Source organism: Jatropha curcas, chromosome 11, assembly GCF_041381405.1.
Source record: "Jatropha curcas cultivar XTBG-Jc1 chromosome 11, XTBG_Jcur_1.0, whole genome shotgun sequence".
In the NCBI taxonomy this organism is placed as follows: Eukaryota; Viridiplantae; Streptophyta; class Magnoliopsida; order Malpighiales; family Euphorbiaceae; genus Jatropha; species Jatropha curcas.
The window spans coordinates 16121741-16193829 of NC_143161.1; the positions used below are offsets into that span (position 1 = coordinate 16121741).

Genomic DNA, 72089 nt, shown 5'->3' on the forward strand with positions numbered 1-72089 from the left:
CTGTTTTCAATCTATCTCTGATAATTCTGACCTTATCCTCTGTGTCTCGAATCAAATCTGGACCTATAATCTTACCCTCACTCAATTCCGACCAACACAGTGGAGTCCTACATCTCCTGCCATATAGTGCTTCGAAGGGAGCCATCTGAATGCTCGACTGATAACTGTTATTGTAGGCAAATTCAGTAAGTCGAATGTACTTCTCCCAACTGCCCTCAAACTCAATAGCACAAGCTCTTAACATATCCTCCAAAATCTGAATAACCCGCTCTGACTGACCATCAGTCTGAGGATGAAAAGCTGTGCTGAAATTCAGCTTAGTACCCAGGGCCTCATGTAGCTTCTTCCAAAATCTAGAAGTAAATCTCGGATCTCTATCTGAAATGATGGAAGAAGGAACCCCATGTAATCTCACTATCTCATCTATATAAAGCTCTGCATACTGCTCCATGGTGAAGTCAGTCCTAACAGGAAGAAAGTGTGCCGACTTAGTTAGTCTATCAACTATTACCCATACAGCATCTTTCTTTCTAGGTGTAGGAGGCAACCCAATCACAAAATCCATGGTAATCCTATCCCATTTCCACTCCGGAATAGAAGTAGGGTGTAACAAACCAGAAGGAAATTGATGCTCTGCTTTCACTTGCTGGCATGTCAAACACCTCGACACATAATCTGTGATATCCCTCTTCATCGCCGGCCACCAATACTGTGATCTCAAATCATGATACATCTTATTACTGCCAGGATGCATAGCATAGGGACTACTATGAGCTTCCTTTAAGATACCCTTTCTCAACTCTGAAATTTTAGGCACACAAATCCGATCCCCAAAGTACAAGCAGTCCTCTCTAATCTCAAATCCCTTCTTCTTACCCTCTCTGACTAGGCCTTTCCATAAGGCAATAGTCTCATCACCCTGCTGTGCATCTCTAATCTGCTGCAGTAGGCTAGGTTTCACCATAAGCTCTGCTACAAGAGCACCATCTCTAGTCACAGATAAGCGTGCATTCATAGCATGAAGAGCAACTAATGCCTTTCTACTGAGTGCATCTGCCACTACATTAGCTCTACCTGGGTGGTAATCAATAGTGAACTCATAGTCCTTAAGTAGCTCTAACCATCTGCGCTGCCTCAGGTTAAGCTCTCTCTGTGTAAGCAAATACTTACGGCTCTTATGATCCGTATACAAGTGGCATTTCTCACCATATAAGTAATGTCTCCAAATCTTCAAGGCAAACACAATAGCTGCTAACTCCAAATCATGGGTAGAGTAGTTCTTCTCATGTGGCTTCAGCTGCCGAGAAGCATAAGCAATCACCTTGCCCTCCTGCATAAGCACACAACCCAGACCATTATGCGAAGCATCACTATAAACATCATATGGTCTGCCTGGAGCTGGCTGTATCAAAACTGGAGCCTTAGTAAGCATCGCCTTAAGCTTCTCAAAGCTACTCTGGCATCTATCAGTCCACTCAAAACGGACATCCTTATGGAGAAGTCTAGTCAAAGGGGCTGCAATAAGAGAAAACCCCTTGACAAACCTCCTGTAATATCCAGCCAAACCTAAGAAACTGTGAATCTCTGTGACATTCGTAGGTGGCTTCCAATCTAGCACTGCCTCAATCTTCTTCGGGTCCACCCGAATACCCTCTGCAGAAACAACATGCCCTAAGAAAGCAATCTCAGTCAACCAAAATTCACACTTACTGAGCTTGGCATACAACTGTCGGTCTCTCAAGGTCTGCAGAACTGTTTGTAGGTGATGATCATGATCCTCTCTAGTCGGAGAGTACACCAAAATATCATCAATAAAAACCACCACGAACTGATCCAAACAAGGATGGAAGATCCGGTTCATCAGGTCCATAAACACTGCCGGAGCATTAGTCAACCCAAATGGCATCACTAAAAACTCATAGTGACCGTAGCGTGTCCTGAAAGCAGTCTTAGGTACATCTGATCCCTTCACCCTTAGTTGATGATAACCTGATCTCAGATCTATCTTCGAGAATACACTAGCTCCTCCCAACTGATCAAACAAATCATCTATCCGAGGCAATGGATACCGATTCTTCACAGTAACTTTGTTAAGTTGTCTGTAATCAATACACAATCTAAGTGAGCCATCCTTCTTCTTTACGAACAATACTGGAGCACCCCTTGGAGATACACTAGGACGAATAAAACCCTTATCAAGCAACTCCTGAATCTGTATCTTTAACTCTTTCAACTCAGCAGGCGCCATCCGATACGGAGCAATGGATATCGGTGCAGTACCAGGCATAACCTCAATACCAAACTCAACTCTCTCTCAGGAGGTAAACCAGGCAACTCCTCTGGAAACACATCCGAAAAATCACATACTGTGGGTATATCATGGACACTAGGAGACTCTGACTCTGGAGCAAGTACACAGGCTACGAACGCCTCACAGCCATGCTGTATCATTCTCCTAGCGGTATTGGCTGAAATAACATTAGAGAGGTAATCCATCCTCTCCCCCACAACTACAATCTCCTCTTCAGACGGAGTCTGAAGCGTAATCCTCTTACGTCTACAATCAACAATGACCCCATGTCTAGACAACCAATCCATACCCAATATCACATCATACTCCCGAAAAGGCAACTCTATCAAATCACCCGAAAATACATACCCATGAATGGCTACAGGGCAATCTCTATACACCCGATCAACTACTACACTCTGACCCAAAGGGCTAGTAACCTCAACGCTGTGCTCTAATGTCTCAGCATGCATACTACCTAGTCTACCCACATGTGTGCATATGTATGAATGCGTGGAGCCCGGATCAATCAAAGCAAGTACAAAAGTGTCAAAGATAAAGAAGGTACCTGCAATGACGTCCGCCACATCCCGTTGCTCCCTGGTCCTGATGGCATAAGCTCTTGCCTGTGCTCTAGCCTCCGGTCTCTCCACAGTCTCAGACACGGGTCTCTCACTCCTAGTACCATATCCCTCACTACGGCCTCTACCTCTACCTCTCTGAACATAGGGAGCTGGCCTCCCAACCTGGTGAGCTGGATGAGTCACAGTCATAGGACAATCCCTAATTATATGCTCAGTGGATCCACATCTATAGCAAGCTCGCGTAGCTCTCCAACACACCCCAATATGTCTCCTGCCACACTGACTGCAAATTGGTAGACCTGACCATGCAGTACCTCCACCACTAGCAACAGATGAAACCGGAGGAGCTGATCTCGGAACTATACCCCGACCAACTGCCTGGCCCAGTCTGGTCCCCATCTGCGGTCCGCCTCTAAATCTCTTGCTACTAGATTGGATCCCTAAAGTCTGTCTAGATGTAGCACTCTGAAATCTCTTATACTGACTGCTCTGCTGGATCCTCTGACCTCTGGCCTGTCTCTCATTCCGAATAAGCTCAAGCTCTGTAGCAGCCTTCACCAAACCAGCTAATGTAGTGTGGGGCTGGGATGTCAAGTGCATCCTATACTCATCCAGTAACCCCTTCCGAAACCGCTTACACCGATCTGCCTCAGTAGGGACCAACTTAGAACCATACCTACTCAACCGTAGAAACTCCCGCTCATACTCGGAGACAGTCATCCGTCCCTGCCTAAGCTCAAGGAACTCTGCTATCCTCTGATCCGTGTATAACTCCCCTACATATTTCTCCCGAAAAGCAGAGAGAAAGAAATCCCAAGTAACATCCTCAACTCTCGTTGTCTTCACCATAGACTCCCACCATAGGTAAGCCTCTTCCTTTAGCAAGGAAACAGCACAAATCAATCTATCTGCAGGAGTACACTGCATCTGGTCCAAAACCCTCTCTATAGCTTGGAGCCGAAATTCTGCTACAGAAGGATCATCATCTCTCCGACCCATAAAATCCTCAACACGATACTTCCTCAGTCTCTCTACCGGGGTATGAACTGGAACAGGGGCTGGTGTGACTGGAGCCTGGGGAACAGCTCCCGCAGCCAGCCTCAATGCAGCTACCAACTGCTGTACCAAATCACCCTGATTAGGCCCCGCAGGACCCGCAGTAGCCTGCCCTATAGCTGAGGCGCGCTCTGCATCAGAACCCAAAATCCCACCAGCATCACCACCGGCTGGCCTACCGCCCTCTAACATAGCACCCTCTGGAGGGGCATAACTATCCACCTCCTCATCTGGCAGGTGCTGAGACATCACTAAATACCTACAAAGACCAGCGGATTCGCATCAGAGAGAAATTCCCACAACAGACTAATATGGCATGTATTTAACTTAAATCACTTATATCATTACTCCAAAGCGGATAAACTCTCATACCAAATCATATCTCCTAGAATCGTCTAAACCTATGCTCTGATACCACAAAATGTAACACCCACCGGCCAATCCTGGAGAACCAGACGGCAGATGCCACAATCGGTGCCGGAGCACCGTCTTATGTCACTTATTAAAGCTAGATCACAAATTAGAAGTGGTTAAATTTTCATAAGGAGGCAAGTAATTAACATTTTGTTTTTTTTTTTTTTTTTTTTGTTAACGACAATAATATTTAAGGAAATTCCTACGAAAATTTTGCAAGAGTTTCCCCTAAAAATTAACTTGCCACACAAAGAAAATATACACACTTCCAATTTTCTCCAAACCCCAAAACTCCAATTCAACATAACATACCACAAGCACTTCTAAATATCCATCAACATACGCATCATAGTCTAAACACATTCTTTTCAAGGAATATATAATCATCATACACCAAAAATATAATAAAATGTTATTTCCTTCAATAATCATAACTCTTAATACATTATAAACTTATTATATACAACCTCCATAATACAATCTTTATATACATGCCAAAAATCACCATTTACAAAATATCCTACCCAAATTGTGATCTCTACTCTGATGCTTGTCCTCTGGTCTTGAAGAACACCCTCCGCTCCTAACCTGCGCGTGATAAAAATCAACGCGCTGAGTGGAAGACTCAGTGGTGCTAAATAACCAACAATTTAATTAACAATAATAGCCAAGGCAAAACTTAAATTACTCAACTATATAAATACAGAAATCGCATTCATTTAATTCAAATACTTTGAAAGCAATGAGAAGATTATAAATACAAATATGTCTTCATTCTTTTATAGCAACAATAAAATTTCATTTTTCGTTAAGGCTCATACTCATGCAGAATGAACATAAGCAGATTTGATCGTGGCCTATGTTAGCGCCACCCCCATCACATACTCGTGGCCTATGAAAGCACCACCGTGGCCTATGAAAGCACCACCCCCATCACACAATCGTGGCCTATGAAAGCACCACCGTGGCCTATGAAAGCACCACCCCATCACACAAATAATCGCGTCCGCCTATTTATAAGGGCTGATAACCCTAGCATATGATCATAGCTTCACAATAAGAAAATCCATCTCATCATACCACGTCTCAATCATGCATAGTAGAGCCCAAATCAAAATCATTCTTTCACAAAAGCAATAATTCTTAATCAAAACCTCTTCATTTAGTACTCATCAGTTCAAAAGTTTTACTCAAAACACTATAAATGTATATATACTTAATATAGTATAAAAGTACATAAATCAAGAACTTTTCAGCATTTCCAAAAACTTGACCTCTGCTGGGTTTTTAACACATAATTTGAGTTATGGGTCTCCAAATTGAATGAAATCAGATTAATTAGAAAGCTAAGACAAAATTCTACAAATGTTCAGAAGGGACCACAGCCCAGATCACAGAGTAAGATAACAAACAAAAGCTCAGAACACAGACCAACAGATCAGACCTGATTCAGCAGAACCAAGTCCAATGTTTCTTCAATTCCTACTTCACCAAACACTCAAATGAAACCAATCTAGAACGAGAGAATTCTCAAGACAAAGGGCAACAACTTTTAGGAAGAACTCAGAACCTAATCTTATCATTATAGTGGTCAAAATGGGCACTCAATTTAGTAATGCATGTGGCCCGACACAACAGAGTCAGTTTGGGTGTTTCAGCCCTAAGTTGAGCTATGTATATCCAATTTGGACACAAGAGGATGGGTTGGAAAGATAAGAAGTAAAGCTATAACTTTTATGAAGAACATAAAACGTTATTTTGCCATTTAAGTGGTCAAAATGGACAATCATTTTGGATAGACAGGTAAGACATCATAACAGAACCAGTTTTGGTATTTAAATCATAAGTTGAGCTACAAGTATTGGAATTAGACATAAGAATATGTTTTGGAAAGCTGAGAAATAGAGCTACAACTTTCATGAAGAAGTCAGAAACAAATGGGAAGTATAAAGGGGTCAAAAATGAGTTCCAATCCCACGGCAGAACACATCTCACATTAAAATTCAGCAATTTCAACAAAACATACAAAGTTCCCAAAATATATTCAAAACCCTAACCATGTAAAAACAACTTAAACAAGTGAAATTATGATTGCACTAACCTTATTAACAAGCTTGAATAAGCTTGGAAAGCCTTACTCCTTGGCTTTCTCTTTCCCCTTTGAGGATGGTTCTCCAACCTCTTCAAAGCATGAAAAATCAACATTACAAGTAAAACTTGACAAAAGAAATAGTTGGAGCATGATTTAATGCATCAATAACATGTCTAAACCATGAATTCTACTTAACAATTCACAAAACTCAAAAACCACAACTTACTTGCTTCAATGGTAACTTCACTTCTCTTTGATTTTAATCACAAATCTCAACTTCTACTCCTTAATTCTTAAGCATTAAGTCCTATTCTATGGTTTAATTAGATAGTTTGGTGGTAAATTTGGAGGTAAGAAAATGAAGAAAATGAAAGAAGAAGGAAGAAAATGGAAATGGCGTGGAGAAGAGAAGAGAAGAAAGACAAAAATGTTGTGGTGTTTACTTTTAAGTGCCAAAGTCAAATTTGACTTCCTAAAATCATGCAAAATGTGTGGCTAAGATCAAGTCCTAAGTAATCTCATCCAATGGCTCTAAATATTCCTCAAATAATTCTCTTCTACTTCTTATTTAACTCCACCAATTAATTAAATTAACTCTACTAAAATAATTCCTCATTTATTTCTTAATATACCACACTAGAAATATTATGCATTTAATACATAAACTCTCCAAAAATATTCATTAAATATTTTCTACCCACCTAAATCATGCAAACATGCTCCAAAAATAGTAAATAAAATATTAACTAAGCATAGTAATTTTTCCGGACTAAAATAATACCAAGTCCCGGACCGATGGTACTATTCACAGACCGGTAAATCACTATTACCGACACTAAAAGAAAAATCAGTCTGTCACATTTTCCTTCTTCCCCAGGGATTATTTCATGAAATTGAAGTGTTGATAAATGGATTTTGGTGGGCAAATGGTTCACAGGAAGGGATAGATATCCGATGGAAATGTTGGAAGTCGATGTGTTGTTCTAAGATTGACGGGGGCCTTAATTTCTGAAGCATTCATGAATTCAATGTAGCGCTGTTGGGAAAACAACTATGGAGAATTCTAACATTTCCTGACTCCCTGGTCTCGAGCATTTACAAAGCTCGATACTTTTGTGACAAGCCTCTATTTAATGCTGTTTTGGGACCTTGCCCAAGTTATATGAGAAAGAAGATGAGATTGTGGATCTTCAGCAAAAAGAACCATCTAAAGATACAGTAGGAGAAAAGGTGACGAAAGTTACTCTTCCACCTAACGTGGAAGATGAGAAATACAAAGATAAGGTTCTATTTCCACAGCGATTAAAAAAAGCTCAACTAGATAAACAATTTGGGAAGTTTTTGAATCTTCTCAAATAACTTTATATGAATGTTTCATTCACCGGTATAATTTCCCAAATGCCCCAAAGCAAAGTTTCTTAAAGACATTTTGTCTTCAAAAAGAAAGTTAATGGAGAATGAAATAGTTTCTTTAACAGAAGAGTGTAGTGTTGTGATCTTGAATAAGCTTCCTCCTAAGCTAAAAGTCTTGGTAGCTTCTCCATTCTATGTGAGATTGGGGAGATAGAAATTAAGAAGGCTCTTTGTGACTTAGGAGCTAGCGTAAGCTTAATGCCACTGTCGATCTTTAAAAAATTAAACATCAGGGAATTGAAGCCTAAGACAGTGATATTACAAGTAGCCGATAGATCCGTGAAGTATGCTTTGGGGGTTGTTGAGGATGTACTGGTAAAAGTTGACAAGTTCTTTATGCCGGTAGACTTCGTGGTTCTCGATATGGATGAGAATAGACACACTCCTATCATATTAGTGTTGACGCGTGTTTTTGTGCCCCCACCTGATCCAATGATGATACCAGGATGTGAAATGAATGGGTTAATGCTATCTAGAAGTCTTTTAATCCAAGGATTTAAATCAAACCAAATTTAAGTTTCTGGTTAGGTCAGAGTCGCGTCACCCAACTGTCAGTCGCGTCACCCAACTGCCAGTCGCGTCACGCAGCTATGAAAATGAGCTGCGTCACGCAGCTGTGTCTTGACCTACCTCTATAAATATATCTTTTTCTCATGTTTGAGACAACCGGGGGGGGACGATTGCGAAACCCTAAAAATACACTCTGCGGCCACATTCTCCTCCAGAAACTCTTGTGAGTTTATTTGAAGGAAAATCGCCATTAGATATCAATTTTAGGTGAATCAAACCATAAAAAGAGAGAAAATAACAAAAGATAAAGAAAACACACTTAAATCCTTGGAAACAAAGCTTCTGGGAAAACTTAACTACCATTTGTTAAGACATTCAATCCATTTACAATCCTTAATCTGAGGATTAGGTAATTTCTTTAACCTTCTTTGTATTTTGTACATATTTTTTTGTGGTTTTAGTAATTTAAGCTTCTTTAAATTGTATTTTGTTCATATTTGGCCATTTTATATATCCTTAAATCACATTTAAATACGAAATGATGTAAATAAACCGTTTGAAAATGAGCTTAGGCAAGAACAGCTGTGTCACGCAACCGTTCATCCAAGAACAGTCGGGTGACACAACTGTTCATCCAAGAACAACTGCGTCACGCAACTGTTCATCAGGAACAGCTGCGTCACGCAACTGTTCGTCCAAGAACAGCTGGGTGACGCAACTGTTAGCTGTGTGACCCAACTGTTCTAAGCTTCTAGAGTTAATTTCTTCAATAAATCTGAAAATGCCTAGCTATGAACAGATCATAGTTTAATTAAGCTTAGAATACTAAAATGTGATTTTATGTGTTTATTTGTATGAATTTTACAATTTTTGTTTAAATTAAAAATGAAATTAAACTTGTTGATTTATTAATAATTTGCATGTTTAGGATTAAATAGAAAATAATAATAAAAATGTGATTTTAGTGTTAAATAATAAATATGCATGATTTTGGTTTTGGGTTTATGGGTTTGAATTTAAATCGGGTAGAATGTATTTTAGGTCCGGTTTGTTGCCCGCCTTTAACCATAAGGCAAGAGCAGGTCTTTTATTTATTTGATTTAACTGCTTTTGTGTGGATGATTTAGATGATTATGGATGCAATGATTGGATTTGATTGGGACGATTATTTAATTTACCATATAAAAACTCGGTTCGATTCATTCGGATTGGGTTTAAGTAAATAAATAATTTGGCTTTTCTAACTAAAATAAATCAGAAATCGTAGGTTAAAAGAGACCGGTTTTTCCGAGCGTCGGCTTCCAACGGGTCGGAGTACCCAATTCCCTTACACAGAATCGCATTGGTGCGCCTGACCAGTCTTTTAAATAATTTGGCCTTAAATAGAATTGGGTTTAAAATGGAGTCATTTTTATAAATAAAATTGGAAACGGTCCCAATGCCGAAAAAATGGGTGGCGACTCAAAAATGTTTTGTAAAACCGATTTATCGGCATCGTGTCCAATAAAAGGTTTTGTCACCACTGTTCAAAATAAAATCACTTTCCATTTCCAAAACTAAAAAGTTGGCGTTTTTCGGATCGCTCGGGGGCGGTGCGAAAACAATTAGGAAGATCATTCCTAGCTACAGATGGAGCTCTCATAAATGTGAAGAATGGAAAGATTACGCTTCAAGTTGATGATAAGAAGCTGGTTTTTGATCTCTTTGAAATGGTGAAACACCCAACCCAAGTTCACCAATGTTTTAGATCAAAAGATTAAGAGGAAATGGTAACTCTAAAACCATCCTTGTCCACAAAAGAAAACTAAGCTAAAAATCTTGTTTCAATTGCTAACTATGGAGTAGATCCTTAAGCTACACCCAGTTTTGTGCCTTCTTAATCTATTTTGTTCCCTAGCCTTGCTTGATGATGACTGAATCTCATCTATTTCCCCTTTTATAGTGCAGGTGACGATTGCAAGAGTATTTCAAAAAGATCTCTAACTGATTCTCTCGCTTTCAATGCCACGGAGGAAATAATACGGTCGGTGCCACGGTTGTGCTTTATGTGTTGGCTCTATGCTTTGATAAATACACAGCCCGACATACCGGTGGACAGGTAGAAAGGGTCCTTTAGTTGGAACCCAATTGAAATATACGACCGGTGCCCCTGCCATAACTTTTTTATATGGCCATTTGACTGATTGTATATTTTGCACTGAGTCTTCTGACTTGTTGGAGGAGAATACACGGTCAGTCGACTAGCCGTATCTTAGATTTATACAACTGATTGACTGGCCGTATATTTTACACAGAGTCTTCTGACTTGTTGGTGGAGAATATACAACCAATTGATTGGCGTATATTTTAGCAGAATCCTTCTGACTCTCAAGTGTATAAAACACGGCCAGTGGACCGGTTGTGAGTTTCGCTGTCAGGTCTTCCTCTTATAAAATGATCCGAAATGACTGAAATGCCCTAGCTTTATGTTTGCTCCCTCGAAAAGGTAGGACTTGCACTATAAGACAAAGTAAATGCAAAATATGTACAATGCATGTAAAGACTAACTTTAATTTGTTAAAAGTCCCTAAAATTAGACTAAACTAGAAGTTTACAGGTCTAAATGTGTATGCATTTCAGAAATTAACACTTAAATCCTTTTATATTTGAGAAACAACTATGATGTTTGTAACATATGTTTTCGTCTCACAATCGAGTCCTTCGTCTAAAAAGTGAGCATTTTACCATTAGTCAGACAAACTTTTTATATAGAATATACTCACTTTTTGGATGTAAAGAGCTCATTTTTATATAGAAGGATCTGATTATTAAATAAAGCATAGTTAGGGATGTCATAATCATTTCTTAAATGTAAAAGACTTAAGTATTAATTTCAACATATTTACCCAGTTATATCTTGTAGGAGTGTGCTGGGTTGAGTTGTGACGAAAATTACATAATTTTCAGTCTCATTCCAAAACATAAAAAATAGAGCATCAATCATGTCCCAATAGATATGTTGTCTGGTCTCATCTTGTCCCTTTTTTTAGGACGGGACGGAACGAAAATAGGGACTAAGGACTAAATGGAATAGGTCGAATCAAAAATCAATCAAGATTTCCCGTAGTCTTACTAAATTATTTTTCATCAAAAAAGATAAAAAAAAATTACTATATTCATCAATTACAACCAAACAAAATTCCAATTCATTTATATAAGTTTGAGTTAAAAAAAAAGAATAAATCAAATAATTAATTCAATCATTGACGATCTACTACTAAAGTTATAATAAAAGATTTTTAAGTATTATTTTCTAATAAAAAAAAGTGTTAAATATAATAAAATAAAATAATGCAAAAACTATATTCAATTTAACTTTACATATATTTTAAGAATTTTAACTCATTATTATTTTTTGTCATTATTGTCTCTAAGTTGATTTAAATTTGATGCTTACTTAATTTAATCTTGAATATCCTCTGAAAAATAAATAATGATAACATTAAACATAATCAATAATCTAGTAATTAGAAAAAATTCGAAATTCAAAAAGATTTTCTCTTAGATTAATCTTTCCATTTTTTGTTAGTAGAAAAAATTTATTCAAAAAGATTTACTTAACACATACTGTAGAATAATAGAAGAAAAAGTTATGTTGAAAAATATATTTAATTACTTAGTTTATTTTATATTTAAAAATATGAATATTTTTTTTGTATTATTATTACTTTGGCGGTAATTAGTATCATAAAAAAACTAAAATAAAAAGGATGAAAGGATTTTTATGGACATAATTCAAAATTTATAAAAAAAGACAACTAGAATTTTAAAGAAAAAATGGAACGGAAATTTTCGATTTTCGAGATGGGACGGGATGGGATAGAATTTGGGTTGATACGGATCAATTTTAATCAAAGAACTAGTCTTGTTCTATGATTACTTTCGGATGGGATTATTAAATTAATATCGAATTTTTCCCAAATGGAAAATTTGGGATGATTTTTGAGAACGGGTTGGGATTCCCGCAATCCCATGCACACCCCTAATATTTTGGTTCCTAAATTATGTTCAAATTAACAATTAAATCCTTTTACATTTTGAAAAATAACTATGGCTTCCTTAGCTTATGTTTTATCTCACCATCGGGTCCTTCCATACAAAAGCAAGCTCTTTCTGTTCAAAAAATGAACATATTCCATCAGAAAAGTGTCTAATTAACGGCAAAAAGCTCACTTTTTAGATAGAAGGACCTAAAGGGGAAATAATATAAGTTAGGAATGTTGTAGTTATTTCTCAAATATAGAAAAATTTAAGTGTTAATTTGAATTTAATTTAAAAACTTAATTATATTTTACCCTATATTCTACCCGAGTTTTTATTCCAATCTTTAATTTTCATTCCATCCAAATTGGATGAAGGAAAATAACTTAAAATGATGATTTTGTTTTATTTTTACTTTTCATCATTATTTTCTTTTTTTTTTTCTTCATTTTTCATCCTACATATTTATCTTTTTTTCTTTTTTTTGGTGAGATTTTTTTAAAAAAAATATATGAGCAAAGTTTAATAAGTTTCTACTTACAATTGCTATATTTAATTTATTATATGAAAAAATTAAATTGGTCTTTAAATTAGAATCAAATTAATATACAAAAACCTCTGTTTTCAAAAATTAATTATGATGTCCTAATTTATCATTTCTCAATATTTGATCGTTCCGTTAACATTTTGGCACATTCATTTAAAATAGCCTCTTCTTTACTATCAAATTAACCGAAAAATAGATCTTAAATTATAATTAAATTAATTATAAAATTCGTAATTTATAATTTTATTAACATTTTGATCCCTCTATTTTGTAGACCAAAGTATTAATGAAATTATTAGTTAGAGATCTAATAGTTAATTTTTGAAAATAAAGATCTCCATGTATTGATTTAATTATACTTTATGAAACAATTTATTATTTTCCCTACACAGATAAATTTTCTTTTTTCGTCGTAGTTAGATCATTATATTGTACAGACGTCCAAACTGGTTAAATCAATAGCTCGCTATGCTAGTGATTCGATTTAATCCACAACTTTTAGCACAATATTGCATGCACGTAAGTGTTCCATAGTCAGCCCATAAAACTTCTTTTTCAGGGGAATATGGAGGGACAAGATTAAGACACGTCACAGAAAGACGAACCTGGGCTGTCTTGTAAAATATTGCCAATTAACAATAAAGCAACGTGGTGTGAACCCCTCCCCAAAACATCAAAGCATACGGATGCATGTGACTAAGGAAGAAATGCACGTGATGTGTGAGTCGCCACCTTGTTTAATTATTTTAGGGTAAACTAGGAAAAAACCCTAAGTTGACTCCAATTTTAATTAACCTAATTACTAGATTAATTAACCCAATGTTAAAGCATGGTCTACAAAACCCGAGATGGATCCCGAGACTATGTCATGCTGAAGAACTAACCTATGAATGAATGCTTTGCAGGGTGATTAATGTGATTTAGACCAATGAAATGTGATTTTGATTTGCCGCTCGGGGTTAAATCCCAAACGTGCCTACGTACTTCCGTTTGAATGGAAGATCAAAGTCAACGTAGTTCGATAGGCCTTCTTTGAAGGGCTTTGAATGGGTATGCTTAATGCATGAGTATGTGTATGCTTTGTGCATTTTGTTTAGGCATTTTTGCCTGAAAATTGATTGGTTTGATTTTAGGCATTTGATGCCAAAAATGTTGATTTTAATGGCTTTTAGCCAAAAGGATTGATTTAGGCAATTAGTTTGCCAAAAATTGATGTTTGGGCTTATTATTGCCAAAAGATATTTTGTTGGGCGATTGTCGCCAAAATGATTAAGGCATTTGTGCCAAAAGTTGGTATTTGAAGGCTTCTAGCCAAAAGCTTGATTTAGGCAATTTGTTGCCAAAAGTTTGATTGATTTGGGCGTTTGTTGCCAAAATGACTGATTTAAGGCTTTTAGCCAAAATGAATGGATTTAGGCAATTTTTGCCAAAAGTTGATGTGATTTAGGCGATTGTCGCCAAAATGATTGTTTGAAGGCTTTTAGCCAAAAGATTGATTAATTCTAAGACATTTTGCCAAAGCTTCTGATTTAAGCGATTTGTCGCTAAAAAGTGGTTAATCTAATTTATAGGAAATTTGTTTGCCAAAAATTGATTGAACCGTGGGCAATTTGTTGCCAAAATGTGGTTGATTTAATTGTAGGCAATTTGTTGCCAAAACGTGATTGATTAAGGCTTTTTAGCCACAATTATTGATTAATTAGACTTAAGCCGGACTGTTCGAAATAAAGGTAATTAAACCGTAGTTATTAATTAACTAGGTTTTTTAGCCAATATTGTCGGATTTAGCATTAATACCACGATTATTAATTAACCGGATATTTAAGCTTAATCACATTTGATTGAGGCAGTTTATTTGCCTAATTGATGACATGAATGTGTTTATGCAGTTGTAGAGTTATTAGGAGTAGAAGAGAAATATGCATGAAGTGCTAAAATTAAATAGGCTGAGTTTAGTTCATGTACCTGATTTAATCGTCGACCGCTTCTTAACTCCAGGTTAAGCTCCTCGTTAAGGGAATATTAATTTAGAATTAATTTAATTTTAAGTGGCCAAATATTAAAGCAAGAAGGCAATAAAAGCTAAATTAAAAATGCAGAAAAGCAGTAAAAGAAAACGCAAGGAGCGCAGGGGAGAAGGAGCGTCCGTCAACACAGACTGAGTGAGTAAAAATGGAGGCCCCGGGGCCAATTTTATAGGAAAAAAGAAGCCTCGAGGGCGGTCTTGCCCGCCCTGGAAGGCGGGCGTGCCTGCCCTCGAGGGCGGGCGTGCCCGCCTCAAAGGGGGCGGGCGTGCCTGCCCTCGAGGGCGGGCGTGCCCTCCTCAAGGGGGCAGGCGTGCCCGCCTCAGGGAGGCGGGCACGTCGACCCGTGCTCTTATCTTGTTTCGGAGGCTTTTTCGGGAGTTTCGGACCTCCAAAAAATATTCCGGGACCAGTTCCGTGATCCTCGCGACGTTTCGGACGTTTCAAGTACCATATTGGTATACTTTCGGTGAACTTCCAAAATGGCCTTTGGGCCGGTCGGACTGTTTGCAGTCCGGGAAAATTGGCTCTTCGAGCCTCAAAATTTGGGTATTCACAGGCGATAGCAGCTACCGCCGCCTTTAAGGGCGGCCGCCACCGCCGCGGCCGGGAAAACTGGCTTTTTGAGCCTCAAAATTTGAGTATTCACACGTGGTCCTGTTAGTGCTTTGACAAATTATGATTTGTTGGGTTTAGAAGCTACATTACTTTTCTTTTTTTATAAAAAAAAACAGCGGTCTCCCGATTTTATTATCGAAGACTGACTAATCTGTTTGGAACTTAATATCGTCCTAACTTTTTTTTTTTTTTCTCCAAACTTTCTTTAATTTTTTACCTAAATGAGTAGTCTAGTCATTTACTTTAATTCTTTCTTACTTTCACCTTTTTTAGAGATGTTTTACTTCATTCACCTAAGCAGCTAAGATCAACAAGTAATTATTCATTTCACGTGAAGCAACATGAAAAAAAACAATCTATTACTTTAAAACTAAATTTGAAGGCTCTGAGTAAAATCGAGTATCATTAATGTCAACACACAGCAGAACACTGCCAAATAACCACAGAGATCAATTAATTAGTAAAAATCTCACTGCATTAAAAGTTTTAAAAAATACCCATTTGCATTAATCATCAATTTGATTGATGGAAAAATGCAGGCTCATCTTTTTTCCTGCATTTCCAATTTCAAATACACAAATTAAAAAATAAATATGTAATACTAAAATTAATGTTGCTTACAAAATCAGAGGTTTGTTTGATGTGTTGCTGGCAGTAGAATTCTTCCACCATCTTTTGTCACTCACTTTTAGCATGATAATAACCTCTGCAACATATTGGCACCATTAATTTCCATTTCAGATAAATAATCTCTCTAAATAGGTTAAAAGCAAATTTTAATTAGGAAACACTGAGACTAAAACTTATTAGGATGAATGTGTTAGTGGAAATAGTACAAGAATAGTATGCACTGAAAAATTTTATATAAACCTGTAAGTGGAAGCTTGGCCTCAGTGAAATCATTCTTCGGTTGCCCCTTACTGTGTTTTCTTGGCATATGGGTCTTTTTCCACAAATACTGCAAGTATAGTGGCAAAATCCAAGAAAGAAAAATTGAATCTGTTTGGTGATAAGGTTGGAATATGCTTCCCGAAAATCATATATATATATATATATATATATATATATATATCAAATAAAAGGAAAGCAAAAGTAAAGAATCTCAAGTTCTAGATTCCTGGCTAATTTTTTTGAATAAAAGCTCTTATTGCTATTACATCATTCCAGTGGATTTCAATTTTGATTTTCAAGCCACTTTCCAAGAATTTTTATACTAACTACCCTTTAGCATAGTAAGATTTAGCTACCAAATCACTTTCATTTTTAGCTTCTCTCTGCACAAATTTATTCAAACATTTTTTTAATAAAAAAGAAATTTCCTATTAAATAACAGATAATAATAATTAAAAAAAAAAGAAAAAAAAGCCTTCATACCTTCCAATTGCCAACTTTGAGCACTTTGGCTAAGAAGTTAGCAGCCTTCAACTTTTCTAAAGACCCCAAATCATCAACCTTAGGGTAATGATAACCCTTCACTGCATAAATCCCAAACCAATCCTTCTGAATCAAACATTTAATAGAGAGCAAATAAATGCAATATTGAAGAAACATACAAAAATAACTTACAGACATTTCATTTAAATTCTCAATGCCAATCAAAATCTTAGTGTTTCAAGACAAATATTTTTCAGAGAAGAGCAAGGGAAAGGAAGTGGGATTTCATAGCAGAGGTAAGTCAGACATTTTATTTTATTTTTTTTGCTTTTTGTTTCCTGCGTTTGGTTTCTTTGCGTTTTTTATTTTTGTTTGTTTTTTTTTGGTTTTTATTTTGTTTTCTTTCTTCTTTCTATCATTTTTTTTTTTGTTGTGTGTTTTTTCTTTGCTGGATTTCAGAAAAGAAATAACTTGATACTGATTAAGTTAGAATTTGATGATTGAACCTTTCAATCCTAGGTAGAATCATCCAAATGAAATAATTTGCAAATCTCTTCATATAAAATGCCTAGGTTTATTTACTCTCACAATTATGAAAAGTTACAAACAAGTAGAATTTCAAATTGAAAGGTTTTAATTTGAGAGCCATTGAAGCAGAATAAAATTTTTAGCATACCTCAGCTTAGCCTTTTGAAACTCAGAACACTTCTGAACATATATAACATTTTCCTGATTTTTCAAATTGTAGTGTTTAGAATTTACATATTTAGTCTAACAATAATTACATAATATTCATAGATTAAATTAATCTAATGATATCAAATTTACTATTCAACTCAGTTTAGTTTATATACACACCATAATCGATGCAGGAGAACACACCTTTAAAATTATTATTCTCCTTTAAGATTGTTCAAGGAAAGAATTTAGTCTCATTACATAAGCTGACTCCACATACCTTTTGTTTTTCTGTGTTTGACAAGTAGGAGTGAAGTAATTGACAAGTAGTTAAATGTGCAGTTTTTGTTCAGTTCTTTAAATGCAAGATTTTAGTTTTTCACAATTTGATTAAGAAAAGAATGGTCTTGTATTTAGGGACCCATCAAGCCCAATTTATAGAAATGTCACCAAAATTGTAAAATCCAGTTAATGCTGATTATTTCTGCTTGTTTTTTATTTTGTAGGAGCATCCTGCACTTTTAGCTCCTCGAAAAAAGTAACGTGCTAAAGTTTCCTGTTTCTATGATGCAGTAATTTATATAATAGATTTATAAAATCCAGTTATGAGAATTTATTAATAATTATCATCTGTCTATGTCGACTTTTTCATGCATGTTCAATATTTCTTTGGCTTTGTTCCATTTCAAGCTAGATATGATTTGCTTACCTATTAATATCTCTAATTGCATCACAAAGCCAGATGAGCTCCATAGAGAATTTTGTTGTGGCCCCAAAATAGGGTTATTCAAATCAAAATTCCGTGTGTAGATCGTTTGGCTTGGTGATGCAGTTAGAGACATAATTGGTAAGTAGTTAAAATCTAAACTCAAAATTGAACCAAGCAAAAGAAAGTTTGCACATGCGGAAAGTCGACACAGATAGATAATATTTGATAATAGGTTCTTATATATGTATTATTGAAAATGCATTATATAAATTATTGTAAATTAAAAATTTATTGTAAAGTTAGTATAATAAAAATCATTTTGTGAATGTATCTTACAGCTACTTTATAAATTATTATAAATTTGTAGTAAAAATACATCGCGTAGGTTATTATAAATTTCATGTTAATTTATAAAATATGAATATGGCCAAAATTTATTTTTACCTATTTGTATAATTAGTTACTTCATCATGTGATATAAATGCAGAATGGTTTGTGAATTATTCTAAATTGTTCTAAAATTAAATGTGATACACATTGTTCTAAATTTAATGCAAAGGTGTAAAATTATTTATGATATAAATCAATCCATTGCTAAAAAAGATGATCATCCGCGGTATTGCGCAGACCTAAAAAACTAGTATGAACTATTTAATTTAGTGGATATTAACACAAGGATATGTTATGAAAGAACAAAGCAAAAACTATAATTTAACTATATTAACTAAATGTTAATTAATTAATTTGAAAAAGTTTATTAATTACTCGGTTAATATTCTCGAAAAGACTAATATTTATGCGCAAAAAAAACTATTCAAAACGATTTATATTTATAAACAAATGCAATAATAAATTCATTACTTTCCACAAAATATTTAAAAAAAAAAACGGAAAGTAATTTTATTTAAAAATGGTTCCTTTTGACGAAGAACATATTTACCATTTATCAGCTCTCTAGCATCGGAAAATTCGAAAAATATTTTATAAACAAATTATTTTCTGAAGATAAATGGAGTATAAATTTAAATAACTCTAATAAGTAGTAACCATGTATGAAATAGCCTCAAATGCAGAATAAAGTGACCTATACAAATATGGAAGCATTAAAAGCCATTGCATCTGATGATAAAAATTGATGGACACAAGGGAAAAAAGAAAAACGTTAAAAAAAAAAAAAAAAAATACACCCTCATTTTTTTCTTCTGAACAACGTGTATATAACTGATGTACCTGATTTTCATAATATTGACTTCATAATGTTGACCCTTTGAGACTACAGAAACTAATCCTGGAAAGAACACAGATAACATGTATCATAGATGAGATTATGACTCGTCATTTTCAGCAGCGGAGCTCTCATAAACAACAGCAAAATAGTAGCCTAGCGTTCTCAATGTGAGGCCTGGAAACCTGTGAGAACCGTTGGGACGGGGATCAATCTTAACAAACGGCCATTGCATGGTCTGTGCAGCTTCACATTCTTCCCATCCATCCCCAATCACACAAAAACGAACATTTGGACCATTAAATCGATCATTAATCCACTGAAAACATTGGAGTTTCCCTTTCCCTGCTTCCCATGAACTGTAAACTGAGGAAACAACGGTCTTGTCAAGCACATTTAACGGATGTATAAGTTAAGGCCCAAAATTTCAATCCACATAATTTAAGCTTAAAAGGTCTGAATTTCTTTTTTTTTTTTTTTTTTTTTTTTTTTTTCAAAATATATATAGATAGATAGATAGATAGATAGATAGATAGATAGATAAATATATAAATTATGTGAGTGTAGTCCTGCAATTGAATCTTCTGACTCCATTTTTGCATCTAATGGCAGAAGTTCCACTGTTTCATGTTCATTCCATGGTACACTGGTTTCACCATCTTGCTTGCACTTGACGCAAATTTTATGCTTTCTCATTATGCAGTTTAAACATGGTGTTCTAATCACATCAAATTGCCTCAACAATATGGAAAACAAGTTTGTGTATCAGTTGGTTTAGTTTGAAATTCATCAAAACCAAACTAACCAAAACTCAGTTTGGCCATAAACTTTGCTTTTTGAGTACCATTACGATCAGAAGGAAGGTGATGAAAACAGTAGTTGTGAGGCACAGATGCAAAGGGGTTAAGTTGGATTTGAGGTGCAATTGTTACAAGATGCAAAGTTTGGGTTTTCTTTTTATGGTTTAGCCTATAAACAAACCATGAAAAGCACAATAAGGACAAGTAAAAGGAAATATAACTGCAGTAACATAGATGAGATCAAGGAGATGACTGACCATTTCCATGTGTTATCAAATTGTCAAGCCGAAAAAGAAGACACTTAATAAGGCTGGGTATCAATGATCCAGAAGTCACCAACACATTTATGTGCTCAGGTTTGTTATCGAGATGGTTGACCATCCCACCATCAGAGGCAAGAGAGTTTGCTGGATCTTCCTTCCTGCCTGAACATTGCTCCAAGAAGTCCCGTGCTAAATTTGTGACAAAGAGGAATAGTATAAGTAATACTAGTTAATGCAACCATGAGAGCAAAAGATCAGAGCACATTTCATATTAGAGATCAAAACAAGAATAAGTTCTAGCTGGAATCTTCAAAATATATGCATTTTATCTCTCAGAAGAGGCAATAACCTATCAATAATGAGAAAGTTGATGCCAAATTTCACACTCTAATTCAACCCCTGAGATAAACCCTAGTGGTACAGTTGTAGATAAAGAAACAATACCCACAGAACGAAATTAGTTGGGGCCCAGTAAATCATACATTTTTCTTCATTCTGCTCTTCTTCAGGCCAACACTGCCAAGCAGTGATAAGGAGCCAAACAAAACAACCACAAAATGGCAAATACGGTGTTCATGATTCATGAATACCAAAATACTCTATTAAATAAAAAATTGTTGATCAGTTGTCCAATCATAACATAAGACAATCAAACCTCATACCTGATCAATATTTAAATATTCTACACTGAGGTTTTGGTGCATTCTTTTTCTCAGCAGCTATATGTGAAATATGTGATCAACAGTCTCCAAAAATTTCATGTTTCTCAGGCTTGAAAAAGTTTTTGAATTAAAAAAAAAAATCCTTATACAAATATAGTTAATCACCACCGATGATTTTCTTGTGAATGAAGTTTCTGTTCAAAGGATCTTGTCTTTAATGCTTCAGATCTGCTTTCTTGACATACAAAATATCATCATCATTTTGTAGATGCTATTGGGTCTTAAGTGAATATAGCAAAAATCAACAGAGGTAAATTTAAATCTCACCAGATTCAGGCCTGCACTTTGTAGATAGACCATCATCAGACTTGAAGGGAGTGAATTCTATAACTTAGAAGACTACACGAAAATAAATAATCTTTGGTATATTAAATTAACTTATTAAGTGGGCAGGATAGGATATATTCAGACCTTATTCCTTCACCTATCCCAAACACCTTCCCCAAATCTAGAATGCATATCAAGGCTACCCACAAATGAGGTTTCTCCGGAATAAAGCTCAGATTAGCTGACTGGTTTCATTTTTCTAGGAGGCCTGCATTTTCCCTTACAAGTACAACTCTACAAATACAACAGGCCTCGATGCATGCTCCAGATCAACATTGAACTAACCACATTATTGTCAATGAAAATTCTTTTTAGCGGCTCTTGCCCCATGTTTCCTGCAAGTTGCATCACAGATATTCTTGTCTGAAGATTTTTTTTCCTAATAGATTCATTCTTGCCTGAAGATTTTTTTTCTAATAGATTCCTGTGAAGCTATCAGAATATTCTTGTTTCCTTCATATGTTCCCTCTCTATATTTCAAAGTTTAGTTTGCCTCAGGGTTTTCATCTTTGATTTCACAATCATATATTTATGTCCCTTTGATATCTTGACCTTACAAAATACCTAAATAATTATAAAAATGTTGGCTCCAATCCATTAGTTCACTGATACCTCTACTGATTATTTGCTTCACAATGAGACAAAATCTTTTTTCTTTTTGTTTTTAAAATTTCATGACCTTCTGGGTTGTGTACATCACCTCTATTCTTAAATATCTAATTTCCACCTTCTGACCCGCTATTAGTACAAAAAACTGTGGCGCTAAGATGATTTCCCTTTAACTTCCACATTAATAGATTTACTAATGAGAATATCAAATAACAGTATGTGCTAGAATGATCTCCAACTTTTGACAAAATAGAAACTTCTTTTTCTCCATTTAGGTATTTTTCTTTCCCTCTTCAATTTTCTTTACATTTTTAGATCCAATATTTCTCGGATCCAATGCAGAAGTGTATGGAATTTTCATCTTTACTTCCTTGTGGAGCATACAAGGTTTGAAAGAAAGAAAGAAAGAAAAAAGACATCAGTTTTGGACAGAATTTCATGTCAAATATATATGGCTTTACTTCATTAGCTCTGTTCCTATGTTGAACTCATCTAGTCTCTTTGGGCAGTGGATATCCTCCAAATGTATGTCTTTTCTTTCTTCATTACTAAAATGTTCTGATAATAAAATCCACAAACTCAATTTATGCGGTTTAAAATTCATGTTTTTTACTTGAAACAGGGGCTAGATGCAAGGACCAGGCTGGTTCTGTCTCCTCCACAAGACATTTGGCTGGCCAAGGGCATTCATCATGGGCAAATGGCTTGCGTCCAAATGGGAAGCAGAACTTCTTCTGGATCGTTTATTGTAAAGAATTTTCGTTTCTTGAAGCCCTAATTAAGCTACCATTCATAGGAGGTAGATTCCATGAGGTAAAAGTCCATTACATCTTTATATTCACATCCCATTGCCTTATGTATGGTTGTTTTTTGTTTATTCTCCATTATTCCCCTATGGAGAGTTGACTTCCCTTTATTTTCTTTAATTCTGCTTAAATCAGGAGCACACACACCCCCCCTCCCCCCGGCGCACGTTTGGGAATCAAGAAAAAAAGGCACGTCAGCAAAGTTAGTTATGCCTCTGATGCATATATGCAGTATGATCTTGGGAGAAAGGGCATCTTTTGCAAGCAGTGTATTGTGCAGAATCTTCTGCAACGGGCTGTGCTTGGGGGGGTCGATTTATCACCCAATCAATGTTAGAGAAGTGAACGTTGATGAAAAATAAAGAATTTGAACATAAACAGAGGATTAAATCTGGAAGATGAGGGAAGGGATTGAGAGAGAAATTGATTTGTATTGATTAATTGATGTGTCGGTGAATTACATGTAAGGAATAAGAAATAACAGAACCAGCTACTGCTAGAAGAAAAGTTAAGGATAATTGGGTGATAAAATCGACCCCCCAGGCACAGCCCGTTGCAGAAGATTCTGCACAAAACACTACTCACTAAAAGATGCCCTTTCTCTCAAGATCATACTGCATATATGCATCAGGGACATAACTAACTTTGCTGACGTGCCCTTCTTTCTTGATTCCCAAACTTCCTGCCTTCAGTGTGTTTGTTTCTTCTAGAATATACCAAATAGGGCCTTGGGCCCGTAATTACATTCCTATCACCCCCCTCCCCCACAAAGAAAAAAAAGGAACCCAATTTTATCTCCTAACCATGAAAAACAAGAATGCTTTATAGTTTCCTAAAATGGAATGGTCAAGAGAGAAGAGTATTTATTAGATGAGACTTGAGTGAAATATAGAATAATACAATTATGGAATTTCCATTGATAGTGGAAATATCAAGAACATTAGGTTTTCTTATCATTGTGCGTTATTTAGGGAGAACATATCAGAAGCCATTTAGAGTCAGTAGATAGATACATGGTCTCAGATTATGAAACAGGATTAAAACTTGAAAAACCTCGAATCATAAACAAAAACATTAGAGCAATGCATTGGCTTAATCAAAATAATTTACAAAAAAGGAGGCAAAAGAAAAAGAAAGGCCAGGCTCTCAAAATGAGAAGTTGGACATGCACCGCACATACAGCTTATGCAGAAGAAGAGGCCAGAAATAGCAGAACATACAATTAAAATGACATTTCTATACCAATTTAAACTTTTAAGATAAATGATGGTTTCACAACATTCATAAAACAACAACCCTAGCTGTATAGGTAGCATATGTAAGACATCAACAAAAATTATGCAATAATAATATCAGTGCATAGATAGGAGTTGCAACTATAGTTATAAAAGGTGCGCCTGAGGCGTGAATTAAGGCTCAAGGGCTTGCGCCTCAACAGTCCTGAGGCGGGCGACTTCACTCAAGCTATCGCCTCTGGGTAGAGGCGTGCGCCTTTTAGCGCATTTTTTGCACCAAAGGCTCAAGAAAGGCGCGCCTTTCTATTTTTTGTTTTCCAGAACAAATCATCTAGGGTTCTTTTTTTCAATATAAAGCTATCTAGCAACATCAGCTTACACAAAATAAATAAATAAATATAAAAGAAATAAAATGCAACACAAAAGCCAGTTATGTGCTTTGTGATCCAACCTCCACTCCTTCATCTAGCACTCACCTCTTGCAATCTAGTCTTTAGCCCCATTCAGTCCAGGTATAACTCTTTCAATATTTCCTCCTATATTTGCTTTCTATTTCTTTTCTTTTCTTCATTTTTTTGATTATACTCTTTTCTGTCTTAACTTTAATGACTTAAATATATAACTTGTCATGTTGTCATTTTTTTCTGATTTCTGTGTGTTTCTTTCCATGTTTTCTACTTTTTTTCTTTTTTTATTTTTTATTGATATCATAAAATATATTTTTCAGATTTCTGTAGTTTATCCTTTTTTTTTGTGCCTCACTTCACTCAGGTACACACCTCCACCTGGAGGCTAGCGCCTAGGCTCCAGCAGCCCTTTGTGCCTTAGTGGCGCCATGCGCCTTTAATAACTATGGTAGCAACAAGGTTACTAGATCCTACATCACATTACATTAGGGTTAAATTAAGGCATACAATTTTGATTTGCCACAATTCTCTTCCCTTGTCACATGTTTTGATTTTCTTTTACTTTATTTAACTTAAACGGCATAACATCCCAAAAGGCATTAATTGGCAGCTCATGCCCACCCCTTTTGGTCAATTGAAACTCTAAAAGAAAATAAGTAAACTGGTGCACAGCTGAATTATAAGATGATTCAACCTACCTGAGGAGAGCCATTTATCTGTGTATTCATCTGTTAGGTCATACAACTCATCCCAGATTTTCATCATCTCGTGATCAAGAACATCAGGCAAACCCTGAAATTTAAGAGCAGTCAACCTTTATCACCATATAATGTTTTTCAATTTCTAAAATTATAAAATAGCTTGTCTACTGTAAAAAGGTTTTCTCAAAAACAAACAGAAAAAGTGCAGGCTCTACAGCAACAGAGGAGAAAAGAAGTTGCAAAAATCAATGAAAATAAAGCAGCAATTTCAAGCACCAGATATGACCTACTCTGTTGTTACTGGAGCTTGTTAAACAAATGCATGATGCAGAAAAAAAAAAGGAGTCAGGTAGTGCAATTTTAAGGGTTGAAAGTGCATAAACATTTGATCAGTCATTTCATTAATGACTCATTAATTATACAAGGAAAGCCTACCAGATGTTTGCAATATAAAATAGATAATTCTTTCACCTTTTCCTTTACTTTTCTTACCACTCTTTGGGGGCTGGCGGGTGGATGACGTAAAGTTGGGTGAAAATTTGGGTGCATGAAATAATGAAATGACTCAAGGACAGTGTCAAATTTATAAACTACACTCAATAAGGTCAAGAGAACAAAAGGATTAACGGAGTCACAAGGGAAGAATGGTGGTTTTCAAAGTAAACAATTCTGACATTTATTTTGTGCAATTTAAAAAGATACATTCCCCTAAATCTAGGCACTTTCTCAATGGACTTGATAAAGTCTTTGACAATTCAGTTCCTTTATAGAACTGTGTATAAATAAAAATGCTAATAAATTAAGCAGATCAGCCTTATATTTAAAAAGTTAATATAATTGAAGATACCAAAACTGAGAGAAAAAGCAAAAGAACTTGAGATATAAGGAAGCCAAAAGTTCGAACCTAGTCATTATTACCTCAATGGTTCAAGGTTCTGAGCCCAAATACTTGGAACCATGAAGTCCCAGAATCAAATACCTAAGCAAACAACTTCCTTATGCATAATGATCTAGTTACTTGAGATGGGTGGAAATTAATGAGGAGAGGCTTCCCAATTGACCAAAAAAAAAAAACATATGAATACAAACTCTAAAGTATAATCAAAAAGAGAAATGAATGAGTAACCTTAATAACAAGATTGATAAATCTCCCACTTAAGAACAGATTATTTCTTCAGGCAAAAGTTATAGTCTCTTATTCGAACCGTAAGCACCAAATTTATCACCAACTATCAAGATGCTAATACCAAAATTGTTGCTAAAACTTTTCTCCATGCTTTCAAGTAACTATGAAACTATATGATACAACCCATGGACTCAACTTAAGTGCTGGACCCACATGAAATAAGTTTATGATCTGATTATGCTCTGGAATGTCAACCATTTTAACACATTAATCAGTATGTTAATCCTAAATTATCCTGCTTAACCTAAGATAATGCTTGGTTCATGGAATCTAATTTACCTCTAACAATCGCTCATGAGGAATGTGAGGTCTATATATGTGATTTGAAGGAAAGAATTATTAACAGGTTTGGCTGGCAATAGAAGATTAAAAGTATTGTATAATTAGTATGCTGTTTCATCCTTTAGATCATATAAGTAGTTGAGACAAATAAAATTGCTTATTCAATTATTTATTTCCATATATAAAATTGGTTATCTCTGAAAACCAATTTGATTTTATTAATTACCTATAAATAACTGCAACAAAGTCAGTATATAAGTTCCACCAAAAAGACAAAAACAGATAATGACCAAAATGTGGATTAGTGTTTTGCTAAAACAAATGGCTAGGAAACTAAGCAAAAGCAACTGACCATTCACATGGTAAAACCTCCATTTTAAAAGGCTGGTTGTTCCTATTGATTTCTTAACGTAGTGAACATGGAAATGATTACAATGAAGACAATCCCATTTCTGTAAGTTCCTAATTTAGATTGTTTGATCATTATGAATAACATGATAGATAGAGGCGTTCAGTGGCAGGACTTCCTAGTTATCTGTCAACAATACCTGTTTATACTTATTTGCTATGACTCTGTGCCTGTATGCTAGCTTTCTTTTGTTTGCATCGTCATAAGGAGGACTAAATCCATCTTTGTTGAAATCATAATCAGACAAATCCCGGCCATCATCATATCGGCTCAAGGCATCGAGAAAAGGCATGTTGTAGTTTTCAATCTGCATTTCCAAAATTCAACATAGTTAACAATTCATCCAGCTGACAGTAAAAGAACAAAAAATAAAAATCCGCCCAGATTTTGTACTGAATAAAATTCAACGATTTTGCAAACCAAGAAAGTGAGACAGACTTACTTGCTCATAAAAGAATAATTCATCACAGAGTTGAAGAATGCGTGTCTCCCACATCTTCCCAATTTCTACACCCTTAGGCACATCCTTTAAACCATTGAAAGATTCAGCATATGTTCCATTTAACAAAGACTTGAGAAGTATAAGGGTCTCATCCATGTCCCAGATATAAACATTTGTGATCTGACCCATGGATTGCATGGCAGTGCCTTCTATATCTTGATTAGGAACAGCTGAATTTCCATCCATCGTTATCTTATCTTTCTGGAAACAGTACAAACAAGCAAAGAAACTAAGCATAGAGAAAACCAATTCCCAGATGATATAATTTCCAAATTTTACCAAGACACATTTACAAGGAGATCGTATAGAATAAGAATACAGCAAATAAAGTGACCAATTAAGCTTCAGAGAGAAGATGATGTATACAGTGATAATATTCCAAAATCGTTTTGAAGGAATTATTTTGAAAGAATAGATTGTAGAAAGGCACAATCAGTCAATCACTCAAGAGGAAGTAACTATAAAAGGGAAATGGAAACTACCACAGATTCTGACCTTCTGGGAGATGCTAGGATCAATGGCTGAGAAGCCACTCCATTGTATGCATGAATAGCTCCTGAACTAGCAGAAGCATCAGATTCACGGCGGTCAATGGCCGAGTAAGGATATATTTGCATATATGTGACGTCGTATTTCAACCAGAACTCCAGATACCCTTTTTTTTGCCCCTTTCAATGTATTAAAGTAGGATAGCTTAGTGACGCCGCATATGATTTGAGAAGTGAAATTATATTTTTCTATTCATCCAAAATGATATTAAAATATATATATATTTTTTTTATGCATGGGAGGCCCAATGAACATAAATAATGAACTAAGACTCAAATTCGAAATTTCTCACTCATTACATCTTCTACAAGATATAGGAAACCAATCAAACCACTCCTGATTGGTAATGATATTTAAAATTTAATGGTATATTAATTATTTTATTTTATAATTTACTAATTTTTTTATGACGTACGTACATATTGACTATGTACAATATATTCTATTTTTTTGTGTTCTTTTAATTTTTTTTATATGATATTAATGCATAAGTTTTTGTTTATATTAAAATAAATATAATTGGTTAATTTTGTATTATATTTTACTGTACAAGCTACTTGTAATGCTATTTCGTACCTAATTCTATTTTTATATAATGAAGTGGTTCTAAAATAAAGTTCAACCCAATCTCTAGACAAAATCCTTCAGTCCCTAATTTATAAATGCAAGTTCTTAAAACCTTAATTTATGTCTAAAGAGAAAATCAAGCTATCATATAGGGGTGTAAATGAGCCCAGCCGACTCGCGAGCTATTTGAGCTCAACTCAAATAAAGTTCAAAAAAGTTTGGCTCCAGCTCGAGCTCGAGTCTAATGATGTTCAGTTCGAAAGCTCTTTGAGCCTTATCGAGCTTATATATACGTATAATATTTATTTTATATTTATTCGAGGCAAGTTCGAGCTTAAAATTTTTCGAATTGAACTCGAGCCTCAAGTTGAGCTCGAGCTATCTTGGATCTATGTTGAATTGATATTCTCCCATCCAAGTAAAGAAAGTTTCGTTCTTTATATGATCTAAGCAATTCATTTCTTTCTTTTCCTTATCCCAATTCCATTCATTTAATATCTCCTCTGGGTTTCTACGTTTTTACGTTTTTGAACCATGAGAAAGATTTCTAAAGAATATTGTGATGGATTCAACAAGCAATCGATAACAAATCTCGAAATTCAAAATCGTTCCATTCTAGATTTTCATTGAGTTAAGCTCGAGATAAAAATTTTCAGCCTCGTTGATTTTGAGCTGAGCTCGAGTCGACCTAAATCCTATCAAGTCGAGCTTCAAGCCAGGCAGGTTGGAACTCGGCTCGGGTCGTTTAAATCTCTACCATCACGAAATCCCTAACCCCCTACCCTCAATTCGAAATCAATATTTATATACAATTATAATGAAAAATAATAATAAATTATTTTTACTGACAGGTAAAAAAATGAAAATGAGAAGATTGTTTGAATTAATAATGGCAATCATTTTGGTTGTGGTGGCAATATTATACAAATTCTTGAATCCAAAAAAAAGTGAACCCAAACAAAAATATATAGTTATAGTTTTTTCCAATTTTATAAACATTATTTTCTTTGGAGTCAAACAGATCATTATATATATAAAAAGGAGAAACAATATTTTTTTCTATATGCTGATGTGGCACTTTCTTAATGAAATAACCCGAAAATTAATTTTCAATGAGTTTTCATTTAAAAATTTAATTTTTAATTTCAACCAATGAAATTTAAAAGGAGATATTTTATTATTATTAAGCCGGACTTGTAAAATCAGTTGGAATCCTCAAACCAGATGAAAACCAGACTAAATCACTGAGCTGGATCAAATCGATTCAAATCGAACAGAAATAATTCAGACAATTGATAAATATAATGTAAATTAATTATGAATTGATATAGTGATGTCATGACAGAGGATGAATTTTGATTGAGATTATTGCCCGATAGATGAGCTGTGTGTTGGCTTGTTCCTTTAATATGTGATTGGGCAGCTGTCCTCATTTACTGCCGAATTTTCGGCAATGCTTAATAAAGAATTAAAATAATCATATCATTAATGGGAATAACTACCAAAATTACTAACATTACGACTATCATTGTATTTGTATTTATTATTATTATCAAACATTAGTTTCCAAAAGAGCCACAGGAGTTGTCAAAGTTATCAATTAGAATACATAAATAATATATAACTTGATAAGTTTAGGTAAGCAACTATAATGGCTAAAGTTAGCTATTGAATGAGAATTAAATTGCTCGGGTTAGAATTCTTACTTAGAATTTTCTTTCTAGATGTTTACAAAGTTACAGAATACCAAGACAAAAGCTGAAAAGAAGCAGTACTAAAGATAGTCCTGTTAAGGAGAATAATGAACTATGAGTAGAGTTAGATAATCTGCATCGCTCTTGCATTTGCATTCATGCATACATGATAATATGATATTTATATGAAACGTGCATACATATAGAAATACTATATAGATATCAATGTCATAAAGATAGTCCTGTTAAGGAGAATAATGAACTATGAGTAGAGTTAGATAATCCGCATCACTCTTGCATTTGCATTCATGCATACACGATAATATGATATTTATATGAAACGTGCATACATATAGAAATACTATATAGATATCTATGTCATAAATTGCACCAATTCCATATGTATTTACACATTGAAACACAAATATAGAAAACTATTAATAATTGTATTAAGGATATAAATGTAAAGGACTGTAAATTATGGAGTTCCGCAATTGTATTCCAAATGGATTGTAATTGAATAATATAGATATATGTATTAATTATATGAATTGTATTTTTAATACGTCTATGGACTATCAAATCGGGCTTTGATTATGAGAATATAGTTATTGGGCCTGAAGCCATGACTGTGAATATAATATGGGTTTAACTAAAATAGGCTTACTATGGGCCTAGGAGGCCTTAAACCCACCCAGGCCCTAGTGCATGTCTGGCCCTTGGAAACGGTTCATGATAAAGATGGTATCAGAGTATAAGTTGGGCCTTAGGAATCAATTACGGAACTTAGGAATGGTGTATAAGATTCCTGTGTTTGGATCGGCCGTAACCAACAAGGGAGAGACACTGGATTGGATACTGTTTGGGTGCAGATGGATGGACCGTGCACTAAAACGGTTGCAGATCCATAAATGCATAAAAAAAATAAGGAATATTAAATGGTGAAATGTAAAAGTATTTATAAACAAATAGCATTTTAAGAATTCCATTAAGCTTTGGGAGACACAAGGAAAATTGGAAGAAGTGTAGTGGCCTGATCAACCAGTGCATTCTTTCCAATGAGGATTGTGCCTTTAGCTGATGGTTTTCAGAAAAAAAAATAGTTTAAACTAAAGTCTACTCATAAAATAAATAAGATAAGTATTAATACTGTTGGGTAGAAGGAAAGAACAAGTATGTATTTGAACAATAAGAATTTTCATAAACTATTGAATATATATCTTAAATATCATGATAAACAGTTAAAAATAAGCACTTAGAAACCGTTATGAGGACATGAATGTCCAAGAAATTTCAAATTGGTAAATGGATTGTTGTATTGAAGCACCTTGATTTTATCTTGTAAACATATATCTCATCGAATTTCTTCAGTTGGATATTGTTTTCGCCCAAGAGATCCCAACCTCGAAAGGACCTCGGAAAACTTTTTGCTTCAAATTTGAAATGAATGAATGTGGAAATGTGATTTTTATTTAAATAAATGGTGACAAAAACCTTTTTGGTATACGATGCCGATAAATCGGTCTTATAAACAATTTTGAGTCGCCACCCATTATTTCGGCAATGGGACCATTTCCAATTTTATTTTATAAAAGTGACTTCATTTAACCCAATTTTATTTAAGGCCAAATTATTTGAAAAACTGGTCAAGCGCACCACGTGCGATTCTAGGTAAGAGAATTTGGTACGTCGGCCTGTTGGAAGCCGACGCCGGGAAAACCAGCCTCTTTTTAACCTATAATTTCTAATTTATTTTATTTTAGAAAAGCCAATTTATTTAATTAAACCCAACCCGAATAAATCGAACCGAGTTCCTATGTGGAAAATTAATTAATCATCCCAAATAGATCCATTCATTGCATTCATAACCATTCATAATCACATCAATCATCCACCCATAGCAAAAATAATTAAAAGACCCGCTCTTGCCTTATGGTTAAAGGCGGGCCACAAACCGAATTTGCAATATATTCTACTTAATTAAAACATAATAAACCCTAAAATCCTATAAACATGCATAATAAAATACTAACCTATTTGATATGAATAATCATAATCTGCCCATTATTGGTTATTTCTTGAATTAAAAAATAAAACTTTTATTTAATTACACGAAATTGGATTAAAAAAAAAAAACTATTCTGGAACCCTAGAACAGTTGCGTCACGCAGCTGTTCTATGAAGAACAGCTGCGTGATGGAACTCCTAGTTGCGTGATGGAACTCCTAGTTGCATGACGGAACTCCTAGTTGCGTGCATCTGTTCATGACTTTATCAAAATTCCCAGATTCATCAATCACTTATTTAAAACATAATATTAAATAACAAAACATAAACGAAATAAACTTATTGATCACGAACAGTTCCGTCACGTAGGTGGTCCGAACAAAGTCAACTTCTTTTGGATATGAACAGTTGCGTCACGCAGGTAGTAGCTGCGTGACGCAGCTGCTCTGGTCCGTAACTACCTTTCAAACTACCCTTTTTACGTGTTCTTTTTATCAACAGTTGTTTAATATTACTCAGAAACACTCAATAATGGGCAGAATACTACTTAATCAATACCAAACTACCCAAACACTAATAAAACAAGATATTTAAAAGATTAACAATTAAAAGTAACAAGGAGAGTTTAGATGATTACCTAACCCTCAGATTTGAGGATTGCACGAGTTTTGAATGTCTTAAGAACGTTGTTTTAGGATCACAGAAAGCCCTTTGCAAAGTTTTAACCAAAAACTCCTTTTTTTTTTTCTTTTTCTCTCTTTTCTCTTCTTTTTTGTGATTTTTGTTTTTAATCTATTTAATCTCTCATGCTTCATTTTTCTTCAAGATGACTCAAAAGAGTTCTTGTAGAAACCCTAGTCGCAAATGCTTTTTTCTTGCTCAAAGAATCGCTCTCAGTTTTTCCCAAAAGTCCTATTTAAAGTATAAAAATGTTGTATTTATATGGGTAGGGCAACAGCACAGAGCTGCGTCAGGCAGCTAACAGTTGCTTGACGGACCCGAGAGCTGCGTGACGCAGCTCACTTTTCGTACAGTTGCCGCGTATCCACATAAAAAGCAAAAACAGTTACACGGGCTTGTCCAAGTGATGTCATCCTGGTTAGAGTTGCGTGACGCAACTATGAGTGCCGTCACGCAACTTATAGCTGCGTGACGCAACCCTAGCGCAAGTCAGACTCCTTGAACCGGTTTGAATCAATTTTTGGTTTAAAGGCTTCTGGTTGACCCTGATTCCTTATTTCGCATCCTTATATCCTCATCGGGTTAGGCGGAGGCATAAAAACACGCGTCAAGAGTTTTCCCCCCCACTTTATCATTAATTGTATAAACGATTAATGTTAAAGTGGTCCATTAACGCGCCTTCAATCTGGCAATCATCCTCAAAGCTCGGTTTGATTGGCTTTGAAAGATATTGAGTTGACTTGATCATCCGGCCACCTACTCAGTTCGGTTTGATCGGCTTTCGTCGGCTCCAGTCGGATCAGTAACGACCTCCAAAATCCGGTCTGCTTGGATATGAAGATACCTTCGAGGCTCGGTTTGATCGGCTCGAAGGGTTTTAAGTGCCCTGGTCAACTTCGCAATCCACCATCATTGACCGGGAAGAGCATCAAAACAGCTTCGTAATACACCATCACTGTTCGGTGGTTGAAATTGTCCTAATCAGCTTCGCAATACACCATCACTAATCAATAAGAGAATTGACACGATCAGCTTCGCAATGCACCATCACTAATCGAGAAAAATGATCCGAACAGCTTCGTAGCACCATCACTGCTCCGTGGGACCTATCGGCTTCGAAAAACCATCACCGGTTGGCCGGAAAAATTGTTCAAGAGAAAAAGAGCAATATCTGTGTACAAACAGACCTTACCTTTTGTTAGAAAAATGTTGGGACATCACATGCCCCCATGCATTAATTATAAATTTTAAAAGTTTGCATCAGGGGCAAAAGATTATATTTTTGCCCCCAGTCCGGAATTCCGACCTAGGACCAAAAATATCATCTTTTAAAGCAGACCTTCAATGTTTATTGTCAAAATTTGGTTTAAAAGTTTTGCAAAAATTTAGCAAAAATTTTGGCCAGAAAAATTTTGAGTCTGAATTTTCAGGTATACCCTTCCTGATGCAATGTTTAAAAGAGAATTTACCTGAGGGTAATCTGGGCAATTTGATGCTCCTGCCCCTTGTGCGGTGAGTAGACAAAATTACTGAAGTGTATGAACCGCATACCGACGTCAAATTGCTTGAACGGGTTATTACAGGCTTTAAATGGGCCGTGCGGGCCTTGTGGGCTTGAGAAGGTTAATGGGCCCCTCCCTCTTTTGGGCTTTTGAGAGATGGGCTTGGGCCTAGTGCTTACTATAAGTAAGTTTCTTCTAATCATTTCATTTTCACTTATCTGAAATCCTAAGCTATCTGAGAATTCTCTGAACTTTCAACCAAAGACAATGTCTCAACTCCCCGAGATTCCTTCCTCCGCCTACACACCAGAGATGAACACGTTGGGGGTGATCTCGGATATCCCGACCTTCGAGGGCGAGCCGATGCCGGTCAGCCGTAATCCGCTGACTTCCGGGACTCGACCACTGCAGCTTCTTCCATTGCCAGGCACCGAGTTCCTGATTCGCTACGAGACCAGCGCTATGCGCGGTTTCCAGACTGAGGTAAGTAATTTTTTTCGAATTTCTGGTTTCGATTGTGTGTTGTTGATAATTTTATGAAAATTGTTGTCTATATGTGCGTCGGCAGTTGCGCCACGCAGAAAGGAGTTGTGTGACGCAACTGTTCCTGTGTGAGCAGTTGCGTGATGCAACTGTTCCAAGCGCCATGGAACCCTAGCCTTTCTGAATTTAGGTGAATTCACCCTTGCATGCGTTTATTGCTTGATTTGTTGATTGAGAATTGATGCCATCTCCCCTATGATCTATTTTTGCCCTGAAAATGCATAGAAATAACACAATAGACATAGAAATTGAACATAAGTTGGATTCTGCGTACCTTCGACAGTTGCGTCACGCAACTGCTCTGAGGAAGAACAGTTCCGTGACGCGGCTATTCATTAGCGAGGCAAGGCCTTGGACAGTTGCGTGGCGCAGCTGTTGAGATGCGTGGCGCAGCTGTGAAGGTGCGTGGCGCAGCTGTTGAGATGCATAGCGCATCTGTTCTTAGGACGCAATATTTTGAACAGTTGCGTGGCGTAGCTGTTAAGGCGCATGACGCAACTGTTGAGGTGCGCAACACAGCTGTTCTTCAGGGTGCGCAACTTGGGCAAGCTGCGTGACATAGCTGTGTAGACGCGTGACGCAACTGTGTAGATGTGTGACGCAGCTATAGTTTGGCCCGAGACTTGGATTTTTATTTTTCCTGCCATGAAACAAAAATAAATAATCGTTAGTTCAATTTCTTATTTAAATTGAAATTTTTCTTACACAGGTTGATCTGGGCAAGGCCCACGCTGGTGGATCTTCCACTGATGCTTCTGCTTTCTGGGATCTGCTGGACCCTCCTATGCGCGCTCGGGTCGTTGCTGCTGGCTTCAGCGACTATGCTGCAGGGCTCCGCCGTACACAGCCTCGCTTTCCACCCGCCATGCGCTATGCCCTGATGGAGCGATGGAACGATTGCACCCACACCTTCGTCTTCGATTTCGGGGAGATGACTCTGACACCGGCCGACTACACTACTATTACCGGTCTCCGGTTTGATGGTCCGGTCGCTCCTCTGGACTCTCGGTACCAGACCGCTACTCTTGGAGCTCAGCTGGTCCGCTCTCTGCTCGGTGTGACCACCCAGACCAGGTACACCGCACAGGGATGCGTATCATATGAGGTCGTATATCGCTTTTGGGCCGAGCGAATCCGTACGAGGCTGGCTGCGTGGAGAGAGCTTCCTGCTGATGCTCGGCCTACTGCCCCGGCTGACACCCGGGAGGAGAGGGATCAGGCTGCCCGGTCCTTTCTCTTCTACATCATCTCTTCTCAGCTGCTATGCACCTCCCAGAATAAGGGAGACCCGGCGGTGCTAGTATGCTTGAGGGATTTGAGTCGGATCGGCTCCTACGACTGGGCCACTCTTGCTTTGGCTCATCTCTACCACGGTCTTGATGTATGGACCCGTGGTAGCGGTGAGTCGAACTGGCAGTTCATCCTGCCACTAGAGGTAAAACTCTTATTTCTCTTCACCTTCTTCCTTTATTATTATTACTTTACTGTTCAACTGTATACTGAAATTACTGTGATCTTTATTGCAGGTGTGGGCCTATGAGTACCGCATCTACCCAGGCGGTCCGAGTGGTTACACTCCGGCTAACTCCCGGCGGATCCCTCGGTATCTGGCACACTGCCATCATACCTTTGCCAGTACCGAGGATCCCCACTATTGGAGGTGCTTCCTCAACGACAGAGCTTTATCCGATGTAAGTATAAGAATCCTCTGAACAACATATCTTTCTTTTTTTCTTTCGCCACTGTACAATTACTGATTCTTCTGTTTTGCAGCTGCTTCTGACTCCCTGGGAGGGAGAGGCCTAGAGGACCTATCCCGCTCGTGCGGTGGCTGAGCTCTATACCCAGTCTAGACTCCTACTGCGGGGGTACTGGGTTGACCGGTATTTCCTGGGGGAGCGAGTCTATGATATCCAGGTGGCCTCGGCACAGCGGCGAGTCCCCCATGCTCCTCCTCGCCGTATGTGCTTGCTGGAGGGCATGACTGCAGAGGACCGGGAGGAGGAGTATGATGGTTCTTCTGCTGATAGCTTTCTGTCAGCTGGCGACTACGCTACATATTTCTCCACCCGACTGCAGGCCTGGTTGCCTGAGGTTCTGGAGTACACCCAGGTGATTCTCTTATTTTCAATCTTACCCATTTTTCCTCAACTGTTTAACCAAGTGACTAAGTATCTTCCTCTGTGACTTGTTGCAGGAGAGGAAAAAGCATAGGACGGCGGCCAACTACAGAGCGGAGGCTGAGGCTAAGGCGGCGGTTGCTCCGGCCGGACCAGCGGGAGCTGTACTGGGTGATGTCCCATTCCCACCTGGCATGGAGGTGGTACTGGATCCTGGTCTGGGCCTGGGGTCGGCTATCATCATTCCAGCTGACCTCAGACAAGCTCCTCCACCACTGCAGCTGGATCCTGAGCATGCCACGCACGTGAGTAATAAACTGAATTTACAAAGTTAAGAACATTTTACCTGAATAATTCTTTAATGAATGTTTTTCTGTGCTTGCAGGTGCCAGCTCAGAGATATCAGGAGCTGTGCCAGAGGTTCGGGTTCGCTCGTGTAACGTCCCATTTTTTTTCCTGTGTTTTAATAGTAGTTTACCGGTCTGCGAATAGTACCACCGGTCCGGAAGTTGGTATTATTTTTGGTCCGAAAAATTACTATTTATGTTTTATATTTTATTTAACATTTTTGGAGCATGTATGCATGGTTTTTATGGGTAGAAAGTAAGTAAGGAATATTTTTGGAGAATTTAGATACTTAGTGAATAGTGAATTATGGTGTTATATTAAGTAAGGAAATTTGAGCAATTTTTTTTTTTTTTATGGAGGAAAATTGAGGAATTATTTTTATGAAATAAATTAGAGACTTTTGTGGAGATAAATAATATTTTGAAGGAATTTAATTGGAGAATATTTGGAGAGAAGACCAAAATACCCTCTAATTTGGAGAAAAGACCAAAATACCCCCTTAGTTGCTTTAATAAAGCAACTATCAATTATTGACACCAACTTTTGCCTTCTTCTTCTCCATACACGTTTCCTTCTTCTTCTCCTTCTTCTTCTTCTTCTTCTTCTTCTTCTTCTTCTTCATTTTCTTCAATTCCTACTTAGTAAACACCCATCCAACTTGATTTAAGGCATAAATCTTAGAGAGTGAAGCTAGAGAAGTAATCTTTGGTGACTAATTTCAAGGAATTTGGTGATTTTCCTACTTGGGTCAAGTAAGTGATTTTATGATAAGTGAATTATTTTTGGATTTAGAGTTGTCTTTTAGCATATACATGCTTAATCATGCTCCAATTACTTCTTTTCTTTGTTTTCTTTGTTTGATTTTGAGTTTCTTCCATGTAGAGGGTGGAGAGCCTTCTAATAAGGATAAAGGCAAGACCAAAGCTTGAGAAGCTTTGATTAAAGCTTGTTAAAGCTTGTTTTGAAGGTTAGTGTTCATAAACACACTTACCTTACTCAAAATTTGATTTTGTGCCTTTATGCTATTATGTGTATATTTTGAGATTTTGTATGAAATGATTGGTTTGTTGAATTTTGGTTGCCATTACATGCTCTTGGATGATGTTTGATGAGTATTTATGTTGTGGTAGACATTTCTACCTTGTATCTTTGTGGTTCATGTTCCTTTCATGGCTCAAGTAAACTGAATTTGGGAAAAAACGAGATTTTGAGTGAGATTTAGGACCCTTTTTCGGTCCTTTCTAGTTTCCATTTGTGTCTGAGTCCTTCATAAAAGTTGTAGGTCTATCTCTTATCTTTCCAACCCATCCTCTTGTGTCCAATTTGGAGATATATAACTCAACTTATGGCTGAAACACCCAAACTGACTCTGTTTGCGTCGGGCCACATGCATCACTGACTTTAGTGCCCATTTTGACCACTATAATGACAAGATTAGGTTCTGAGTTCTTCATAAAAGTTGTTTCCCTGTGTCTTGAGAATTCTCTCGTTCTAGATTGGTTTAATTTGAGTGTGGGGTTTAGTAGGAATTCAAGAAACAATGGACTTGGTTCTGCTGAATCAGGTCTGGTCTGTCAGTCTGTGTTCCTAGCTTTGTTTTGTTATCTTCCATATTGATCTAGGCTGTGATCCCTTCATAACATTTGTAGGATTTTGTCTTAGCTTTCTAACGACTCTAATTTCATTTAATTTGGAGACCCATAGCTCCGGTTATGTTTTAAAAACACAGCAAAGGTCCATGTTATTTTTATGCTGGAAATTTTCTAAGTTAAGTCATTTTGTTTAAGTATGAGAATTTTTATGAATTACTTAAGTTTAAATTAAGTTTTTATTATGAGAAGACTAAAGAAAATGAATTTTCTGAGAAATGTTTTTGGGCTCTAATATACTTGGTGTGAATTTGATGCATGATTTGATTTTATTATGTATGATGAGCATGCTCGGCATTTGATGCCATTATGATAAGAAGCTATGATCATATGCTCGGCACGTGGGTGTCTTATGTTAGGGCGGACGCGCTCTATATATTATGAAAAGGTTGGCGACCTAAGGCCATTATGAATAAGCTATGAAAACTTATTTGCTTCTTTTTCTCCTAAGTGTATGTGAGCCCTTATACAATATTTTTAAGGAAGTGAAATAAATGAGATCACATTATGTTAATAACTCTTAATTTACCAAAACTTATTTATAATATCAAATGAATTTCTAAAGCATGATGTGTTGGTGTGCATATGTACTGCATGTTCAAATTTAATGATTTTATGTATATAAATGATTGTTTTTAAGTATGTTGTCATCACAACATTGGTTTGTTGTGTTTTATGAGCACCACTGAGTTTTATACTCAGCGCGTTGATTTTATCACGCGCAGGTTGGAGATTGTGCTTGCTGCTTAAAGACCTGAAGAGTAGCATCAGAGTTGAAGAGATCTTTTGGTAGTTGATTAGTATTTTATGTAACTAAAAAATTATGGCATGTATAAGTATTACATTTTTGGAGACTGTATTATTTCATTTATAACTTAAGCATGTTATTGTAAATTATTTTGGTGTATATATATTGGGAGATAAACTTGGACTTATTTAATGGTTAGAACATTAGAAGTTGATATATTTAAATGAATGTATTGAAGTGATGAATATTATAATGTTATTGAGGAACTATGGAGTTATGAAATTATAGAAGTGCTATTGTGTTGTTATTGGAGTTTGATGGGGTTTGGAGTTTGAATTTGGGAGTGCTTTGTATTCATATGTTTGGCAACTTCTATTTTTAGGGGAAACTCTTGCAGTTTTTCTGTAGGATTCTCCCAAATCATTTTCAAAACAGAATACTATTACTTGCTAAACTTGTGAATACTAAGTCACTTCTAATTCATAATATGATTGTTTGATTTATATGTAGGTTAGGACGGTGCCTCCGGCACCGAATGTGGCATCCACTGTCGGGTCTTTCGGGATCGGGCGGCGGGTGTTACAGCTCTGTCTTTCATCGCCCGGCTTTACTCCGAGCGCCATGAGAGGGTATGAATCTTATACACTCTTACCTTTCTGCTTCTTCTTCTTTGTAAACCCTTCTTACATATTTCCACGTTTACAGGATCTAGAGATTGCGGAGATTGCGAAGGCACCAGTCTCGCCAGTCTGGTGTCGTGGCCCGACTCCAGATGGAGGTGGATCGGCTCCGGACGAGGCTAGAGGTGGAGGGGATTCCGTTGGACTTCTCTGAGGAGGACGATGATGGTTCCTCTTCCGACGACGCACCACCGTCTCCACCCCCTCAGGCAGCTGCTGGTCCGAGCCAGAGGCGTCGGTAGCCCTGCTTCCATATTTTAGCCACTTTTGGACATTTTGTAGTTGTAGGATTAATGTACAGTTTTATTAATTTTATAATATTATTTACACTTTTTTTTTACAGTACTTTTGTTTTTATTACAATATCATTCACATGCTTACTTCTTTCAATTTGTGAAATCTGATTCCTGCATAAACAAAATACCAACACAAAAAACACAAAATAGCGGTGTCCCACTTATTCACACGAGTGGTCCACCTTATTAGTAATCAATGAACTAATTTATTGTAAATGAATAAATGAGATGAAATGAAATAAAAAACAAAATAAGTAACTTAAAATGAAACACGACAAAATCACTCAGAAACAGAAGTGGATCGTGGTACTTACCTGACAGGGCCACCCACTTGACTAATGTGGACATAATGGCTCAACCACCTTATTGTACAAGCTGTCCTTCTTATTAACACATGCTTAAATGTCCAACTACTGGAGCTATCTATACATAAATGTTCCTCCAACCACTATGGGCAGTAAACATCAAGTCAAATAACGATGGTGTTTCGTTCATTAGACCCTTTGCACGCCTATAAATGGAGGGTTCGCTCTGCATCTTCTTCACTTCCAGCACTCAAAACAAATCTGTTTCTTAGGTAATCCTCTTTCATGGCTTTCAGAAACCAAGTTTCATCCTTCATCCAATCCATTCCTGACGACCTATGGCAGATTCCCCCTATGAATCAACTCGCCTGGTTGAAATATTTCAAAGACTTGAAACCCGACCATGGTTTCTTGTCCTGGCTCGTCACGCACTTCAATCCTAACACCATGGTTTTCCGGTTTGAAGACTCTGAAGTAACTCCGACCTATGAGGAAATGTGTGCCGTGATGGATCATCACCCTGAACAAGATGAAACTCTGGCCTTGCCCCCAGGCCCTAGGTATGATCTAGCCGAGATTGTGGCCCTATGTCCGGTTTACCTCCCTGACGGCATAAACACAGATCAAGGCCTTCCTTTAGAGCCTTTTCTGAATAGGGTTCTGTCCATGGATATAAATCCCTCTTGGATTCAAGCTTGTTGTTTTCTACTGTTGAACATGTATGCCATGAAGAACCGCCAACCTGGAATTGGAGATTTCCGACTTCTGACAATTGTTCGTGACATGCAAATGTATCATCGTACTGTCCTCATGATGATTATGGGAGAGACGATGTGCTGGGTCAGGGATATTGCCCTTCACATCACCAACTTTAATGTTCACCATCGTGGTTGTCTGATGTTGTTGCAAGCCTGGGCTTTAGACAAGTTAAGCCTGATTCTTCCAGTCCCAGCTCGTTTGATTCCATCCTATGGCCCCGCCAACTTTCGGTCTCGGTCTCGAGGACATTTTGATTTTGGGGATAACCCGACAATTCGGTGGACTTGTCCTTGGTGGAGGATCAGACTGGTCACTACTGGAAGCATGAACCTCAACTACGTGTTGTACGCTAGCCTGGACCGTTCCATGGCCTATTTCCCAGACAGGATCAGCCATCAATATGGAATGATACAGTGCGTTCCCAGAATCCATAACTTTGAAAGTGGTCTTATGACGCCGAGTTTTTTGAACCATATGGCTGACCGCTGGCGAAACCAAAACACTAGGTACCTAGGTCAAGGAGTGATGCAGGACACTGTGACACCCGAGTACTTCCACTAGTTTTACACCCCATGATGATGCTAGGTTTTGCGAAGATTGGCATCTGATGATAGCCCCTACTGGAATAAATGTTGTTGTTGCTTTTCTCTCTTTTTTTTTAGTATTCCCGAGCTATGAGCTCTCAATTAATGTATCTTTTTTTCAGTGAATGACTCCGGTGATTCTGTCTTTATTAATTCCTGCTTCCTGCATACACGGACAACAAAAGACAACAAATCTTTTCCTTCAAAATTATTTGTTGTGTTAGTTATTTGGGCCTACTGCCCCTGGGTTAATAAATAAAAACTCATAAAAATGAATTATTATTTAAAGACAGAAGCTTACATTTGAAAATAAAAAGAGATGGGGTGACTATTTTATTACCTGCACAGATTAAACAAAAAACAACATATGTAACTTTTTTATGTATGCATGAACCTACATGAGTACTAAGGTTTTATCCATGGTTTTTTTTTTATTGATCTTTCCAAGGAAATCACTGAGAAAATGGTATTCGTTCTCTTGATCAATGTTTTAAAAGAATTCATCATTTAGGCAGGACCAACAGCCAGAACACTTTCAAAATAGATGAGTAAATCTTGATCAGATAAGCAGAGAGAAAGGTCTTGCATTCTTTAACCATATCCCCGAAACAAAAGGAAGAAAAATTTTGAAATTCCAACCCTTTATTAATCTTACTTCTTTTCAACATTATACAGAAGCAAAGAAAATTTATTTTAATACAATAGTCATTTACCCTTTCGGGTTTTCAACCTAGCGAGTTCATTTCTTGCCTAAGCCGCCCTTTCGGGTTTTTGACCTAGCTCTCTCTTTTTTTTTATTTTTTTTATTTTTTTAATCGAAATCATCATTTCAGACATAGAATCTTTTCATTTGGTCCTGATTGACAATCCGATTGACAAGCTTCCCTTCCATGGTGATTAATTCAGCGGCGCCTTTAGCTAGTAGCTTTTGAACTCTGAATGGTTCATGCCAGTTGGGTTTGAATTTCCCACCAAGATGATTCTGAGCTTCATGATCCAATAATGTGATCAATACTAAATCTCCATTCTTTAAGGCCTTTGGATGTACCCGTTTGTTGTAGAAACGAGCAATCCTTCTCTTTCTCATTTGATCCTGGAATCGAGCGTTCAGTCTTCTTCCGTCCAAAAGTGCCAAATCTTCATACCTTTTCTTGACTCATTCTTCCTCGGTCAGACTAGCTTCTACCAGAACCCTGAGAGACTTCTTTTCGAGTTCTATCAGTAACACTGCCTCCATCTGTGAACCCCTTTCCCCGGATATCATATAGGCATGTGATGCATATGACAAAAGAAAGAAATGCACGTGAGTGTGTGAGTCGCCACCTTGTTTAATTATTTTTAGGGTAAACTAGGAAAAAACCCTGAATGACTTCAATTTTAATTAACCTAGTTACTAGATTAATTATCCCAATCTGTAAGGCATGGTATGCAAACCCGAAATGGATCCCGAGACTATGTCATGCTGATAAACTAACCGATGAATGAATGTTTTGCAAGGTGAATGATGGATTAATGAAATGTTTGAGTGATTTTGATGATTTCGACTTGCCACCCGGGGTGAAATCCCGAACGTGCCTACGTACTTCCGTTTGAATGGAAGATCAAAGTCAACGTAGTTCGATAGGCCTTGTTTCAAGGGCTTTGAAGGTGTATGCTTAATGCATGAGTGTGTGTGTGTATGCTCCGTGCATGTTTGTGTATGCTTTGTGCATGTTTGTGTATGCTTTGTGCATGAGTGTGTATGCTTTGTGCATGAGTGTGTGTATGCTTTGTGCATTTTGTTTAGGCATCTCGCCAAAGATTGATTGATTTTTAGGCATGTTGCCAAAAATGTTGATTTTGAGGCATTTGTGCCAAAATGGTTCATTTAAACGATTTGTCGCTCAAAATTGTTGATTTTAAGGCATTTGTGCCAAAATGGTTCATTTTAAGGCATTTTGCCAAAAATGTCGATTTTACGGCTTTGAGCCGAAAAAGGTTGATTTTAAAGGCATTTTGCCAAAAATATGGATTTTACGCGATTTGTCGCTAAAATGGTTGATTTTACGGTTTTTTACCGAAAATGGTTGATTTTAAAGGCATTTTGCCAAAAATGTCGATTTTAAGCGATTAATTTGCCAAAATGTTCGATTTAAGCGATTTGTCGCTAAAATGGTTGATTTTAGGCCTTTGGCCAAAAATTGGTTCATTTTAAGGCATTTTGCCAAAAATATCGATTTTACGGCTTTGAGCCGAAAAAGGTTGATTTTAAAGGCATTTTGCCAAAAATATCGATTTTAAGCAATTTGTCGCTAAAATGGTTGATTTTAGGCCTTTGGCCGAAAATTGGTTCATTTTAATGGCATTTTGCCAAAAATGTCGATTTTACGCGATTTGTCGCTAAAATGGTTGATTTTACGGTTTTTTACCGAAAATGGTTGATTTTAAGGCATTTTGCCAAAAGATTGATTTTAATGTAGGCAATTTGTTGCCAAAAACGTGATTGAACGAGGCCGTTAGCCACAATTATTGATTAATTGGACTTTTAGGCGAAGTGTTCGAAATAAAGGCAATTACACCGTAGTTATTGATTAACTAGGCATCTTAGCCGATATTGTCGGATTTAAACTTTAATACCACGATTATTAATTAATCGGGCATTTAAGCTTAAATTCATTTACTTGAGGCAATTTATTTGCCAAATTAATGACGTGAATGCATTTATGCAGTTGTAGAATTATTAAGAGTAGAGGAGAAGTATGCATGAAGTGCTAAAATTAAATAGGGAGAGTTTCGTTTTCGTACCTGATTTAATCGGCGACCACTTCTTAATTCCAGATTTAAGCTCCTTGCTTAGGGAAAATTAATTTAGTTTTTTGTTCAATTTTAGTGTCCAAATATCACAATAAAAATGCAATAAAAATTAAATAAAATGCAAAAAAACGGTAAAAGAATCGCAAAGAGCGCGGGGGGAGAAAGATCGTCCGTCAACACAGACAGCGGTGTCGAAATTGGACTGAAAATGGCCTATTTATAGGCCATTTTCGGGTCCCGGGAGGCGGGGCGGCTGCTGCCGCCAGGGACCGGCGGCCGGTGGGATCCCCCGTATTTCACTCCAGGGGCTTTTCCGGGAGTTCTAGACCTCCAAAAATTATTCCGGGACCAGTTCTGCGATCCTCGCGACATCCCGGACGTTTTAAGTACCATATTGGCATACTTCCAGTAAATGTCCAAAATGGCCTTTGGTCCGGCCGGACTGTTTGCAGTCCGGCATTGACACTGTAGCAAGGTCAAAATTTGAGTATTCACAGTTGCCCCCCACTGGCTATCATAAAAATGATTTATGAGAGCCAGTGGCCGTTTGAAAGAGCAAATTTTGAAGGCGAAACTCGGACCTTGGGCCAAATTGGGATTGTGGGGCCTTGGGCTGAGTTGTGAATTTTCGGACCCTAGGCCGAGTTTTGAATTTCGGGCCTTAGGCCGAATTGTGAATTTTCAAGCCTCTGCGGCCGAATGTGATTTTTCGGGCCTCTGTGGCCTGAATTGTGATTTTTCGGGCCTCTGTGGCCTGAATTGTGATTTTTCGGGCCTCTAGGGCCTGAATGTGATTTTTCGGGCCACTTTGGCCTGAATGTGATTCTTCGGGCCACTTTGGCCTGAATGTGATTCTTCGGGCCTCTGTGGCCTGAATGTGAATTTTCGGGCCTTTGGGGCCTGAATGTGAATTTTCGTGCCTCTTTGGCCTGAATGTGAATTTTCGTGCCTCTTTGGCCTAAATGTGAATCTTCAGGCCTCTGCGGCCTGAATGTGATTTTTCGGGCCTCTGCGGCCTGAATGTGATTTTTCGGGCCTCTGTGGCCTGAATTGTGATTTTTCGGGCCTCTGTGGCCTGAATGTGATTCTTCGGGCCTCTGTGGCCTGAATGTGAATTTTCGGGCCTTTGGGGCCTGAATGTGAATTTTCGGGCCTCTTTAGCCTAAATGTGAATCTTCGGGCCACTTTGGCCTGAATGTGATTTTTCGGGCCTCTGCGGCCTGAATGTGATTTTTCGGGCCTGTGTGGCCGAAAATGTGAATTTTGGGCCTCTGTGGCCTGATTGTGATTTTTCGGGCCTGTGTGGCCGAAAATGTGAATTTTGGGCCTCTGTGGCCTGATTTGTGATTTGTGGGCCTCTGTGACCAGATTGTGAATTTCCGGGCCTGTGTGGCCGAAAATGTGAATTTTGGGCCTCTGTGGCCTGATTTGTGATTTGTGGGCCTCTGTGGCCAGATTGTGAATTTTCGGGCCTGTGTGGCCGAAAATGTGAATTTTGGGCCTCTGTGGCCTGATTGTGATTTTTCGGGCCTGTGTGGCCGAAAATGTGAATTTTGGGCCTCTGTGGCCTGATTTGTGATTTGTGGGCCTCTGTGGCCAGATTGTGAATTTCCGGGCCTGTGTGGTCGAAAATGTGAATTTTGGGCCTCTGTGGCCTGATTTGTGATTTGTGGGCCTCTGTGGCCAGATTGTGAATTTTCGGGCCTGTGTGGCCGAAAATGTGAATTTTGGGGCCTGTGTGGCCGAAAATGTGAATTTTTGTTTTTATTTTTCTGCACTCACTGTTTTATTGGTATGCATGCTAAGGTAGAATGAAGACATTATCCTTAGTAAAGAACTGAAGGATAACTCTTATATTGCTTTACCTTCTAGGATCCTTATATCAAATTGGATGTGGGTGAGACCTCTATGTCCCAAATCCCGGTCGGAATATTCGATCCTAGCCACCCGGTTGGAGCGATTATCAGTCTGTCCCATCTGGGTTACCTGAGGCATTTCGATGCGGGCCGAAACAGTCACAAGGAGTTACTGGGCGCTTTGGCCGAGAGATGGTGGGACACCACTAATACTTTTCATTTTTCTTGGGGCGAGATGACAATGACCCCTGTGGACTTTTCTGTGATCTCCGGGATCCCTTTTGGCACTCGGCCGATTGAATTATATAATGACTGGAGGACAGAGATCTCCTCTGACCGGATGGTGGAGCTGATCGGGATAGATCTGCCTCGGATCTTCGGGCCAGGCTCTACTACTCCAGCCTTGAGCGTTTCCAGACGCTGGTTGCATCTCCAGGCCCCCGGTATTTATGCCAGACACAGGCGGGGAGAGCTGACGGCTACTCAGGTGGCCAGATTCACTTTATTGCTGGTATTTGCTTCGACCTTTTGGTCCAACAGAAAAGAGAAGTTCAATCCTTCTATCTTGAAGAGTTTGGAAAACCTAGCCCATCTTACGGAGTACGACTGGGCCGGCGCTATTCTGAGTCGTATGTACGACGACATGTCTGATCTGAGTCGGAGCCATTGTAAACTCAGCGGGACCTACTACTTATGGGAGGTAATGTGGAGAACATTCTATATTTTTCTCGTTTTATTCGACCTCTCTTGACTCTTGTTTCTTCTTCTTTTCATTTGCAGACTTGGGCATTTGAGTACTTTCCTTATACTCGCCAGAGCAGATTCATGCTGATCTCGGATTGGGTTTGGTACCTTTGGCTTGGAGATGGTACCGAACAAACCTTCATACCAGTCGGCACAAGGATTCGCTAAAGGATCTGAGAGCCTTTTTTGATACTTGTAGTTTGGCACAGGTATGTGTCTAGTAATTCTTGAACATGTTGAATAAAAAGGATTTATTAACATATTTGCTTCTTTTATAGGTTGAGGTAGGGGCGATGGCTACCCATCTACAGAACTGGATTCAGGTTGACCCCCGTTTCCAGCGGTCGGACGACTTGTCTCGGCGGAGGCTGGTTCTGTCGCACCCCATTCTGAGACGATATTACTTGGGCGAGAGGGTAGACTTTCAAATAAGAGGTTGTCGTTCTATTCCTCATTCTCCTCCCGAGGACATGCGGGTGGGTAAGCACATGACGCTCACCGATGCTCATACTGAGGGTGTTCCGTATGAGGAGTTCACCTTGGAGGGAGATTACGCCGAGTTTTGCAGGCTTTTCTTGATGCAGCCTATTGAGTCTCGGCTTGATAGTTTTCAGAGATCGGCTCCTTCCCATCCGCCCGCCACTCGTTCTTCTCGGGCTTCAGGTCCCTCGAGTAGTACTCCAAGGAGGAGGGCTACGACCGATCCTTCTTCTTCTACTCCGGTTAAAGGTTCTTCTCAAGCCGGGCCTAGCCATTCGGCCGGTCATTCCAGGGCTCCTCGGGCTGTTTCGGAGGCTACGGGGTCGCTTCATCAAGATTTGGCCAACTTACGTCTTCCGTACAGCATTTCCTACCATACTCCTGACGTTCCTCTAGCCTTTCGAGAAGTCTCGTTGGAAAATGTGGATCGCTTGAATCTGCCGTCCGAGGACATTACTGAGGTAAGTAAAGACAGCTAAAGCTCTCACAAAAAGGATTTATAAGAGATTTGATGTTGACCTGCATTTTTTTTTTCTTAGGTTCCTGCCGGATTGGTCAGTCAGATGATGGAACTGATACTTGGGATGCAACAAGAGCTGTCTGCGTCTTGGACTCGGGAGGCTTATGATGATCAGAGGAGGAGGAGGCCCCGCCGCTGAAGCCATGATTGCCAGATTTTTTTTTTCTCTTTTTTTTTTTTGAACTTCTGTACTAAACTTTGACCATGCTTCTGCACTGTACTTTTGTACTGAATTCTATTCGTACCTGCACTTGGTTAGTACTGAAAATATGTATGCATGTGTATCGAATGTGACATAAAATGGGATTTTATCATTTCGATTTATGAAAACTTTTATTTATATTATTTTTTTTTATGTGTGTGGGGGCCGCTGCCGCCATCATTCGGCGGGAATTCGGCGGCTGCTGCCGCCGTCATTCGGTGGCAATTCGGCGGCTGCTGCCGCCATCATTTCGGCGGCTGCTGCCGCCCTTATTCAGTGCATTTTCTCTATAAAAAACGGCTCTTCGTTTTGGTTTTGCACTCACTCTTTTTCTTGAGATCTTAGCAAGGAAAACAAAGCCGTTTCTCATCCTCCTTCTTTTTCAAAAAATGAATCCCCTTTTTAACCACAGCATGCACAGCTGGACTAAGAGTCTCTCCAAAGTTGAAAAGATCAACTTAGGGAGGTACGGTCTTTCTCCTATCATTACTCTCAGGGGGGTGTTAGTTGACTGGGATTTCTTATGGGCCTGCATCCGGCTTTGGGATCCAGAGGCCCATGTTTTCCGGTTCGGAGCTATGATGGAGGAGATGTGCCCTCTTTTTGAGGAGTTCTGTGCTATTATCGGGTGTGATCCCAATGCCCCTCTAGTCAGGCATGAGGTCAAAGTCGGGTATGTTCGGTCATTTGAAAGTTTATTTCAATTCAGCCGGCCACAAACTAGGGCGATGATTGTTGACGACCAGAAAGTAATTCTGCTGCCCCTGATTGATGAATTTTCAGAGGTTCTTTCAGATGACCCAGACCGGATGAGGCTGAGGATGCGGGCTTTTGTATTTTGCTTATTATCTGGTTTCTTGTTTAACAAGGACCCAGGCTTCGGGGATCTGCGATTTTGCCCTATGATTCGACAGATGGAGGACATGAGTTGCATTGGCGGCATTGTGCTGTCAGAGACTATCCGGAGCCTTGACAGAGCTGCTCTAGGCTTCGAGGACTGGACAGTTTCTCCGATTATTCTCCAGGTACTTCTTTTCTTCTCATCTCTTCTTTACTTATTGTTTTGGTTCATTCCCTTGTAATAGAAAGGATCCATTACTCAGGTTTGGTTGAAGGATCACCTTCAAGTGGTCGCTGCTCCTACCCGTTTGCCTTACAACCCTTCTCAGTATCGTATGCGGAGGATCTTGATCACACACCCGTCTGCTGACGCATGGACCTCATGGCTGATTGAATTGGGTCCAAACGAGGTATTGTGGTTTGTTCCCAGGTATGACATCACCTGCTTTATCCAGGTTAGCTCTCGTCATGCTCGGGTTTACCTTTTAGGCCTTACACACTGTACTTGGTATTGTGCTTCGCGCGTTATGAGACAGATGGGAATAGATCAGACTGTCCCGATTGTGGATGACTCTTCATCTGATTCGGCCATCACTCCGGGAGTTACCCAAGCCGTCCTTAGAGCTTGGGTTAGAGACCATCTGATGGTTAGGCCTTTACCTAATCCTGCTGGTGTTCAGACTTCTCCTGAGTATCGGGCCTGGTTCATGGCCTTTGTTTCGCCAGTGGAAAAGCCAAGGAGGAACGCATTGCTGAGTGCACTTGAGGGTTGGACTCAGGCTGACGCTGGTGATGGGATTAGGACTGATGAGGAGATTGTGTTGGCTCCTCGGACAGACGAGGCGGGGGAGAGTTTAGCGGCTAGGGATGACTCAGAGGACATTGCCCCACGGAGGCGACGGGCCACTTGAACTCCTATGGGTTTTTGGACTTTGTTTTTTTTTTCTTATTTTGACTGTTTATTCGGGACTTTGACTCTGGATTTTGGATTTTTGTTCTTTGGCTTTTGCTTGTACTGTTTGGCTTTATTGCTTTTTTAATTGGAGTGTCATTTTACTTTTAAGCTTTCCAAGCATTTTCCAACTTTATTTATTCAAGCTCTGATTTTTGCCTAAGCCGCCCTCTCAGGTTTTCAACTTAGCGAGCTACCCATTTTTTCCTAAGCCGCCCTTTCCGGGTTTTCGACTTAGCGGGCCCCGACTTTTGCCTAAGCCGCCCTTTCGGGTTTTCGACTTAGCGGGTTTTTTTTTTATTTTTTATTTTTTATTTTTTATTTATTTTTTATTTTTTTATTATTAGCGAAGAAGAAAGAACGATCAAATGATGATTTTTATTAATGTTTAGACCGTGCCCAAACAGGGCTGCCTACATATCTTCGATATATAATTTCTTTTTTTTTTCGAAGAGAATCAGGTCTAATGTAGTTCGTTTTACATTATGCAATGCTTATACAAAATATCTCTTTAACTGATCTAAATTACATGGATTTGCAAATTCTAAACCATCCAAATCAGTCAAGATGACGGCTCTGCCGGACAATACTTTCTTCAACACATAGGGGCCAGCCCAATGAGGACGAAACTTCCCACGTGGATCTTGAATTGGCTGTCTAATTTCCTTCAGAACCAAACAACCTTCTTCGAGTTTTCGGTCTTTGACCTTCTTGTTAAAATGCCGTGCCATTCTTCTCTGGTAGACTTGAGTTTGGTGGATTGCTTGCAACCGCTTTTCATCCATACCCAAAAGTTGCAAATGATAATTCTTCGCCCAATCTGCTTCGCTGATCTGGCTCTCCTGGATAATCCTTGTCGACTGAACTTCCAGCTGAATAGGCAATACTGCTTCCATACCGTATACCAACGAATACGGAGTTGCTCCGGTGGGCGTTCTAATCGAAGTCCTATATCCCCATAAGGCATTCGGTAGCTGTTCATGCCAAGCTTTATGCTTTTTAACTGTCTTCTGCAGAATGACTTTTATAGCTTTATTCGCGGCTTCTACAGCTCCGTTTGTTTGTGGACGATAGGGCGAGGACTTATGATGTTGAATTCTTATTTCTTTCAACAAATTAGAAAATTCACTCTGAAAGTGAGACCCATTATCTGTGATGATCTCGAAAGGCGTTCCGTACCGACAAAGGATGTTAGTACGAACGAACTATGCTGCCTTCTTGGCATTTAAAATCGAATAAGAGGCTGCTTCGATCCATTTAGTGAAATAATCTACAGCAACCAGGATGAATTGATGACCGTTAGAGGCCTTCGGGTGGATTTTTCCAATCACATCTACGCCCCAAGTTGCGAAAGGCCATGGTGAGGTGATAGGATTCAAATTGACTGGAGGCTGCTTTTGCAGCTTAGCAAAAATTTGACATTCGTGGCACTTCTGCGCGTGCCTCACGCAATCTGCATTCATGGTTGACCAGTAATAACCCAGGTTCACAATTTTTCGAGCCAAGGCTATCCCGTACATGTGTGGACCAGATTCCCCATTATGTAAGGAATCCATGATGGTTTGAGCTTCTCCCTCATCAACGCACCTTAGGTGCAGGCCATTCCAACTTCTCTTGTACAGAACTCCCCCAGTAAGGAAATATCCGGATGCTAGCTGTCTCAATGTCCGTTGATCAGTCTTGGTGGATCCCTCCGGGTAGGCTTCATTCTGAAGATAATTCTGTATATCCCAATACCAAGGCTTGTCATCGACCAAATTCATGATATGTGCTGGCTGTTTCTGCAGCCGCACTGTTAGAGGTCGGATGACTCGGTCTCCTTCTACATTGACCATGGAGGCTAAAGTAGCCAGAGCATCTGCGAACTGATTTTTGGCTCGCGGCAAGTAGTAGAAGGATAAATCCTCAAATTGCTGAGCCAATTCGTCCAAGCGTTGTAGGTAAGGAACCAAACGCTCTTCTTTAATTTTCCATTTCCTTAAAGCTTGGGAGACTATTAAGTTAGAATCTCCGAAAACCTTGAGGATCTTTATCTCCTTTTCCAGGGCTGCTTCTAACCCCTTTATGCAAGTTTCATACTCGGCTTCATTATTGGTGCAGTCGAAATCTAATTTGACTGCGATCGGGACATATTCGCCACAAGGAGTTTTGAATACGACTCCAACCCCATTTCCATGGTAGTTCGAAGCTCCATCGAAGTACATTTCCCAGACTTCACTTTCCAAGCTCAACAAGTCTTCATCAGGAAATTCTACCTCTGGCATTTTGTCTTCGACCGGTAATTCTGCTAATTGATCGGCTAAGGCTCCGCCTTTCACCGCCTTCCGTTGCACAAATTTCAAATCATAAGTCGAGAGTACTGACACCCACTTAGCCATCTTACAATCAAGAACCGGCCTCTCCATAAGGAATTTCAAGGGGTTCGATTCAGAAACAACGTTTGTGGTGTAAGATGAGAGGTAGTGCTGCAGCTTTGTACAGGCCCATACTAGAGCCAAACATAATTTCTCTATCTTATTGTATTTTAACTCATATTCTAGCATCCTTTTGCTGAGGTAATACACGGCATTTTCTACCCTTGTATCTTCTGCTTGTTGAGTTAGCATTGCACCCATCGCTTCTTCTGTCACCGATAAGTACAGCAGCAACGGCTTTCCTAGCCTTGGTGGCTGTAAAACTGGTGGGGATAACAGATACTGTTTGACTTGGTCGAAAGCTCTCTGACAATCCTCATTCCATTTGACGGCTACTCCTTTTCTGAGCAATTTGAAAATCGGTCCACAAGTATCGGCCAATTGGTTGATGAATCGGCTGATGTACTGTAGCCTTCCCAGGAAACCCCGAACTTCTTTTTCCGTCCTTGGTGCTGGCATTCCCAAAATGGCTTTGGATTTTGAAGGGTCAATCTCTATGCCCTTCTGGCTGACCATATGCCCTAGAAATACTCCGGATGTAGCTCCAAACAGGCATTTTGCCGGGTTGAGCTTCAAATTGTACTTTCGAAGTCTAAGGAAGAACTTCTCAAGTGCGGTTGTGTGTTCGTCAGCTATTTTTGACTTAATGACCATATCGTCGACATACACTTCTACTTCTTTGTGAATCATGTCATGGAAGATGGTCGTTGCCATTCTTTGATAGGTTGCCCCGGCATTTTTGAGCCCAAAAGGCATGACCCTGTAGCAGTAGGTTCCCCATTCCGTGATGAATGCCGTCTTCTCTTTGTCTGGCAAATGCATCATTATTTGGTTGTATCCAACAGCAAGATCGGTCAAGGAGACCATCTCGTGTCCTGCCATTTGGTCCACCAACAAGTCAATATGTGGTAGGGGGAAGTCGTCCTTTGGACATGCTTTATTCAAATCCCGGTAATCCACACACATTCTGACTTTGCCATCTTTCTTCGGCACTGGCACGATGTTTGCTAACCATGTCGGGTAGGCAATGGGTTCTATGAATTGATTTTCCAGCTGCTTGGCCACTTCCTCCTTGATTTTCAAGGACCATTCGGTCTTCAGCCTTCTTAGCTTCTGCTTCACTGGCTTAGCCTCGGGATATACTGCAATCTTGTGCACTACTATTGCTGGGTCAATTCCCGTGATGTCACTTGCCTTCCACATGAAACAATCGGCAAACTTCCTCAAGCATTCACTGACCTGTCCCTTGTTCACACAGTCAAATGCAATGTATGTATGTTCATTTTCTTCTTTGCCAATTATTATTTTTTCTTTTTCATTTTTTATTTCATTTATATGATTATTTTTGCTTGGAAATGCTTGGAAAGATAGACACGCAGGGTAGTCAATAATTTGCAAGCCTTTATTGATCATGACAGAATCGTCTTCAAAGATTACATCAAATTTGAAATCTGGATTTTCGAAATCCGACACAGATAGCTCAGAACTAGGACTAGACTCTGACTCGATTTCAGACTCGGGGTCAGACTCAACACAGGACTTGATTACATATTTTGACTCTAGGTTTGACTCAGGAGGGGGTTTATCAGCAGCGTGCTCCTCCTCGGCGTTCCAATTGGTGAGAGGGCCTTCATTCGGCTTGATCAGGCTCAACAGATCTTGGTCCCCATCATTTCCTGTAATGACTGCAACCTCGTCAAAGAGACTCGGCAGCATGAAGTCTTCCACTTCCAGTTCGGTTGTTACCTCTTCGGATAAGTCATTCAAGTCCAGGACACAGGTGTCATTCATTTCTAGGAATAGCTCGAAAGGATCGATCAATTCCTGGTCAGAAATAATAGCATTTTGTGAATACTCAAATTTTGACCTTGCTACAGTAACTTTGACTTTTCTACAGTGTCAATGCCGGACTGCAAACAGTCCGGCCGGACCGAAGGCCATTATGGACATTTACTGGAAGTATGCTAATATGGTACTTAAAACGTCCGGGATGTCGCGAGGATCGCAGAACTGGTCTCGGAATAATTTTTGGAGGTCCAGAACTCCCGGAAAAGCCCCTGGAGTGAAATACGGGGGATCCCACCGGCCACGGCGGCGCCGGCCGCCGGACACGGCGGCAGCAGCCGCCCAGCCGGGCGGCATCTCCCGCCGAGCCGCCTGGGCGGCAGCTGCCGCCCCTGCAGGCGGCACCTGCCGCCCAGCCTCCCAGGCGGCAGCTGCCGCCCGGCTAGGCGGCAGCCGCCTGGGCGGCACCTGCTGCCCAGCCAGGCGGCAGCTGCCGCCCAGCCAGGCGGCACCTGCCGCCCTGGACCCGAAAATGGCCTACATTTTCAGTCCAATTTCGACACCCTGGTTTGTGTTGACGGACGATCTTTCTCTCCCCGCGCTCTTTGCGATTCTTTTACCGTTTTTTGCATTTTATTTAATTTTTATTGCATTTTTATTGTGATATTTGGACACTAAAATTGAACAAAAAAAATAATAAATTAATTTTTCCCAAGCAAGGAGCTTAAATCTGGAATTAAGAAGTGGTCGCCGATTAAATCAGGTATGTAAACGAAACTTTGCCTATTTAATTTTAGCACTTCATGCATGCTTCTCTTCTACTCTTAATAATTCTACAACTGCATAAATGCATTCACGTCATCATTTAGACAAATAAACTGTCTTAATTAAACACGATTAAGCTTAAATGTCTGGTTAATTAATAACCGTGGTATTAAAGTTTAAATCCGACAATATTGGCTAAAAGAGCCTAGTTAATTAATAGCTACGGTTCAATTGCCTTATTTCGAACAAATCCGGCTTAAGTCCAATTAATCAATAATTGTGGCTAAAAGCCTTAATCAATCACGTTTCGACAATAAATTGTGATTAAGCTCGAACGCCTGATTAATTGATAATCGTGGCATTAAAGCCTAAATCGCACATTTTGGCAAACTAATTGCCTAAAACAACACCTTTTGGCCAAAGGCCTTAAAATCAACTATTTTGGCGACAATCGCGTAAAATCAATCTTTTGACAAAATGCCTTAAAATCAACCATTTTCGGTTTAAAACCGTAAAATCAACCATTTTAGCGACAAATCGCGTAAAATCGACATTTTTTGGCAAAATGCCTTAAAATCAACCATTTTCGGTTTAAAACCGTAAAATCAACCATTTTAGCGACAAATCGCGTAAAATCGACATTTTTGGCAAAATGCCTTAAAATGAACCAATTTTCGGCCAAAGGCCTAAAATCAACCATTTTAGCGACAAATCGCGTAAAATTGACATTTTTGGCAAAATGCCTTAAAATGAACCAATTTTAGGCCAAAGGCCTTAAAATCAATCTTTTAAGCGACAAATCGTTTAAATGAACCATTTTGGCACAAATGCCTTCAAATCAACAATTTTGAGCGACAAATCGTTTAAATGAACCATTTTGGCACAAATGCCTCAAAATCAACATTTTTGGCAACATGCCTAAAAATCAATCAATCTTTGGCAAAATGCCTAAACAAAATGCACAAAGCATACACACACTCATGCACAAAGCATACACAAACATGCACAAAGCATAGACAAACATGCACAAAGCATACACACACTCATGCACAAAGCATACACAACATGCACAAAGCATACACAAACATGCACAAAGCATACACACACTCATGCACAAAGCATACACAAACATGCACAAAGCATACACAAACATGCACGGAGCATACACACACACTCATGCATTAAGCATACACCTTCAAAGCCCTTTTAAAAAGGCCTATCGAACTACGTTGACTTTGATCTTCCATTCAAACGGAAGTACGTAGGCACGTTCGGGATTTCACCCCGGGTGGCAAGTCGAAATCATCAAAATCACTCAAACATTTCATTAATCCATCATTCACCTTGCAAAACATTCATTCATCGGTTAGTTTATCAGCATGACATAGTCTCGGGATCCATCTCGGGTTTGCATACCATGCCTTACACATTGGGATAATTAATCTAGTAACTAGGTTAATTAAAATTGAAGTCATTTAGGGTTTTTTCCTAGTTTACCCTAAAATAATTAAACAAGGTGGCGACTCACACACTCACGTGCATTTCTTTCTTTTGTCATATGCATCACATGCCTATGCATCCGGGGAAAGGGGTTCACAGTTTGGCGACTCTGCTGGGGAATTAATTATGTAATCTTTTTGCATAAAAGTGGACTACGATTGTTGTGTAAACTAACCCGCCCTTCTTTAGGGTATTATTTTACAATGCTTTGTTTTGCAGATATGAATCAAGTGTTCTTTCCTTAAGAATACTTGATATAGAAATCCGGACTTAATTAATGTGATTAAGACATTAAAACTTGTTGATTTATTTACACGATTGAGAATCCTTTTCTCCATTGCATAAAATAAATGAACTTCAAATGAATTTCTTCTCTTTCTGTTCAAACTTCTGAGTCTGGATAGCAAGTAGCGCTGATCGGCAGGTCTCTTTGATTATGTCGACGGACAGCCAAAGCGTCCTCCCTGTTACCGCAAACCATCTCTAATCCTTTTGGAGGTGGCACATGGGTATGCGTACCGTTGGACCCACGCGAAACTCCTTGTTTCACATGTGGTTAGGTATATCCATACTCAAGGTTCAAGGGTCCCTTAATAAGCCGATTCTCTATTTGTGTCATAGCCTATAGAACCTATCCTTTAGGACTATATGCACCCCGTGATATGAAGCATCTCATTAAAACAGATTATGATGTGTTGTTATGCGCATTCACGACATATCATAAACATTGGGTAAACACATGGAGAACACAAAAAATATATATTTCCTTTGGTCATGCACAGTTGGACAAAGAGTCATTCTCTCTCATATCTGCTACCCTGATACTACTACACCCTTAATCCAGTTACCCTCATACTTACAGGTACCCCCTGTTCAAGTGTCAGCTACACCTACTGTGCTATCACCGACCTCACCAACTCCCACTGCACCTATGGCATCCCTTAATGACATCAAAACCCTCATTGAACAACTCGAGGCCAGAATGGAGGCTAGAATGGAGGCCAGAATGGAGGCCAGAATGACTGAGGCATTGGCTGCCCAAAGGATTGTCCTGATAGCTGAATTGGGTAATGGTAATGGTAATCGAAATGGTCATGCTACCTCCAATCAAGGACCTGGTACTGCATCTGCATCCTCAAACCCTACCCTTAATCTGGAGGACGTGCCTTCCAAAACTGCTTCTGAGCCGGAAGCTCAGAAAACGAGAAAAAAACTGGAAACCACCAAACAGAAAAACAATGAACCCTTTCCCTCATTCCTTACGAGGAAAAGGACCAAGGTCGCCCAAATGATTAACCGACCTTCTGAGCAAGAACAGGTGGACATAACAATAAAGAACCCACAGCCTGTCTACCAACACCAACTACAAACTCAATACCTACCATCGTTCCAGTCGCTCATTGCCACTGCTACGAAGGTAGAAGATTTACTTCAAATGGGACAACTGAAAGAGGACTCAGGTTCCTCAAAATACGAGAAGCCTAGCCAAGCTGGCAAAGTCCATGAAATGGCAAGCATCACCCCCACGAATCCTTTACGTGTGGGCAATATGAGATATGGCAATCGGTCAAGAAGGACATATACTGATCTCGGGATGCCAATCCTTTTGGTTTTCCGAGAGGCTATCAAGGCCAACTACATCAAGCCTTTGGAAGCAAGGCCGCCACCCTACCCTTTACCAAGAAACTACCGAACCAATGAATACTGTAAATATCATCAAGGTCATGGGCACGAGACTGAAGCGTGCTGGACGCTTAAGAACCGTATCCAAGACCTGGTAGACGATGGTTCAATTATTCCGAGAAGTAAACCAAACATTAGCACTAATCCCTTACCAAATCACGGGGTAAATGCTATTATTTCTGACCAGGAATTGATCGATCCTTTCGAGCTATTCCTAGAAATGAATGACACCTGTGTCCTGGACTTGAATGACTTATCCGAAGAGGTAACAACCGAACTGGAAGTGGAAGACTTTATGCAGCCTAGTCTCTTTGATGAGGTTGCAGTCATTACAGGAAATGATGGGGACCAAGATCTGTTGAGCCTGATCAAGCCGAATGAAGGCCCTCTCACCAATTGGAATGCCAAGGAGGAGCGCGCTGCTGATAAACCCCCTCCCGAGTCAAACCTAGAGTCAAAATCTGTAATCAAGTCTTGTATTGAGTCTGAGTCTGACCCCGAGTTTGAAACCGAGTCAGAGTCCAGTCCTAGTTCTGAGCTATCTGTGTCGGATTTCGAAAATCCAGATTTCAAATTTGATGTAATCTTTGAAGACGATTCTGTCATGATCAATAAAGGCTTGCAAATTATTGACTACCCCGCGTGTCTATCTTTCCAAGCATTTCCAAGCGAAAATAATCATATAAATGAAATAAAAAATGAAAAAGAAAAAATAATAATTGGCAAAGAAGAAAATGAACATACATACATTGCATTTGACTGTGTGAACAAGGGACAGGTCAGTGAATGCTTGAGGAAGTTTGCCGATTGTTTCATGTGGAAGGCAAGTGACATCACGGGAATTGACCCAGCAATAGTGGTGCACAAGATTCCAATATATCCCGAGGTTAAGCCAGTGAAGCAGAAGCTAAGAAGGCTGAAGACCGAATGGTCCTTGAAAATCAAGGAGGAAGTGGCCAAGCAGCTGGAAAATCAATTCATAGAACCCATTGCCTACCCGACATGGTTAGCAAACATCGTGCCAGTGCCGAAGAAGGATGGCAAAGTCAGAATGTGTGTGGATTACCGGGATTTGAATAAAGCATGTCCAAAGGACGACTTCCCCCTACCACATATTGACTTGTTGGTGGACCGAATGGCAGGACACGAGATGGTCTCCTTGACCGATCTTGCTGTTGGATACAACCAAATAATGATGCATTTGCCAGACAAAGAGAAGACAGCATTCATCACGGAATGGGGAACCTACTGCTACAGGGTCATGCCTTTTGGGCTCAAAAATGCCGGGGCAACCTATCAAAGAATGGCAACGACCATCTTCCATGACATGATTCACAAAGAAGTAGAAGTGTATGTCGACGATATGGTCATTAAGTCAAAAATAGCTGACGAACACGCAACCGCACTCGAGAAGTTCTTCCTTAGACTTCGAAAGTACAATTTGAAGCTCAACCCGGCAAAATGCCTGTTTGGAGCTACATCCGGAGTATTTCTAGGGCATATGGTCAGCCAGAAGGGCATAGAGATTGACCCTTCAAAATCCAAAGCCATTTTGGGAATGCCAGCACCAAGGACGGAAAAAGAAGTTCGGGGTTTCCTGGGAAGGCTACAGTACATCAGCCGATTCATCAACCAATTGGCCGATACTTGTGGACCGATTTTCAAATTGCTCAGAAAAGGAGTAGCCGTCAAATGGAATGAGGATTGTCAGAGAGCTTTTGACCAAGTCAAACAGTATCTGTTATCCCCACCAGTTTTACAGCCACCAAGGCTAGGAAAGCCTTTGCTGCTGTACTTATCGGTGACAGAAGAAGCGATGGGTGCAATGCTAGCTCAACAAGCAGAAGATACAAGGGTAGAAAATGCCGTATATTACCTCAGCAAAAGGATGCTAGACTACGAGTTGAAATACAACAAGATAGAAAAACTGTGTTTGGCTCTAGTATGGGCCTGTACGAAGCTACAACACTACCTCTCATCTTACACCACAAGCGTTGTTTCTGAATCGAACCCCTTGAAATTCCTTATGGAGAGGCCGGTTCTTGATTGTAAGATGGCTAAGTGGGTGTCAGTACTCGCGGCTTATGATTTGAAATTTGTGCAACGGAAGGCGGTGAAAGGCGAAGCCTTAGCCGATCAATTAGCAGAATTACCAGTCGAAGACAAAATGCCCGAGGTAGAATTTCCTGATGAAGACTTGTTGAGCTTGGAAAGTGAAGTCTGGGAAATGTACTTCGATGGAGCTTCGAACTACCATGGAAATGGGGTTGGAGTCGTATTCAAAACTCCTTGTGGCGAATATGTCCCGATCGCAGTCAAATTAGATTTCGACTGCACCAATAATGAAGCCGAGTATGAAGCTTGCATAAAGGGGTTAGAAGCAGCCCTGGAAAAGGAGATAAAGATCCTCAAGGTTTTCGAAGATTCTAACTTAATAGTCTCCCAAGCTTTAAGGAAATGGAAAATTAAAGAAGAGCGTTTGGTTCCTTACCTACAACGCTTGGACGAATTGGCTCAGCAATTTGAGGATTTATCCTTCCACTACTTGCCGCGAGCCAAAAATCAGTTCGCAGATGCTCTGGCTACTTTAGCCTCCATGGTCAATGTAGAAGGAGACCAAGTCATCCGACCTCTAACAGTGCGGCTGCAGAAACAGCCAGCACATATCATGAATTTGGTCGATGACAAGCCTTGGTATTGGGATATACAGAATTACCTTCAGAATGAAGCCTACCCGGAGGGATCCTACCAAGACTGATCAACGGACATTGAGACAAGCTAGCATCCGGATATTTCCTTACTGGGGGAGTTCTGTACAAGAGAAGTTGGAATGGCCTGCACCTAAGGTGCGTTGATGAGGGAGAAGCTCAAACCATCATGGATTCCTTACATAATGGGGAATCTGGTCCACACATGCACGGGATAGCCTTGGCTCGAAAAATTGTGAACCTGGGTTATTACTGGTCAACCATGAATGCAGATTGCATGAGGCACGCGCAGAAGTGCCACGAATGTCAAATTTTTGCTAAGCTGCAAAAGCAGCCTCCAGTCAATTTGAATCCTATCACCTCACCATGGCCTTTCGCAACTTGGGGCATAGATGTGATCGGAAAAATCCACCCGAAGGCCTCTAACGGTCATCAATTCATCCTGGTTGCTGTAGATTATTTCACTAAATGGATCGAAACAGCCTCTTATTCGATTTTAAATGCCAAGAAGGCAGCACAGTTCGTTCGTACTAACATCCTTTGTCAGTACGGAACGCCTTTCGAGGTCATCACAGATAATGGGTCTCACTTTCAGAGTGAATTTTCCAATTTGTTGAAAGAAACAAGAATTCAACATCATAAGTCCTCGCCCTATCGTCCACAAACAAACGGAGCTGTAGAAGCCGCGAATAAAGCTATAAAAGTCATTCTGCAGAAGACAGGCTAAAAAGCACAAAGCTTGGCCATGAACAGCTACCGAATGCCTTTATGGGGATATAGGACTTCGATTAGAACGCCCACCGGAGCAACTCCGTATTCGTTGGTATACGGTATGGAAGCAGTATTGCCTATTGAGCTGGAAGTTCAGTCGGCAAGGATTATCCAGGAGAGCCAGATCAGCGAAGCAGATTGGGCGAAGAATTATCATTTGCAACTTTTGGGTATGGATGAAAAGCGGTTGCAAACAATCCACCAAACTCAAGTCTACCAGAGAAGAATGGCACGGCATTTTAATAAGAAGGTCAAAGATCGAAAACTCGAAGAAGGTTGTTTGGTTCTGAAGGAAATTAGACAGCCAATTCAAGATCCACGTGGGAAGTTTCGTCCTCATTGGGCTGGCCCCTATGTGTTGAAGAAAGTATTGTCCAGCGGAGCCGTCATCTTGACTGATTTGGATGGTTTAGAATTTGCAAATCCATGTAATTTAGATCAGTTAAAGAGATATTTTGTATAAGCATTGCATAATGTAAAACGAACTACATTAGACCTGATTCTCTTCGAAAAAAAAAAAGAAATTATATATCGGAGATATGTAGGCAGCCCTGTTTGGGCACGGTCTAAACATTAATAAAAATCATCATTTCATCGTTCTTTCTTCTTTGCTAATAATAAAAAAATAATAAATAAAAAAAATAATAATAATAAAAAAAAAAAACCCGCTAAGTCGAAAACCCGAAAGGGCGGCTTAGGCAAAAGTCGGGGCCCGCTAAGTCGAAAACCCGGAAAGGGCGGCTTAGGCAAAAATGGGTAGCTCGCTAAGTTGAAAACCCGAGAGGGCGGCTTAGGCAAAAATCAGAGCTTGAATAAATAAAGTTGGAAAATGCTTGGAAATAAAATGACACTCCAATTAAAAAAAAAAAGCAATAAAGCCAAACAGTACAAGCAAAAGCCAAAGAACAAAAATCCAAAATCCAGAGTCAAAGTCCCGAATAAGCAATCAAAATAAAAAAATAAAAAAAAAAAGTCCAAAAACCCATAGGAGTTCAAGTGGCCCGTCGCCTCCGTGGGGCAATGTCCTCTGAGTCATCCCTAACCGCTAAACTCTCCCCCGCCTCGTCTGTCCGAGGAGCCAACACAATCTCCTCATTAGTCCTAATCCCATCACCAGCGTCAGCCTGAGTCCAACCCTCGAGTACACTCAGCAATGCGTTCCTCCTTGGCTTTTCCACTGGCCAGACAACGGTCATGAACCAGGTCCGATATTCAGGAGAAGTATGAATACCAGCAGGATTAGGTAAGGGCCTAACCATGTGATGGTCTCTAACCCATGCCCTAAGAACGGCTCGGGTAACTCCCGGAGTGATGGCTGAATCAGCTAAAGAATCATCCATAATCGGAACAGTTTGATCTATCCCCATCTGCCTCAAAACGCGCGAAGCGCAGTACCAGGTACAATGTGTAAGGCCTAAAAGGTAAACCTGAGTATGACGAAAGCTAACCTGGATAAAGCGGATGATGTCATACCAGGGTACAAACCATTGCACCTCATTTGGACCCAATTCCATTAGCCATGAAGTCCATGCATCAGCAGAGGGGTATGTGATCAGAATCCTCCGCATACGATACTGAGAAGGGTTGTAAGGCAAACGGGTAGGAGGAGTAACCACTTGAAGGTGGTCCTTCAACCAAACCTGAGTAATGGATCCTTTCTATTACAAAGAGATGAACCCAAAAATATATATATATATATATATATATATATATATATATATATGAGAGGAAGTACCTGGAGAATAATCGGGGAAACCGTCCAGTCCTCGAAGCCTAAAGCAGCTCTGTCAAGGCTCCTGATAGTTTCTGCTAGCACAATGCCACCAATGCAACCCATGTCCTCCATTTGTCGAATCATAGGACAAAATCGCAGATCCCCGAAGCCTGGATCCTTGTTAAACAAGAAACCAGATAATAAGCAAAATACAAAGGCCCGCATCCTAAGCCTCATCCGGTCTGGGTCATCCAAACGGACCTCTGAAAATTCATCAATCAGGGGCATCAGAATCGCCTTCTGGTCGTCAACAATCATGGCCTTAGCTTGTGGCCGGCTGAATTGAAATAAATTTTCAAATGACCGAACATACCCAACTTTAACCTCATGCCTGACTAAAGGGGCATTAGGGTCACACCCTATGATAGCACAAAACTCCTCGAAAAGAGGACACATCTCCTCCATCATAGCCCCGAACCGAAAAACGTGGGCCTCAGGGTCCCAGAGTCTGATACAGGCCCATAAAAAGTTCCAGTCGATCACTACCCCCCTAAGGGTAATGATAGGAGAGAGGCCATACCTCTTCAAGTTGATCTTTTCAACTTTGGAGAGACTCCTAGCCCAGCTGTGCATGCTATGATTGAAAGAAGGATTAATTCTTTAGAAAAGATAAACACAGAGAGAAAAGAAGAAGAGAGAAGATAAGGAATGAGTGAAGAGCCGAAACAAAGAACAAGCTTTTATAGGAGAAAATGCACCGAATGAGGGCGACAGCGGCCGCCAAATTGCCACCAAATAACGGCGGCAGCAGTCGCCGAATAATGACAGCAACGGCTCCCACAAAATTCACAATCAGGCCCCAGAAGCCCGAAAAATCACAATTCAGGCCACAGAGGCCCGAAAAATCACATTCAGGCCGCAGAGGCCCGAAAAATCACATTCACGCCAAAGTGGCCCGAAGATTCACATTTAGGCCAAAGAGGCCCGAAAATTCACATTCAGGCCCCAGAGGTCCGAAAATTCACATTCAGGCCAAAGTGGCCCGAAGAATCACAATCAGGCCCCAGAGGCCCGAAAAATCACAATTCAGGCCACAGAGGCCCGAAAAATCACATTCAGGCCCCAGAGGCCCGAAAAATCACATTCAGGCCAAAGTGGCCCGAAGATTCACATTTAGGCCAAAGAGGCCCGAAAATTCACATTCAGGCCCCAAAGGCCCGAAAATTCACATTCAGGCCAAAGTGGCCCGAAGAATCACAATCAGGCCCCAGAGGCCCGAAAAATCACAATTCAGGCCACAGAGGCCCGAAAAATCACATTCAGGCCCCAGAGGCCCGAAAAATCACATTCAGGCCAAAGTGGCCCGAAGATTCACATTTAGGCCAAAGAGGCCCGAAAATTCACATTCAGGCCCCAAAGGCCCGAAAATTCACATTCAGGCCACAGAGGCCCGAAAAATCACATTCAGGCCAAAGTGGCCCGAAGATTCACATTTAATCCAAAGAGGCCCGAAAATTCACATTCAGGCCCCAAAGGCCCGAAAATTCACATTCAGGCCACAGAGGCCCGAAGAATCACATTCAGGCCAAAGTGGCCCGAAAAATCACATTCAGGCCAAAGTGGCCCGAAAAATCACATTCAAGCCACAGAGGCCCGAAAAATCACATTCGGCCGCAGAGGCTTGAAAATTCACAATTCGGCCTAAGGCCCGAAATTCAAAACTCGGCCTAGGGTCCGAAAATTCACAACTCAGTCTAAGGCCCCACAATCCCAATTTGGCCCAAGGTCCGAGTTTCGCCTTCAAAATTTGCTCCTTCAGACGACCACTGGCTCTCATAAATCATTTTTATGATAGCCAGTGGGGGGCAACTGTGAATATCCAAATTTTGAGGCTCAAAAAGCCTGTTTTCCCGGACTGCAAACAGTCCGGCTGGACCGGAGGCTATTTCGGAAGTTCACCGAAAATATGTCAATATGGTACTTAAAACGTCCAGAATATCGCGAGGATCGCGGAACAGGTCCCGGAATATTTTTTGGAGGTCCGAAACTCCCAAAAAGGCCCCCGGAGCGAGGCACGGTGTCCAACCGGCCACGGCGGCGCCGGCCGCCGGCCACGGCGGAGCGGCCGCCGGCCACGGCGACTCCGGCCGCCGGGCACGGCGGCAGCAGCCGCCCAGCCTGGGCGGCACCTGCCGCCCCACTTCCTGGGCAAGGCCTGCCCAACGCGGGCGAGGGCTGCCGCCCGAGGGCGAGGCCTGGGTCGCCCGCGCGCGCGGGGCCTGTCGCCCCGCGCGGGCGAGGCGTGCCGCCCAGCGCGCGCAGGGCCTGTCGCCCCGTGCAGGCGGGGCCTGGCCCCCCCACGCCCCTGGGCGGCACCTGCCGCCCAGAGCAGGCGGGGCCTGCCGCCCCACCGACTGGGCGGCAGCTGCGCACTCCCAGGCGGCACCCCCGCCCAGCGTGGGCGGGGCCTGCGGCCCACCGACAGGGCGGCAGCTGCTGCCCCCAGGCGGCACCCCGCCCAGCGGTGGGCGGGGCCTGCCGCCCCACCGACAGGGCGGCAGCTGCCGCCCTCCCAGGCGGCACCCCCTGCCCAGCGTGGGCGGGGCCTGCCGCCGAGCGAGGCGGCACCTGCCGCCCGGGACCCGAAAATGGCCTATAAATAGGCCATTTTCAGCCATTTTCTGGTGCGCCTTGTCTATTTTGATAGACGAAACCTTCTCTCTCTCACGCTCTTTGCGTCCTTCTTTACCGCTTTTTGCATTTTAATTTAATTTTTATTGCATTTTTATTGTGATATTTGACCACTAAAATTAAATAAAATTAAAAATTGATTAATATACCTAAGCGAGGAGCTTAATCTGGAATTAAGAAGCGGTCGTCGATTAAATCAGGTATGTAAACAAAACTCTGCCTATTTAATTTTAGCACTTCATGCATATTTCTCTTCTACTCTTAATAATTCTACAATTGCATAAATGCATCCACGTCATTATTTTTGGTAAATAAACTGCCTTAATTAATTTGATTAAGCTTAAATGCCCGGTTAATCAATAATCGTGGTATTAAAGTTTAAATCCGATAATATTGGCTAAAAGAGCCTAGTTAATTAATAACTACGGTTCAATTGCCTTATTTCGAATAAATCTGGCTTAAGTCCAATTAATCAATAATTGTGGCTAAAAGCCTTAATCAATCACGTTTCGACAATAAGTTGTGATTAAGCTCGAACGCCCGATTAATTGATAATCGTGGCATTAAAGCCTAAATCGCACATTTTGGCAAACTAATTGCCTAAAACAACACCTTTTGGCCAAAGGCCTTAAAATTAACTATTTTGGCGACAATCGCGTAAAATCAATCTTTTGGCAAAATGCCTTAAAATCAACCATTTTCGGTAAAAAACCGTAAAATCAACCATTTTAGCGACAAATCGCGTAAAATCGACATTTTTGGCAAAATGCCTTAAAATGAACCAATTTTCGGCCAAAGGCCTAAAATCAACCATTTTAGCGACAAATCGCGTAAAATCGACATTTTTGGCAAAATGCCTTTAAAATCAACATTTTTGGCAAAATGCCTAAACAAAGCATACACACAAAATGCACAAAGCATACACACACTCATGCACAAAGCATACACACAAAATGCACAAAGCATACACACAAAATGCACAAAGCATACATACACTTATGCATAAAGCATACACACTCATGCACAAAGCATACACACTCATGCATTAAGCATACACCTTCAAAGCCCTTTTAAAAAGGCCTATCGAACTACGTTGACTTTGATCTTCCATTCAAACGGATGTACGTAGGCACGTTCGGGATTTCACCCCGGGTGGCAAGTCGAAATCATCAAAATCACTCAAACATTTCATTAATCCATCATTCACCTTGCAAAACATTCATTCATCGGTTAGTCTATCAGCATGACATAGTCTCGGGATCCATCTCGGGTTTGCATACCATGCTTTAAACATTGGGTTAATTAATCTAGTAATTAGGTTAATTAAAATTGGAGTCACTTAGGGTTTTTTCCTAGTTTACCCTAAAATAATTAAACAAGGTGGCGACTCACACACATCACGTGTATTTCTTCTCATTCATCATATGCATCACATGCCTATAACATTTGGGGAAGGGGTTCACAACTACGTCGACTTTGATCTTCCATTCAAACGGAAGTACGTAGGCATGTTCGGGATTTAACCCCGAGCGGCAAGTCAAAATCATCAAAATCACTTAAACATTTCATTGGTCCAAATTACATCATTTACCCTCCAAAGCATTCATTCATTGGTTAGTTAATCAGCATGACATAGTCTCGAGATCCACCTCGGGTTCGCAGATTGTGCCTTAAACATTGGGATAATTAATCTAATAATTAGGTTAATTAAAATTGGAGTTAACTTAGGGTTTTTTCCTAGTTTACCCTAAAATAATTAAATAAGGTGGCGACTCATACATTCACGTGCATTTCTGCCCTTACTCATATGCATTTTTATGCCTATTTTCGGGGGAGGGGTTCACACGCGCATGGAGGTTGGCGGAAATGCCTATAATGCTAATGAATGGTTTGATCAGCTGCCGAGGAGAGTACAGAACTGCGTTTGAGAGGCTGGCTTCAATCGGTTTGTCAATACTTTGCCCTCGATTGAAGGGGCAGAGTCTACGTTCGAGTTTTTGGTGCTAATGGAGAGATGGATGGACACTACTCACACCTTCCATCTTCCATTTGACAAGATGGCTATTACACCGATTGACTTCGCTGCTATCATTGGTCTACCATTCAAAGGGCGGTCAATTATTTTTTATGATCAAATTTGATCACTAAGCCGAGCTAGATTGCGGGCAAGCTTCAGAGCTGCTATCAGCATCGAGCCTACCATTATCCAAAGTAGGATACAGTATGATAAAATCTTTTCTCAGTATAAGGAGATGCCCAGTAGAAGGTAGAGGCGATGGAGGTGGACACAGTTTGTTCGACCTGTTGGCCACTACTCTCTTCACCAACCATGGGAATGACGCGGATTTAGTTTTATCACCCCCATTGTAGGATCTTGATGTGACTGGGTAATAAAACTGGGGAGCTGCTACCTTGTCTTATCTGTATTACGACATGGACGTCCGCATGAGAGGTAGCCATTTGAAGATAGGTTACTGATGTGTCATAGAGGTAAAATAGCAAAATCATCTCTTCTATTTACTGTATTATTTCAATTTACATGTATATTACAATTGACTGTTGCCTATCTTCTTTTACATAGATCTGGGCTTATAAGCATCGGTGCTGCTTATGCCTCAGTTTATTAGTTTTGGTGCTAGTGTAGATGAGGGGACCTTGCCCTGAGGTCAAGCTTGGAGGTATGGCAAGAAATATGCTCACACTACTTCTGACTCCTCTATATTCCAGCATATACCGAATAGCCTGCAGTGGACCACTATAAGTGTCTTTTTTACTGAAACACCGAAACTTAATTCCTTTCTCTTAATTTGTGCTAATCACTGTTCATTATCTCTGTATAGATCCATAAATACCCGTCGTGTCAGCTCGTTGAGTTTCCAAACTTCATTTAGGCAATTATACTATATTAGCATGTGAATACTCAAATTTTAAGGCTCAAAAAGCCTATTTTCCCGGACTGCAAACACTCCGGCCGGACCGGAGGCCATTCGAAAAGTTCACCGAAAATATGCCAATATGGTACTTGAAATGTCCGAAAAATTACGAGGATCGCAGAACTGGTCCCGAAATATTTTTTGGAGGTACGGAACTCCCGAAAAAGCCTTCGGAACGAAAAACTAGAAAGTGGACAGGAACACGGGGCAGCAGCCGCCGTCCACGGCTGCTGCGCCCACCGGCCACGGCGGCGGCGCCCACCGCCCACGGCGGCATCCACCGCCTTGGACGGCGGCGGCGCCCGCCCTCCAGCTCGGGTTTTCCCTATAAATACAGCCCTGAGCACTCAGTTTTACTCACTCAGTCTGTGTTGACGGACGCTCTCTTCTCTCCTACGCTCCTTGCGGTTCTTTTGCTATTTTTCTGCATTTAGTGTAGGCTTTTATTACTCTACTGTTGTGATATTTGGTCACTTAATTAAATTAATTTTAATTAATATTCCCCAAACAAGGAGCTTAATCTGGAATTTTCAAGCTGAAGCTAAGAAGCGGCCGCCGTTTGACTCAGGTAATAATGAAACCCTGTCTATTTAATTTCAGCATTTTGTGCATATTCTCTTCTACTCCAAACTCTAGTTAAATAATTAAATAACCGCATTCACATCATCGTCATTCTTGGCAGCAAATTGCCTTAAGTAAATAAGGTTAGGCTAAAATGCCCGGTTAATCAATAATCGTGGTATTAATGCTAAAACTCCAAACATATTGGCTAAAGTGCCTAGTTAATTAATAACTACGGTGTATTTGCCTTTATTTCGAACAGTTCGGCTAAAAGTCCAATTAATCAATAATTGTGGCTAAAAGCCTTAATAAATCATGTTTTTTTTGGCAACAAATTGCCTACAGTTTAATCAATCACATTTTTGGCAACAAATTGCCTATGGTTTAATCAATCGCTTTTGGCAACAAATTGCCTATAATTCAAAAAAAACACCTTTTGGCGACAAATCGCCCAAATATCACCTTTTTCTTTGGCAATAAATTGCCTAAATTACATATCATCTTTTGGCATGAATGCCTTAATCATTTTGGCGACAAATCGCCCAACAAAACCTCTTTTGGCACAAATGCCCCTAATCATTTTGGCAACAAATCGCCTAACTAATTTTTGGCAGTAAATTGCCTAATCAAATATCAACTTTTGGCACAAATGCCTTAACCAACCATTTTGGCAACAAATAGCCCAAACATCAATTTTTGGCAATAAATTGCCCAATCAAACACGCTTTGGCAGCAAATGCCTAAAACAGAAAATCAATCAATCTTTGGCAAAATGCCTAAAAAATGCACGAAGCATACACACACTCATGCATGAAGCATACCCCTTCAGAATGCCTTTGAATAGGCTTTATCGAACTACGTCGGCTTTGATCTCTCATTCAAACGAGAGTACGTAGGCACGTTCGGGATTTAACCCCGAGCGGCAAGTCAAAATCACGAAAACACTTTACTGGTCCAATTGCATCAAATTACCTTGCAAAGCATTCACACTTAGGTTAGTTAATCAGCATGGCATAATCTCGGGATCCACATCGGGTTCGAAGATTGTGCCTTAAACTTTGGGATAATTAATCTAGACTTAGGTTAATTAAAATTGGAGTCATTTAGGGTTCTTTCTTAGTTTTTCCCTATAAAAATAAACTAGGTGGCGACTTCATAAAACACACATGTAAGCATACCTCGTTCTAGCTCGATTTTGCCTTCGGGGGAGGGTTCACAGTTTGGCGACTCCGCTGGGGATGTTATGTAATCATTTTGCATAAAGCGGACTACAATTGCTGCATCAACTAACCTGCCCTTCTTTAGGGTATTATTTTGTTGTGCTTTGTTTTGTACAGGTACC

The 72089-nt window shown here is 39.6% G+C and overlaps 1 protein-coding gene across 2 annotated transcripts; it reads right to left on the bottom strand.

Annotated features, from left to right (window-relative positions):
• Positions 1–19397: 19397 nt before the first annotated feature.
• EYA (eyes absent-like protein) lies at positions 19398–28497 on the bottom strand. Of its 2 annotated transcripts, none has more exons than XM_012220525.4 (6): positions 28286–28497; positions 27744–28004; positions 27441–27608; positions 25422–25515; positions 20612–20806; positions 19398–19920 (listed from the first exon to the last, which is right to left on the bottom strand). In XM_012220525.4, the coding sequence occupies exons 1-6, from the start codon at positions 28418–28420 to the stop codon at positions 19655–19657; spliced, it is 1119 nt and encodes a 372-aa protein (XP_012075915.1). In that variant the 5' UTR covers positions 28421–28497; the 3' UTR covers positions 19398–19654. The 2 variants fall into 2 exon arrangements, with proteins under 2 accessions (XP_012075915.1, XP_012075916.1); XM_012220526.4 differs by having other exon boundaries at positions 28299–28457.
• Between the last annotated feature and the right edge of the window lie 43592 nt (positions 28498–72089).

Bases quoted from the DNA above. Each gene is read 5' to 3' on its own strand.
- EYA (XM_012220525.4), bottom strand. From the start codon at position 28,420: ATGCAAATATATCCTTACTCGGCCATTGACCGCCGTGAATCTGATGCT. The intron at 28,005-28,285 runs GTAGTTTCCATT...TACTGTTTCCAG, and splicing joins CCAGAAGGTCAGAATCTGTG to AAAGATAAGATAACGATGGA. The intron at 27,609-27,743 runs GTAAGTCTGTCT...TTGGAAATGCAG, and splicing joins AATTATTCTTTTATGAGCAA to ATTGAAAACTACAACATGCC.